Source organism: Arachis hypogaea, chromosome 1 (assembly GCF_003086295.3).
Source record: "Arachis hypogaea cultivar Tifrunner chromosome 1, arahy.Tifrunner.gnm2.J5K5, whole genome shotgun sequence".
Classification (NCBI taxonomy): Eukaryota; Viridiplantae; Streptophyta; class Magnoliopsida; order Fabales; family Fabaceae; genus Arachis; species Arachis hypogaea.
This window is the reverse complement of record NC_092036.1, coordinates 97,049,226-97,116,645: the sequence shown is the minus strand read 5'-3', so window position 1 is coordinate 97,116,645 and position 67,420 is coordinate 97,049,226. Positions and strand designations below refer to the sequence as shown.

The window sequence follows — 67,420 nt, the reverse complement described above, 5'->3', positions numbered from 1 at the left end:
ATATATTTTGCCGTGGTTGAGTGGCACCAGGTTGATCGGGTGTTACCACAGTTTGGAGGAGTACAGGCTCGCCCCCGTCCCGCCTTGAACATCGACATCTTGATGTCGAAGGACGGTAGAGGAGGTGATCGTTGGTTTCCGTCTCAGTTACAGCACTGACATCATCACTGGGAGACACGTGCACAGTACGTCCTTCGTTTTGACGTTGTGCTGGACCCGGGTCCGTCACATGCGTTCTTGGACTGGTGGCGTCAGCACGGAAATAAGTTTTTGTCACCGGAGATGTTATTGGGGGATCCTAGAGACATTCCTATTCCAGTTGAGGCTACACAGAGGGGTGTTGGAATAGTTCTCGACATGGACATAGTTGACGACATTCCCGATAGGCGATGGATTGACAGGAGAGCTCGGGTAGGGACACGGCGTAGCGACCGGGAGTGGAGGTGGCTTGACCATGCTATAGAGGAGGGTGAGCAGGCCGGGAGGGCTCGTGGAGGAGCATGGCGTCGTGGCGGGCGACGGAGAGGGGCTGCAACGCTCTATATTGGGGGTGATCATCGTGACGATGCCGTTGCTGGGGGTGCTGCTCACGGTGGTGTTATACCCGATGCTGGCGGAGCTGCTGGAGAGTTACATGACTCGGTTATAGGACATCATTCGGGTCATGTTGACGCTGGACTGGGGGAGGGGCCTCTCGGAGATTACTTTGTTGGTGTTCCCGACGACAATCATACACTACATGAGAGTACACCATGGGTCAGTCCGGGCACCATGTATTCAGACTTTCTTGCCGGTGATGGTCTTGATGCCGAGTACGGAGGGGACCACTTTCTTGACGAGATCACTGCCATCATGCAGGAGGATGAGGCTGCCCATCGAGTTGGTCAGACTTCGGGGTCACAGGCACATTTAGATGTAGATCTGAATGAGCCTCCATCCGTGCCTCAGACTGAGCATTTTGCCCTGGGCGGTACACCACCATCAGCAGCTTGTGCTGGATCACAGTCAGTTGTCGAGCCTTCTTCATCCCGGCCGTTACATATCCAGCCACCCCAGGATAATGAGGTGGATGACATAGAGGATGAGGAGCCGCTGATCCGGAAAGGTCACAGGACTCGGGTTCCTCGACGTTGCTTCACCGGATCGCACCTTTTTAGATGATTTGTGTTGTCTGCTGTTTGTTATATACTTATGTTTATGTATTTCCGTTATCACTGTTCTATGTACTAGTCATTTACTTTAGCAGATGATGTCTGTATGTTTATTAGTGGTTACATTGTATCAGGCACTATGAGAACTATGTTACTTTGCTTATTTATATTAGTTCCGTTACTTACCTTGCATAATCCGTTAAATTAGAGAATCATTTTCAATGTTTATGCTACGTACTTTTTGAGAGCAACTCACGTTCATCACATATATACACAGGCCTCGAACACACTAATTCAAAACAACCAAAGTTGAACTATATACACATAATTCGAATCAATATGATTCGAATTCCCCTAGGTCACGTTTGCCTACTAGTTCGAATCGACTTGATTCGATTTATGCTTCCTTAATTCAAATCTACTTGATTCAAATTACATGTAGTTTTTCTCAAACGTAATTCGAATCATGTTATTTCGAATTACTTGTTTTTGGAGTTCGAATCATGTTGATTCGAATTATATATATTTGCACTTTGGTGGATTGGTGAAAAAAATCTTGTTTTGACTGATTTAAGAAATAAAAATCTTTCTTTGGTTTATTTAGATTTTTTATCCTAAATTTTTACTATTTCAATATATAGAAGTCTGCTAAGAAATCAAATTAAAGGAGAGGGATAACACGGGTGGGTCATGACCTTTTGCTTTTGTGTAATTCAAAGTGCTTTGGTAAAAGCAATTTGAGATTTGAAGAAAGAGGAGGAGGTGGAGGCGAAGAGGGGAATCAAATTCCAATTGGTACACAGTAATACATAGCTGCAACACCATGGAATGGAAGAATAAACGCACTCCAACAAAGATATTGTGTCTGAACTAGTGGGGATTCCCACGTTACCATTTTTACTTCTTACTACTACTTAACACTTCTCCATATTCCCACTATCCACATGCAACATTGCTTATCAAAATTCGTTCCATATTTTTAAATACATACAACAGCTTTTGTAATATACTAAATAAATATTACATATCTTCATTGACCTATATTTAAAAACATTTTTGTGTAGTCAGTGACATACTAATTTATATTTTATTTTTAAAAGAAGGATATACGATATGATGAAATACTAGTAGATATTCGCTGCAGCAATAAAATGTAAATATTCATATTCCTCCTCCACCAACAAATGCTTGGAGCTTAAGTCACAATTAACCATGGATCCCCATTCATAGCATCAGGAATTTTTTATCCCATGATGAGAAATTCGTCCTCAATTTGGAGTAACTGGTGCAAGAGATTAACGTTGCAAATTAAAGTTGCTCTAAATGGAAATTTGGAACATAACGGAAAGCTCGCATTGTTTATGTTGGAATGGAATTGCATTGTCTTATTGGGGTGGCACTTGCTTTTCAGTAGAATAGAATAATGCCTCATGACCCATAATTCAATTTAAATTCCAATTTTTGGGGCTCCTGGTCAAAATCTCTAACCAATTCTTGCTTTTATATCGTTCTTTTGCCCGACAGGGCACTATAATTTAATTCATTTTTAGTTCTTTTTTTATATAAAGACTCTAATTTAATTAATTAATGTGCTACTTAACCTTTAACATTTTTGAATTAACTTTACCAATAATCTCGTGTTCATATGCTGAGATTTAATGTTAAAGCTTAAAAGCTAGATCTCTCGGATCAGTGTTGTCCCTCCAAACGATATGCTGTCCAAGTCTCGTTGGAAAATGTGGTAATTAATTAGCGGACCCAATATGCAGTAATGCATGTATCTATATTTAGGAAACTGACACACTTTAATTAATAAGAGTTTAGAGTCACATCTTTTTTAAACATACTCTTAACTCAACAGTTAATCACTGTAGAATAGAGATGGAAACGAATTGTTTTTGTTTCACTACTTTCTTCGCATTTTTTTACCTAGGATTTATCTAACTTATGTCTTAAGAATACATATTAATATAATAAATTAATTTTTTTTTAAAATACACAAAAATTTAAGTTTTTGATATATTTACTTTTATTTATTAAAAAAATATTTAAAATATTTTATTAATAATAAGTATTATTATGTACCCTAAAGATATATATTAGTATTTTCAATGCTTGTATTCTTTGAGATCAATAATTATAATCTTGGGAGGAAACATAATTTTAAGGTTACTTTGATTCCGAATGGGTAGATCTATGAATTAAATGCATCTATTTAAATTTATAATGTATGAAAAAAAATTGTCTTATTTATTATTTATTAATTATTATAATAATTATTAAATAATAAATAAAATAAAATTATTGTGCATGCAGTAACCTATTGGCCAACAGCAAACCCTTAAATGGAGCTCAGTATCGCAGCGGATTAGTCATTAACCTGCCGAGCTGGAGGATATCGTAAAAAAAAAATAAAAAATTTTTAATTTTTTTAATATTACTGCATCTAAATATCAATCTTTTTTGACTATGCCTCAATTCTAATTAATGAAAATATATTGATAAAATAAAAGGCATCAAAATATCCAACAACACACTCTAACACGAAAATTTTATTTAAATATTTAATTAATTTTATTAGTTTGTAATTGTAATAACAAAATTAGTCACTAAATTAATTATTATATATCTATATATAAATATTATAATATTTTATATACCTTTAATATATTTTATATATCTATACATATATTCTATATTAATATTTAATTTAGTGATTGATTTTTTATATACATATAATTTGATTGATTATAATATAATTACAGAAACAAAATATATAAAATATTACATAATATGTTAAAATATAAAATGTAAAATATGAAATTATATATATATATATATATATATATATATATATGTGTGTGTGAAATTATATATAGTATTTTTAAATGTCTTTTTCATCTTTTTTTAATTTATAAAAAAATCAAATATATTTAATGTCTCGAGGATGTTCAAAAATTTCAATTCTTGGGTTAAAATTAGAAAAAAAAAACTAAAAGAATATTGTACTTTGTTAATTATTACTTTCAAAATTTGGTGAAGTGTTCTTATTTTCTGTACATAAACAATATGCAATTTAGATAAGAACTCAAATCAAATATAAATATAAAATGGCGATGAAAAAATAAAAAAGTCTAAGCGTTTAAATAAAAAAAGAAACTACATTAAACTTTCGATTTTGTTATAATAAAATAAATGTTGACAAGAATATAAAAATTGCTGCTGAAGATGATTTTACATTTAATTTGACCTTTACTATTCAGATTATTCTAATTCAGATAAAATTGTAAAATAAAGATACAACGCCGAGAAAAAGAATAAGATTATTAATTAACGAGATAATATTGTTTAGTAGAAGAATTAAAGGAAGTTGGTCTGTCTTAAAGTAATAAATTATTTTAAAAATAAAGTAATAAATAAAATTTTCAAAATTTATATTTTAGTAAATTTATTATCTGATCTATTATATATTATTAATGTTACAATTAAAATGTGCATGTTATTTTTTATTATAATTAATTTTTTTTAAATTAAGGAGTTTTCTTCTCCTCTCTTTATTTTTTATTTAGTTCCTTCATTCTTTCATCACTTTATATCTCCAATATATTATTATTAATGACTAATTACAAATTTAACAATTAAATATGTAACATAATATTTTCTAATTATATTTAAATTAAATTAAAATTAAAATATAGCTGTATTATATATTATATATTACTAACTAATTTAATAACTAAAATATGTCACATGATACTCCCTAATTAAAATTAAGAAAAAACATTATTTTTTAAAATTAATAAACTTTTTTCCTACATTCTCTCATCTACGTCTCTCTTTTTTCTATTTCTCCCTATCATTCTCACTCTATATATAATTTATAATTTATATTAGTAATTTGACAAATCAAAATGTGTCAATACTAAATATTTTTCATAACAATTAAAATAAAATTATTTCTTCCAAAATTAACAAACTTCTCTTTCATTCTTTTTCTTTATCTTTCTCTCTCTTTTCTCTTATTTTCTATTTTCTCTACCTTTCTGTTTTATAAAAAATAAAATTAACAATATAGTGTAATTCAAATAAAAGGTGTTATTATTATATACATATTTTTATTTAATTTTAAATTTTACTACTTATCTTTCTAATCTATATTTTCACTTCTCTTTCTTTTTCAAATATTTATTACATATAATTTAGGAAAAATTCTAATATTGTGATAAATTAAAATGTTAGATTCAAAATTCAATAATTAAAAAAATAATTTTGAGTTAATTTTATAAATATCAATATAATTTTTTTATATTAATATCTAATTATATTTTTATATACATAAAGAGAATAAGAAAATTATTTTTAAATAGTAAGTATAAAAATTTTATTTTTATTTGTACAACAAATTTAATACCTAATCAAATGTAAAAATATACACGTTAAATTCTTTTAAATTTTAGATAACAAATGTTAAAATTAATTAATAATAAAAAATTAAACTCTTTAATATAAAAATAATAACAGAAAATCTTTTATTTGATTTTTTTATTTACGGAAATTATGACCTTCTTAGTCGACAGAACTTTTGTCCCCTACGACCTTTTTATGAAGGGAGCCACTTAGATAAAGATGTTAAAAATATATTTTTTTAAAGATGTTTTTTAAAAAATTAAAATTTAACACATATAATCAATTAAATTGTATTATTTTTATTAAAATTAGACCAAACAAATCAGTTTAGCAAAAAATTAAATAAATTAAAATTTGAACCAGTATAAATTAATATTTTTTTATAAAAAATTACTATAATATCCCTATTATAAAACACAACTAAAATATTCCTATTATATATATATATATTTAAAAAAACTTTAAATTCTAACCTTACAACGACAAAGAAGAAAAGAGCTAGAATTTAGGACTCTCAAAATTAATATATATATATATATATATAATAAGAATATTTTAGTCATTTTATATAATAGGGGTATTGTAGTCATTTTTTAATAAAAAATAATATTAATTTAGACTGATTCAAAATTTGATTTACTATTTTTTGGTCAAATTAATTTGTATGACCTAATTTTGACAAAAATAACACAATTTAAATGATTATATGTGTTAAATTTTAATTATTAAAAAATATCTTTAAAAAAATATTTTATACATCTTTATGGAGCATTCCCTTTTATAAAAGTAGTTTAATTTTAAAAATCTTTTATACTATAATATATAATATCAGAACAAAACTAATATAATTTTAAAAGATTTATATTTTTATAATATGATTATGGATAAAAATATTAATTAATGTCTAAAAAAATATTAATAAAATCTTTTAAAATAATAAATATAAATAAATTAATTTAAATTTAAATTTTTTTATTTTAATTATAAAAATTAATTTAAAAATAATATGTCTATATCTACTATTTTAAAAATTTTTATTAAAATTTTTTTCTTTCTGAATTAATCTCTTGAAAGTGTAATTGGTCGAGTGTATTTGTGGCTAAAAAAATTTAAATTTAAATTAATTTAAAAATAATATGTCTATATCTACTATTTTAAAAATTTTTATTAAAATTTTTTTCTTTCTGAATTAATCTCTTGAAAGTGTAATTGGTCGAGTGTATTTGTGGCTTTTACTTATTTTAATAATGATTGTGATAAACCATAGAAGAAAAAGATGAAGGGGTGGTGGTAATGATGAGTGTGTTGAAGAAATGCAGGGACCCATCCATTGTCACTATCTCTGTTAATGTGACCCAACAATTGGCTGCGCACAACACCATGTCTTTGTCAAATCAAACTGCTCCCTCCAATCCCTCTATCACCATCACTCCCTCTCTATTCTCTATTATTAATTCAATACTACTAACTCTACTACTACTATCATAATAATCATATAATAATAATAATTATGAAAAACCAGAGCAGAATTGGAGCACAAGCTATTAGCAAAAGCGATGGACGTTTTGATTCTGGCTAGCTGAAGGCTCATTAATCTCATTATTATTATTAGTATTAGTATTAGTATTAGTACTTCTAATCTTTTCTTCTCTAAGCATCTAAAATTCTGCGCTCAAGTCACACACATTTCAATTTCCCTTTTTCTTTCTTTTGTTGTAAAGCGAAGCTGTGTTGTGCTCCATTACAAATTGAAATTCATTGATTGATATTAGGTTAGATATTATTACTCCTTTTACTTTTGGTAATGCTTGTGCTTGTGAGCTATGTTGAAATCCGTTGTTGCTCTATAGTCATGGCGGTGGTTCTCCTTCTCGTCCTTTTCCTCTCGCGTGCCGCACTCTCTTCATCTGCGGAGCCTCGCAACCACGAAGGTACGTACCTCTTGTCTTCTCTTGTGGCTTCTTTCTTTGGAGCGGAATTCATTGACTGAAATGTGCAGTGGAGGCTCTAATGAGCATCAAGTGGAGTCTCACTGATCCTCACGGTGTGTTGAGTAACTGGGATGAGTACTCAGTCGACGCTTGCAGCTGGGCCATGATTACTTGCTCCTCTGATTCCCTTGTTATTGGCCTGTTAGTCTTCTTCTTCTTCTTCTTCTTCTTCTTATTCGTCGTCGTCTCAGGGATTTTGCACTTCATTGCTTTTGTTTGTTTGTGTACAGGGGAGCGCCGAGCCAATCTCTCTCTGGAACTTTGTCTGCAGCAATTGGAAACCTAACAAATCTTCGCCAAGTGTGAGGACTCAGAACAAATCTTCTTTCCAATTTTGCATTCATATTTGTCTCTTTCAATGCTTCTTTTTTCTTCTACAAACACTACCTGTTTATCTTGTTTTGGTTATTACAATTACTGGTTTCTAAGTAGTGCTTGTCCTTATGTGTATTCACCTCAACATCATCTTTTTTCTTTTTTTGTTCCAGTAATCCTTTAGTTTTCGTTTTCATGTCTTTAGTATTGGAGTTTGTATCACCTTCTGAGAAACCTAAGCATAATTCTCCACGTTGGAACCTTCGTTTATGGGTGAATGCAGGTTACTGCAGAACAACAATATCTCAGGTCGAATTCCGCCCGAGCTTGGAACCCTTCCAAAGCTTCAGACATTGGATCTTTCCAATAATCGATTCTCTGGGGTGATTCCTTCCTCTCTCGGCCAATTGGATAGTCTCCAATACCTGTGAGTAGTTTCTTATTTTGTTTTTCCTTTTTATCACCATTTTTAAGGAGTAAATTGATTTATTAATTTTCAGATGATACTACTTGTGTTATTTGAAATCTTGTATTATCATTATTATTTATGTAAAATGTGGAATGCAATGAGAGCAGGAGGCTCAACAACAATAGCTTGTCAGGACCCTTTCCTGTTTCACTGGCCAAAATCCCACAGCTTGCTTTCTTGTGAGTATGGATATAATACCAATTACCCCTTTCCTCACGCATACCAGTGCCTTGAAAATCGAAACCACATGCAACTTCTTGTTAACACTATTTCTATTTATCTCTGATGTGATGATGATGACTCTATGCATTATTCAGAGACTTGTCTTATAACAATCTAAGTGGACCATTGCCCAAGTTTCCTGCAAGGGCATTCAAGTATGGTGTCTCTTCCCCTGTGTGTGTGCGTGTGTTTGATAGTGCTGTATTATTTTATTGTATACATTATTTTTGAACTGTTTCCTTTTGTCTTTTGTTCACTGTTACTATGTAGTATTGTGGGAAACCCATTAATTTGTGGAAGCATCACTACTGAAGGTTGCTCTGGATCAGCAACTCTTATGCCCGTTTCCTTCTCTCAAACATCATCACAAGGTACCTATCTTTAACGTTTAGCTGTCTTGTGCTCTTGTTTTATTTATACAACATTTTAAACCTATTTGACATCTCCATGTTTAGGAAAACACAAGTCCAGAAAAATAGCAGTTGCACTTGGAGTTAGTCTTAGTTGTGCTTCTCTCATGGTTTTGCTCTTTGGGATCTTTTGGTATAGACATAAACGACAGCACCAGGCCATCCTATTTATTGGTGGTAGGTAGCACAACATAACAGTTCTTAGATTATGTATGGAGGAATAGTTCGTTATGATTTTTGCTCTGCTGCAGAATATAAGGAAGAGGGAATTGTCAGCTTGGGAAATCTCAAGACTTTCACGTTCAGAGAGCTCCAACAAGCAACAGATAGTTTCAGCTCCAAGAACATACTTGGGGCTGGAGGTTTTGGCAATGTTTATAGGGGAAAACTTGGTGACGGCTCTATGGTGGCAGTGAAAAGACTGAAGGATGTTACTGGAAGTTCTGGTGAATCACAGTTTCGAACAGAATTGGAGATGATCAGTTTGGCAGTTCATCGCAATTTACTTCGCTTAATTGGATATTGTGCTACTCCTAATGAAAAGCTTCTGGTTTATCCTTATATGTCTAATGGCAGTGTGGCATCCAGGCTTAGAGGTAGGTTTATCTCACTACACCCACAAAGCATGTGATCACACAATGTTTGTTACTATATATTTTAGTAGAACTTAGTTATGTGGTCTTCGTTTTGCATTTAAATCCTGTTATGGTCTTTGATCTGCATCTATCATGTTTTCGGATTTTAATTTTAGGACTTAATTATTTTTTCAAATTTGACTCTTTTTCTCCTGTAATCTGAAAAATAGTTTTGGATGTCAGGCACCTACACATAATTTATCTCTAGTTATCAATGTCTTGTGTATTCAATAATATTTAAAATACTTGGAAGACCATCATCATGATTTCAAATATAAGCTTAAAATGTTTTGAATCAATCTATTGGGAACTTTTTAATTTCAAGTCAAATTGGTTGTTTCTTTACAGATTTACAAAAATGTATTGATTGTTTCTTTCCAGGTTTACAAAATGTATATTCTAGGCATTAAAATCCTTCTTCTTTACTTAAATTCCTTATAATTGAAGGCTTAGTTTAGCTAGTAAATCTTGGACTTAAATTCCTTCTTGTTTAATATCACGAACGTGATGATAGGCAAACCATCTTTAGATTGGAACACAAGAAAGAGGATAGCAATTGGAGCTGCGAGAGGACTTCTGTATCTGCACGAGCAATGCGATCCAAAGATAATACACAGAGATGTTAAAGCTGCTAATGTTCTTCTTGATGACTACTGTGAGGCTGTTGTTGGTGATTTTGGCCTTGCAAAGCTCCTTGACCATTCTGAATCCCACGTCACAACCGCGGTCCGTGGCACTGTTGGGCACATTGCTCCAGAGTACCTTTCCACTGGCCAATCTTCTGAGAAAACTGATGTATTTGGTTTTGGCATTCTCTTGCTAGAGCTCATAACTGGAATGACAGCACTTGAGTTTGGGAAAACTGTGAATCAAAAAGGCGCTATGCTAGAGTGGGTAAGTCTATTCTCTGGTCCCAAAACAAACTGTTAATTTCCATTCTTAATAATCAAAACGATATGTCAGTATTAATTGTGGTATTAATTTTAATCATCGTAGTTATATTTATGCATCATAGCATTCTGTTAAGAGAATGCTAAACTTTATGGGGACACTTCTGCCTGTGCAATTGTTCATTTACGTATTTCATTTCTATCAACAATATTTGAAGAACCATGGAAAACTTGAATTCTTAGGTATGTTAATGTATTATACCCAAAAGATATGTAGTATGTAGTTATGTACTATGATATTAATAGGATGTCCTCAATATGGCTATAGTGATTGAAGCATGAGAAATGTTTAGACTTTAACAGAGTTGAAATCAAAATTGGTATGTTGTAACAGGTTAGGAAAATACAGCAAGAAAAGAAGGTTTCGGTGTTGGTGGACAAGGAGCTAGGGAGCAACTATGACATGATAGAGGTGGGGGAGATGCTTCAAGTGGCTTTACTATGCACTCAATATTTGCCAGCACATCGCCCCAAGATGTCCGAGGTGGTCCGAATGCTTGAAGGCGATGGACTTGCTGAGAAGTGGGCAGCATCACATAGTAATAATCATGATCGGAATGTTAGTCATGGCATGACCCCAAGCAATAACAGTGGCCACACATCATCCCGCGCCCCTGCCCCTGCATCGAAGCATGATGACAGTGTTCATGATCGTACAAGCATGTTTGGCACCACAATGGATGACGATGATGATGAACGCTCCTTGGATTCCTATGCCATGGAACTCTCTGGTCCTAGGTAAATTACCATGGCTTTCAATAGGAAAATTAGAAAAGAAAAGGGAAATGAGATCTATTGGTCATATATAATCATAATTCTTTATTTTTTTTCTTATAAAATTGTTATTATTATTAAACTTGGGTTATTCTAGGATTTAATCAGTGTATATGGTTCTGTAAAACACATTATCATGTTGGGTTTGTGTTTTAATTGTAAATATGAGTTTGAGTGGAGTTGTGGTAGTAGTACAAAGTGGCGTGCTTTTGGATGCAAAAAAGAACGGTAGAAATCAAGGTGTAACTAGGTTCAGTGCGTATAGTCGTATAGGGTAGGGTGGATGGAGTACAATGATCATCAAAGATTCCTTGCTCTCAAGTATGTGAATCAAGAAGAGAGGAGAGGGTGTCATGCAACAGAATATTGATACTGATGGTTTTGACTGAAGAAGGGAAGAGAGAGAGAGGGGATGTGGGATGGGATGGGGGCACATGAATTTTCTGTGTGTGTTCAAAACTTTGAAAGTGTGAGTGAAGGTCACAGAGTCTCTGCTTTTCAGCTGTTACATGTCTTTTTCCTTCAGATGCTTTTGCAGGGCCACGCGTTACTTTATTCATTTATTTTCCCCCTCTCAATACGGTCACCTCTTTTTATTGGGTGTTTTTACCGCTTTTATCACTTTCCGTCTTCATGCTTTATCTGCTTCAGTCTTATATGGCGTGGCGTGTTATTTGTCCAAATAATTAAAATGATGTTAATGCATAAATTGCTAGAACGTTCAAAGTGATGTATCATATCACAAATGAGCTTACTTTGTATGTGATGCATGTATTATGTATGAAGTGAATCTCACATATGACATATATCAGAAATAAAAGAGAGGAAAATGTAGCTCGTTTTCAAGTTAGTGTATATAATAAAATAAAAGAATGCAAGGGATATAGGTAAGAATATTAGATACTTTTATCAAGTAGTGTAGTTTTGGTCAGAAGGAGGAATAATAAAATTGATAAACTTTAAATTTATGGGAGGTTGGTAAGGAATCAGGCTAGAATTAAGATTGTGATTAGAGGATTCTATAAGAATTTGTATCGGTAGGAGTATATTTTCATGGTTGGTAAAGAAAATTGATGGAGAAGAAGTTGCAACATCGGAAGTAATGTCCTCTACTGAGGGAACTAAAGACATAAAGTGTTGGGATAAGATTGGTTAGGAATTCTATAATAGGATTCTTCTAAAATGCCAAATTACCAACGGATGCAAATGCAATATGGGTGGCGTTGGTGCTAAAATTTGTAAGTGCAAAGAAGATCAAAAACCTTCGGCTAATTAATATGGTTGGATGTGTGTATAAGGTGCTAGATTTGGTGAAAGAGACAGAGTGCATTTGTAAAGGGACGGAAAAATACACGATGGAGCACTCATAGCATGTGAAACGACTGACGCACAAGAAGGCGGTAATTATCAAACTAGATTTTCAAAATAGTTTTGTAGATATCGTGTTACAAAAGATAGACTTTGGTCATAGATGGAGGGTATGAGTGCAGGAATGTGTAAGTACAGCATCTATGTCGGTTTTAATTAATGAGTCACCGTCCAAGCCGTTCAAGATGGAGAGAGGTATAAGACAAGGAGATTCTCTATCTCCATTTTTGTTTGTTCTTGTTGATGTGTTGCATTGGATGGTGGGAGAGGTAGTTAGGAACGAACGCATATCTCTACTACTGGTTGGGAGAGATAATATAGAACTGTCTCATCTACAGTTTGCAAATACACTATTTTGTTCTGCCCTCCAAAGATGGAGACAATTTTGAATTATAAGAGACTTTTGCGATGTTTTGAGCTTATGTCTAGCCTGACAATTAATTTTGACAAGTCAAATTTGATATCGGTTAATTGCGAGCCGGAGTTGGGGGCAAATATGTGTGGGTTGCTAGGGTGCATAGAAGTCGTTCTACCCGTGAGATACTTTGGGATTTTTTTAGGAGCAAACCATCGACCGATGAAGATCTGAAAACCAATTATAGATAAGGTGGAAGAGAAGCTTAGTCTCTAGAAAGCAAAGGTACTCAACAAAGTTGGAAAGTTAGTCCTTATCAAGTCTGTGCTCAATAGCTTGCCGGTTTACTATCTTAATTTATATAAGATGTCAAAGGCGGTTGCAGAGAAGTTGATAGCATAGCAAAGGAGATTTGTATGGAGTAGAGAGGACGGAAATAATGGTATGCCTTTTGTTAAATGGAAAGTGATATAGGCGCAAAAAAAGTTAGGTGGTTTGGGAGTGCGAGATGCGGTGACTAGGAATATAACGATTCTATTTCAGTGGTGGTGGTGTTTTTTAAAGGAGGATTGTTCATTATAGAAAAAGATTATATGCTCTTGTAATAGTTTGGATCTTAATATAATGTTATCAAATCAAACTCTACCATCAAAAGGGGTCCGTGCAAACATATTTATCAGTTAAATTTCGAAGAACAACGGTGAAAGACAAGATGATTAGTGGGCTCTCTATGGAAATAAGGGATGGAAGAAGAACTCGATTTTGGGAAGACAATTGGTTATAAGGTGGGCCTTGAAAGGAAGTTTTTCGAAACTTTTTTCTATTTCAAACTAATAAGGATCTGTCATAAGAGACTGTGGGTTTTGGGATGGATTATAATGGATATGAATTTCAATCAAAGAAAATAGTTGTTTCAATAGGAGTTTGCACTTGTCAACCAACTTCATGAAAGGTTAAGGTTAGATAAACTATCAACTGGTAGAGATGATGTAGTTGTGTGAAAATTTGATAAAAAAAATGTATTTTTTCTACTAATTTCTTCGTATAGGTGTTGAAATTAGAGACTATTTTAGAGGAAGTCACAAGTTATAGCTTCACTAGTGCAATTTAGATAAGGTTGGTCCCGACAAAAATCGAGCTTTTTATATGATTTGTCTTAGTGAAAAGGGTAAATACTAAAGAGCGTTTAAATTTTTCTAGGAGTCATTTATTAAAATGATAATACCTGTATTCTATGTAAAAAAATAAATAAAACGTATTCATTATTTATTTTTTTACTGTAAGTTTAGTTGATAAGTGTGGTGCGTGTGATTGACATATTATGATAAAGTATGGGTTATTCGGAGTATAATCAAATAATTATTTGAAAGTTGGACAATGGACAAGAGTGCATGACAAAAAATATGAAAAGAAAAAGTAGCTGATTAGTTTTTTTTTACTGTAATTTGGACTATTTAGCTAGAACCAAACGTGAGAATATTTAAAAAAAAACATTGAAGACATAAAAAAGAAGTCATTTCTAAATTATAAGGAATAGTATAGTGATGATCTATATAATTGTTAATGCGAATGTCAAAAATAAAAATTGATTGATTGTATATATTTTCCTTAGCTTTGTTGTGTGTGTCGTCGTGTTCGTTGAGCTGCTCCACTTTTCTCTGTTTAGCTTTCTTTGTTAAAAAAAAAAAAACATTCTAATGATCTCAGTGGGAAAAAGAAAAAATGAGATACTGAGAAAGGCAATGCCAGATGGGTGGCAACTGGCAAGCATGAAGTAGTATTTAGCATTTTTTTGGGACGTGAATCAGTATTTAGCACTAATCACTATCCTCTTTACCTGATAGGTGGGCTTGGGCCCAAGCCAATTATAAATGCATAAAGTTGTAAATAGGGTATTCGAAGGCGATTAGTATTTTTTTAGTGGGGTGAACTTCTACCCAATAGTGTAGTATGTTTTTTGTTATTGGGCTACAATGGGCTAGTTATTGGGCTCCTGTTTTAACAATGGAACTTCGTATTGGGGTTGTAATTTCATGGAAACCTAATCGAAAATTTGCGTCAGTGGAAATTTGATTGAAAAGATAAAAAAGAGAACTATCCAACTCAAGCATTTTAAGCAGAAAATCCAAAATATAACTAATCTATTTTCTTTACAAAAAAATTAAACCAAAAAAAAAATCTTAAAACCAGAGAGACTTTTAGTATTTTTAACATAATAGTTAAAATTTTGATTTAATTTTTAAAATTTTTTGATATTACGATTTTAAATGAGTCAATTGATTTTATAAAATTTTTACTAGATTTGACAATTCTATAATTTAAATCTTGTTAAAATTTTATATTTTACGTACTTAATTTATTTTTTCAATTTCACATAAAATATCGATTTTTTCTATTTTGAATTTTAACGTTATATCCAAATTTTCAATTTCTAATACAATTAAATAATATAAATTAATCCTATAATATTATTTTAGTATTTTTTAAAATAGCCTTCCAAAATTGTTTTGTTCTTTTAAAACTTAATTATAAAAGGGTATTAGAGTGTTTTTGAAGGTTGAAATTTATAATTTTTACTATAACTAAACATTTATTATAAAGGATATTTTAGTCTTTTAATTTTTATTCAAAAAAAAATATTTTAGTGTCTTTAAAACATAAAATAAGGGTATTCTAGTCTTTTTAATATTAGATTAAAATTTATAATTCTAATACAATTGAAAATTTAGGTGCAATCAACTTCATGTGAAATTGATAGTTAAGAGTCATTAAATAATTTGAATGATTTGACTAAATTTTTATCTAACAGTTCTTAATGATCAACTTGATCTAAAATTGACTGCACTTGAATTTTTACCATCAAATAATCTTAAGAGTAAAGTGACTATTATGTTTTCAAATATTTCGATTTCGGACTAATTAATCTTTGAAGAAAAAAAAGTACCAATTAAGTCCTCCACAATAACAAATGGTGGACATCTATATCTTTCTATCAATAGATAGTGTGAAACGAAACAGAGTTGTCCATATATTTCATTATGTAAACTAGTGCGCGTGTCCCGTGCCACATGAGCATTGTAAATTGATAGAAGAACATAGCGTATCTATCGTTTGTTATCTTAAAAGATCAAATTGATATTTTTTTTTATTTCAGGGATATAATTATTACTTTACTCTAATCTTAATTAATCCTATAAAAATAATTTAGTCATTTTAAAACTAATGATTAAAAGATATTTTAAAACTTTTAATATAAATAACAAGAGTATTTTTGTATTTTTAAAAATAATGGTAAATTAGTCTTCTACTCTCTTCAAATAAACTATGTGAAAAATTTTAGCTTTTTCATAATCAAATTCAAATTTTAATTTCTAATCCAATTAAACATCCTTAAACCTAAAAGATATTTTAGTCCTTTTAAAATTAATACCAAAAGATTAGTTTTAAAATTAAAGAGGTGATTTCATTCATTTAAAATAAAATAAACTAAGAATATTTTAGTTTTTTTGAAAGGTGGTGTGGTGGAAGTGGACGCCATTGAAAGATATGAGAATCGTAAGGAGCTTAGAATTGCAGAGTCCAAAAAATCGTAATCAGAATCGTAATCGTAATCGTATTCCCAATCATTGAGGAAGGGAGCTTCCAAATCCGAATTCGAATGGCGAACCAGTCATCTTCATCTTCGTGCCCTATCCTCTGCGCTTCTTTCAACCAGGACCACACGTACGTACTCTTTCTTTCTTCCAATTCAATCCCTTTCGTTCTCAACTCAACTCTCCCTCTCGCTAATTTCAACATTCTTTGCTGCAGTTGCTTCGCAATTGGCACCAGAGATGGATTCAGAATATTTGATACCAATTCAGGAAGGCTCTGCTACCAAAGATGTAGAGCTCCAAACTCCATGAATATTTCAATTTTTACATGCCCTGCTATCTTCTTAAATATTTATGGTTATTTTTCGATCTCGTAGTTGTTGGAGGTTTTGTTATTGTTGAGATGTTGTTCAGCTCAAGTCTTCTTGCTATTGTTGGAGCTGGTGATAAGGTAGTTGCTTTTCTTCGTTGTTTTGTGTGAGGGTTTTAATTTAGCTTTCTCTGTGATCTGATTGTCTTCATTGGTCCGAGTGATGCAGCCATCTCTGTCCCCACGCCGTCTCTGTTTATTTAATACAACCACTTCTGCTGCTCTTAGGGAATTGAACTTTCTAACTTCAATACTTGCTGTTCGCATGAATAGACAAAGGTAAAAGTCTCTACTTTCCTACCTTTTTCCTATTTTATTCTGTATTGTTTTGTTTTGCTTTATTTTGTTTTGTTTTGTGTATGAATTCATGATTTACTCTTGCTAAAATGTTATGGGAGAATTCTTGGGCATCAAGTGCTCATCAAAGATCGTTGCGATGGTTTTCAATGAAGTTGAGTACTACTGAAGTTGTTGCTTGAACTCTGATCTCTTTTTATGAATATTTGATTACAGCATTGTGTCGTTTTCTCGATATTCACCATCACACTGCTTTTGTTTCTTGTGTATACTTAATAGTTGCACTCCTACTCTTTGGGTTGTGTATATGTATGAACTACAAATCCGATAATCAATAAAATGATTCCACTTTTTTCAATTATTTTAATTTACTATACTAGATAATTGGAATGGTAAGAGTACTATTCATTCTAGCCCACAATTATTTCCTGATTGATTATACTTTCAGACTGGAATCTAGATAACCAATGACCCAATCAGCATAATTCATTCGTCGCTAAGAATAATCCCATCTCTCTGTTTCTTTCCAACGCAGACTCGTTGTCATTTTACAAGACAAAGCTTATATATATGAATTAAATAGCCTCAAAATCTTGGAGACTATTGACACAGTGCCAAACATTAAAGGTGAGGCTGGAATTAATACTTGATGAGATTCCATTCAATCAGGAGAGTTTGTGCTAAGCACTACTTTTGCAGTGGTTGCATGTTTGATTTTCATAAATTGTGTTCTTGCATATATATCATTGTCAGCACTGAAAATGACAACGTAGGACCTGCGCATTTTAATATCCTGTATTATCCATAAACTTTTCTGGAAAAACTTTCTTCACAGGGATATGCGCATTTTCCACTTCTTTGGATGCTTGCTATTTGGCTCTTCCTGCTAGCACCACCAAAGGATCTGCATTGTTGTATAATGTCATGGATCGTCACTTACACTGTGAGGTTATGGCATAAACTTGGCTTTCTTAATTGTGCTGTATAATAATAAAACAAAATGGCTTTGTTACTATAATATTTGTCAGTGGGTTTGATTTTTAAGTTCATCCCAGTAAATGATCTTCATTTTCTTAACACATGGCCATGCTGTTTTCCTTTCAAGGGCATAACTGCCTCTTTTTTTTTGTATTTTTTTCATAGTAGTTAGTACTAGATATAAATTGATATGCATGTTTATATATTTTACTTATTGTGATGTGCATTATTGTTGAACCTAAAATACAGATTGAGGCTCATCGTTCACCACTGGTTGCAATGATTCTTTCATCAAATGGAATGTATATAGCCACAGCTTCCGAGCAAGGAACCATAATCAGAGTTCATTTGGTTTCAGATGCAACAAAGGTGAACAATAAAATTTTATGCTATTTGAAACCACTTCCAATATGAATTTGGTTACTTAATGTGTAGAATCTAATATCTCTTAGCAGTCATATAGCTTTCGAAGGGGGTCTTATCCATCGACTATTTATTCTTTGTCATTTGGGCCGTCAAAGCAGCTTCCGGATATTCTTGCAGCCTCGAGTTCTTCTGGTTCTGTTCATGTTTTTACTCTTGCACATGCTTCACAACCAAGGTGAGAATTATAGTTTAAAATATACAATTATTCTTCACTTGTTGTTAGTTGTTACTTTCTGTTGTAATACATATTATTAATGTTAACAAGCCAACATATCACCAAGGCTTGGGTTGCTTCAAAACACTAAAGATTAGGCTAAGCTTTTTTTAAATTGAACGCTTGGTCATACTAATGTGGACACGCCAAAAGAATAAGAGAAGCCAAACACTGAAAGCTTCAGCATAATGTCTTTGAACTCTTGATATTCCCAAACAATCATCTGAGATTATCTTGGCGATGATCAGATGTGTCCAACCTTCTCTGTATTACACTTAAGTTTCCGTATATTTTTGCAGACTCAAGAGATCGAGTAGTATTCTTGGATCAATTATTCCTGATGCTGTAAGCGATGTGCTCGATCCTGCTTTTCATCATGTACTTCATAATGTTGTTCCTGCAGGGATCAAAAGGTGAAGTATTTTGAGGCTAAGCAACTAGGTTCATTACTCAATAAAACTTTAAATTGGCCTATATTAACATTGGCAATATTTCATATTATCCTTAATTTCCCGAAGAGCTTCAAATTTTCAAACATTCTAACGTTTCAGCTCTGTGAAATCTGCTGTTTCTCATACAGTTATGCTGTAATTCGCAAGGTTGATAATGTCACTGACTCCTCAACATCTGAACTTTTAGCTTGTAGGTGAGTGCCTTGTTAGTTGTTCAGGTCGACCTGGCAATATCTTTTTTATTTGATGTCCCTGTCTCCCCTGGTATTTATTGTTTGCTTTTGACATGTGCTCTAAGACTGAGTTTTGACCTTCATCTTAAACAGAGATCCTGCAAATGTCTTGTAGTTTTTAATCTGATTGCTTATAATTCTTAGCTTGATAAACCTCTCAAATCTATAAGCTGCTGTTCCGTTGCACGAGGTTTATTGTAATGCTTTTTGTACAACTTTTGATAGGACTTAATAGTCTTTCTTGGTCATGGAGGACTAATACTATAATGGTCTGAGGTTCTGTAGGTAGTTCTTAACAAATTCCTTATATATAATAAGACAAACTATGGTCAGTTAGATGAAAATCAAGGCTTAGAACTATTTAAGTAGCTATATAGTATAGTCACTTCAAACTAATTGTTCATTGAACTGAATGTGGAATCCAATTGTTAACAATTTCTGCCTTTCCCAAGTTTCAATTAATTCATGGTACCTATATGCTTGCTGAACTATTGACATCTCCAATTTTCCAGGGCCATTATGTCTGTAATAACATATAACGGTCAGTTCAAGGAATACAACTTAAGCGTTGATGCCCACAATGATCTAACTTGGTCTCTGGGACGTGAATTCAATCTTTTGACAGTGACTCTGGACAAGGCTGTCATTTCATGAGTGGCAAATAGTGGATGCATGTTAGCATCATACAGTTAGAAGAATAACTTGAACTACCCTTGCCGCTCTTTTTCTATCCAAGGAAACAGTCTACATTTGCTGACATGACTGTGTTATAACATATATGGAGGAATTAACGTTGTAAATTTGTTCTATTTTTCCTCCCAAAAAATGTATATTCTCATTTTTCTGAGATACAACTCGGTCGCAGCTGATGATATGTTGTATTTATGCAGTATAGAACTATTTATAATAAAGAATTTTACTGGTCTCAATTAGCGAAATATGGCGTCAGTGCCTCCATTCAATCTAAGTATAGTTATTTGGTTACATCCCATGGTTAATGTTGTTAACCTTTGGTCTAAAGCTCTAATGTAAAGATTTGAATCTTTTTGTTAAATCATGTGAAAGGAATTCAAGTGATGATTAAACAAAAAGGTGTACAATGTATTGATGTTTACCCAACAATCGCATTTAGAAGAAAAAAAAAAGGAGCGCTTACAAATTAGAGATTGTTTTATTTTACACGAAAGTAAAAGTGTAAAACTCGACTAAAATACAACTAGTTCTCATAATAACTGGAAATTACAGAGCGACCGCATCAGTTTTGAATATTTCTGTTGGTTACCTAACTAGGTGTACACTCGAACAATACAAAAACCTATCTAGTTCTTGTCTTGACGAACTTAGGCCTGGATGCTTTCTTCTCCATCTTTTCCCTCTTCTTGCGGGTCTTTTCATCTTCATATGGTTCCTGATTCACAAAATGCAATACAATATAGAAATGAGACTGGTCCTTTTCGTGGTCTAAAAGTGAAAAATGAACCAAAATAGAAGAATGGCTCCACTTCCACCTACTCAAAACTAGGCGGGGAATCCTGGTTTTTGCAACGATAGTTGCATTATTCTAGACTAGAAGAATACTCGGAAGGAACAAAGAAGTTTGGATCCAAAACAAATTAAGAACGTGAAAATACCTCTGAACGTCCTGGCAAAAACCCTTTAATGAAGCCAAAAGATTGGTATGCTCCAAAAGCTGGTATCTGCATAGTGTCAAGAGATGAGCAACTGTCACTGACTCCAATCTTAAGTATGCTGTATCCTCTTATCAATGCCTGAATATGGATCTTACCACAAGATATGTGTACCAAAATTTTCCAGAGATGATAGACATAACTTGCACAAAGCATGTTATGTAGATAACATCATGTAAATAGCTGCAAAAGATGAGCTACAGTTAAGAATATATACCATACATAAACTTAGAGATAGCATAAAATGTTCAGAAAAGGCAACCACCATTATGAAAATGTGGTCCATTGAATGGAAATCCAAAGAAGGGGAGGGTGTGACAAGTGATAACTTTCACATAACGATGAGAACAACAAATTGACAAGGTTTTTACCAGTGCCAATCCCAAACAAATTAATATTTAAGAGCATGATACCAAAGACAAAGACATACCCACAAACTCCACCAGTAGTCATATCAAAACCACCATCTAAAAGTTCACCATCGTCATCATAACTTGGCGTCGCCATCTTAGCAAGTTGTTTATATGGTATAAAATATGCCAGAGATGTCACAATTAGTCCAATCCAGTGCTTCCAGGTGAATGTGGAATGGAAGAACAACATCCTCACTAATACATAGATTACCTGTTAATTAATTGATTAATTACCCCATCAATAATCAACATACTAAGGAAAAATAACTCATTTGAGTTCATATCACTAATCTAAACCCCTTACTCTAAATTTCATCAATTAGCCATTAGATTCTATACAATTAAAATCTATACAAACAAAAAAGCCAAGTTCTGCAGAGGCATGCAAAGAAAGAAACAAAATCGACCGAGAAAGGAACCCTAGCATAGAAAATCCAAAATCAGAATTGAAGAGAGTGTTAAAGAACAAGATAGCGTACGTTGCAGGCTATGATAACTTGGCGAAGCCTAGCCATGTGACGAGCGTTCTCTTCCTTGCGTTTCTTAGCGCCTTGATTCGCCATTTCTCTCTTCTCTCCGATCTCTTTCGAATCAGTTTCCGCTACCAAGGTGACGTGTGTGTGGTGCAGTTCTGCATCTGCTTAAGCTCCTTTTTTTTTTTTGGTCAAAGCTTCAACTGTTTGGTTGGTAGAGCGACGGAGCTTCAGTATTGGGCCTAGTTTAGGCCCATTTCTGTTAAACTGGGCTCGAAAATTGAAAGTTAGTAGCCCAATAGGCTTACAGTACTTAAAAAGTTAAGACCCCTCGGCTTCTGATTTTGCTATTTCGTGCGTGAGAATGAGTTCAAGTGAAGCACGTTTTTTGTTCCTGACCAAAAACCAGATTTTTTGGGCGCTACCAGTAAGGGACAAGGGTGGTGGTGGGGATTAGATTGGATTAGATTAAATTTGGATCCACGTAACATTACATTAACGAAAGCGATTGAAAGGTTCCAAGCATAATAGTGCAAACAGAAAAATCTAAATCCTTGCACCATGGAGGATTCGTGCATTTGTTTAGTTTTGATTACGTGTACAAGTTGTAGGAATATTATCTTGGATTCTTGGATTCCAAACCCTATGACCTACTACAAGGTACAAACGATTGGAGTTTGCAACTTTTATTAATCAGTGAAGATTACTGTTCACCACATGAAATGCAGGTTTGTGGGGGAATAAAATCACGAGCTTAAAACTTGGATATTCGTAAACAAATTGAATAATTCTAGTACTGCTCTTGTACTCTTCATAGGAAAAGCAAAATTCATTCTGCTACACACTTTTCACTTTAAATAAATAAATGAAACTTGAAAGATATAAAAACGTGTATTCAATGTTTGCTTTGATTAATTGAATTCCCGATTTGTAATCCTCTCCAACTTCGAACAACTTTACTCGAGCAATGTTTTTCAATATATATATAAAGTCAAGGTAAAAAAAAAAAATATTAATTTCTTTAATTTGTTGATGCCAAAAACCAGTTCATTGGCGAGTTAAACCCCAAAATGGTCTCTGAGATTGGCGTTTTGCACTGAAATCGTCCCTGAGATTCCAATTGCACCAATTACGTCCCTGAGATTGAAAAAAATGCACCATAGTAGTCCCTAACCCATTTTCCATTAACGACGTGATGACATGGCATGATGACGTGGACGGTAAGTGACACGTATCACTTCATGATTTGGCCACGTGTAATGGTAGGATGATGTGGTGACCAGTGACACGTGGCATGCTGACGTGGATAGTTGTGCCACGTGTCACAATGTTATTTGGCCACGTGTTCAGTAATGCCACGTGTCGCAACAGTATTCGTCCACGTGTCATCCATTATGCCATCGTTGTATATGCACCAAATTAGTCCCTCACTTTGCATTAAGTGACTCATTTTAGTCCCTGAAATTGAATGACGTGCACCAAACTAGTCCCTTCACCAATTTTTTCTCATTTTTTTTTTAAATTTAAAATTTTAATATCTTGGATACACTAATTTCAATTCTACTTTTTCATATATGTTTAAATACAAGTGCTTTTATAAAAAAATTTAAAATTTTAGTTTTAATTATATAATTTTTTTAATAATTTAATATTGGTAAATTTTGTAATATATAAGTATGTTATTATAAAAAAAATAATTATATGATTGATTAGACACATTTTTTCATAAAAAAACATGTGTTTTTAACAAGAAATTAATAATTAAAATAAATATTTTTTCTTATGAAATACACATTTTCGTTATGTATAAATGAGCTAGATTGAAGGCACTTCAACCACCCTCACTACCACTTTTTATCTCTGCAGTCTAGACGAAAGAGGTCAGAGATGATAATGAGGGAAGCTTGAAATGCCTTCACGTCAACTCCAAGACGGCGGCTATTAGAGGTATCCGCAAGAAAAAAAATATTTTATAAAAGTACTGAAAGAGGTTGGAGATGGTAGTGAAGATGCTTGAAAAGCCTTCACGTTAACTCCAAGTCGGCAATTAGGGTATTCGCAAGAGAAAAAATATTTTATAAAAACACTTTTATTTGAAGAACGTGTGAAAAAATAGAATTGAAATTAATGCATTAAAAAATACTGAGAATTTTGAATTTATAGAAAAAAAATGAGAAAAAATTGGTGAAGGGACTAGTTTGGTGCACGACATTCAATTTCAGAGACTAAAATAAGTCACTTAATGCAAAGTGAAGGACTAATTTGGTGCATATACAACGATGGCATAATGGATGACACGTGGACGAATACTGTTGCGACACGTGGCACTAGTGGACACGTGGCCAAATAACATTGTGACACGTGGCATGCTGACGTGGATAATTGTGCCACGTGTCACTTACAGTCCACGTCATCATCCATGTCATCACGTCGTTAATGGAAAATGGGTCAGGGACTACTATGGTGCATTTTTTTTCAATCTCAGGGACGTAATTGGTGCAATTGGAATCTCAGGGACGATTTCAGTGCAAAACGCCAATCTCAAGGACCGTTTTGGGGTTTAACTCGTTCATTGGCCCACGTGGAAGAGATACCTCCATGAATTTATAACTATTTCTTTTTTAAATAAAAGTCATGGGCTCTATTATTGTAGGAATAAAGTATATTTTAGAAAGAGATGGCAAACAAGTTGTATTATTTAGAAATACCATTAAGCAAACAAAATTAAAACATGGATGTTAAATGAAAAAGTAACGGAATATAAGCATTTAAAAGCTCAGACAATGAATTCCATCAACAATCTTCAATGTATGGTAAAACACTATGGTTAGTAAAAATACACACATTGATATACCCAGACCCAACACAAAAGAGGAATGGGATCATGGATTAGTGGGGCCAGCGCAGAATAAAAACAATTACATGATAAAGAATAAGACATGAAAAGAAAAATTATACAAAATTATTTGACGGGAGACATAAAAAAATAAATTAAAAAAACGAGGGAAATATATTCCTTGGAGTGGATAGATAGATAGAACAAAAAAAAAAGGAACGATAAAGACCGGAGCTTAAAGAAAAGAGGGTCCATGCTCCATAACCTGAGTTGGTTGAGAATTGAAGCATGTTTTGCTGCAACCCTCTGAGGTAGCAAGTAGCAAATACCCAAATCAGCAACACCGTCTCTTCTCTGAATTTTTGAGTCAAACACTAAAATAATAATAACGAAGAAAAACAGAGCAGGTTGATAAGGCTCAGATCACAGCCATCGAGGGAAGGAGCCTCTCGTATCAGTCTCAGTATCAATATCAATATTCATATCCCCTTTCTCTTTCTCTCTTTTCGCGTGTTTCGCACTCTACTTCTTCTTCTTCTTCCTTCAGGCACGCTCGCTTCTTCTTATTCCTATTTTTTTTACCCTTCATTTCGCGTCATGTTGGAAATGCCGTTTATTCATTGTTAAAATCCGAATTACTTTTATGATTCATGCATGCGTTTACAATTATTTGATCCAAATCAGTTTTGTACTCTGCTGAATATTCTTCCAATTCGACTTTTATTTTATTCATATGTAATCTTTTAGTGACAGTCAAATTATAAATCAAGCTTCTTTTTCTTTTATTTTTCCCCTCTCTCAAAGAAGATGAAAACTTTCGCTTCTATGCGTATGAGAAATCGTTATGATTCGAGATAAAATGATCACTAATTTGTAATTAGTTAAAATATGTAATTTTCAGGAATTCTTTGCTTCTTTCTGAGGGTTGCTGTTCTCAATTGGAGTTGAGAGTGGTTGAAGAAGATGACAAGCTTGGCTCGTTCTCTTCGCCGGTTGCGACCGGCGGTAATTTGGATCGCTGATTTAGTTGCAGAAACACCACATCAATTGCAGAAGACCTCTCATATTCATAGTTCATGTCACAGAGTTCTTAATCCTGCTCAAACCAACTTGTTCAAGAACCATTCATTCACCGCATCCACAAGAGCTATCTCAGTTCACGCTGCAAAACTCACCAATGGAGGTTCGCCTTTCCTTTTTGATCTTGATTTTTTTCCGTGTGCTGTATTGGTTAGAGCTTGAAAATCCTCTGTGCCCTTATTGATTTGTATTGGAAGTTGTTGTTTTCAGCTGCAGAAACAAATAGAGCAGGGCCTCTTGTGGAGTATGAACGAAGAATCTGTAGCGGCGAGCTAGTAGATGGTGATAGATGCCAGGTATAAATATAGCTCATCATCTTAATTCCTAAATTTCCTTAGGAAAATTTGTTTAATGGTTAAATGCTATTAGATAGAATTTTATTAGTGGTTTTCTCACATAATCTTGTTATCCTTTTTTAAAACATGTTTAATGAGTTTAGATCTTTGGGCAGGTAGTAACCTTGACGGAACTTCAGAGACTTTATGACGAGCTTGTTCAGTCTGCGGATGAATGCCAATTGGATCGCAATGTGGAAAAACCTGTAAGGTATACTTTTCTATTTTACTAGTATTTATTTGTTTGTTTACCATGTCTGTTCAAATTTGCAGTTTTTACCCCCTACCTTCGCATCATGTTCTGAGTTCTAAAGAATGATTATGTCTGCAGGAGTGGCTGGTTGTGGTCTCGTTTGCTGTCACATCCTTCTCATTCACCAGTAAAGGGTCTGTATCTGTATGGAGGAGTGGGTACTGGTAAAACTATGCTGATGGACCTTTTCTTTGATCAATTGTGAGTTTGACATTAATTCCTTCTCCATTGGCTCCTTTTTTTTTTATTCTTTAAAAAAAGCTACATTGAAATCTCATATTCTTCAAGTCTAACTATAGGAAGATTAAAACATTTTAAGAAGATTTTATTGATGTGTGCTTTTATGAGGATCAACCTTGTCATCTGATCTCTTGACTGTTTTTTTAAGAATTCTTCAGGCCCTCTAATTGGAGGAAAAAGAGGATCCATTTTCATGACTTCATGTTAAAAGTACATGGCCTATTACAAGTAAGTTTACTGTGCCTGCTAATTGTGGAAGCTATAACTGAATTGTATTTCTTGTGTGGTTCTTGTCGATGAGAAATCTTTACTTTCTGTAAGGGAAGTGCCAATATTATGTATGATTTTTGGGTAAGAATCTTAAAGAGGCACAGAAGAGATCGATTCTTTGAGCATTCATTGATTCTGTTGTCTGTTACTGGAATGATGTTATCTTTATATGCATGAAGGTAGCTTTTCTTAAATTTCTTATTGTTTATCCTTGTAGAAGCATAAGGGTTTATCAGATCCGCTTGAGGTTGTTGCAGGGGAAATTTCTGAGGAAGCCATTTTGTTATGTCTTGATGAATTTATGGTAAATTTGTCAATCTAATATTTATTTCCATTGGCAACTGATCTGCATATTGTGCTTCAATGACTTGAGATTGTTTGTTTTTCTGAAAAGGTAACAGATGTTGCTGATGCATTGATACTAAATCGCTTGTTTAAACATTTGTTTAGCAAAGGCATTGTAAGTAATATTACCATGTAACTGCCTCTCTATAATATCATTTATGCAGTTGTTGCCTATATATTTTCTCAAAATTTCAAATTTCTGACATGCTTGGATACAATTATAGATTCTAGTTGCCACTTCGAATCGTGCACCAGATAATCTATATGAGGGAGGATTGCAGAGGGATCTCTTTTTGCCATTCATTGCGACATTGAAGGTGTGCTTCTAAATGTTTCCTCAGTTGAGAGTAATGTCATATTGGCTTCTCTTAAGCTTTCACCATGTTGCATATTAGCCTGAAATATTAGACTCAATGAAATCAATGTTTTAGAATTTAAACCATGTCAATGCTAGCATGAACCAAATTCAATTGTGGTTTCAGCAACAGTTAAATTGAGGAATGACTGTCTGTTTTTCCAGAAGTAAAGAATTAAGTGCACATCTGAGCATCAGTAATTTTTTTCTAATATACATATACTGATGCAGGAAAGATGTGTAATACATGAGATCGGTTCATCAATTGACTACCGCAAAATGACTTCAGTATGAGTCCCAAACTCTTTTATGTAGATTTATCTGGTATTGATCTCAAGTCATTAGATTTATTTTAATTTGATTTTTTGTCTATTTGACTGCAGGGTGAAGAAGGATTCTACTTCATTGGCACAGATTCATCTGCCTTTCTTAAGCAAAAGTTTCAGCAGTTAGTCGGAGAAGGAACAGCTACTCCCAAAGAAGTGGAAGTAGTGATGGGAAGGAAACTGAAAGTATGTGCTAAATTCTATACTGCAGAGATACACACATATACACAGAACATGCTTACTACTATTATCAATCTTACTCTGTTTTAACTTTTTCATCAGGTTCCATTGGGAGCTAATGGATGTGCCTATTTTACTTTTGAGGAACTTTGTGACAGGCCTCTTGCTGCTGCAGACTATTTGGGATTATTCAGTAAGCAATATCTGCTCAAGTGGAGTTTCTCATGCATATATCTTTCATGTCCCACCAAAAGACCTTGGATTTGGTTCTGTTGTTTATTAGGAATTCCAAATATGGTTGAAAAAAATTATTTCAGTTTTGAATTTGGTAGAAATCGAATAAAAATCTTTTCTTTTTTTGGGAAATACATTCATTTTCTTCCATTGTGAGAGTTTTTCTTACCACTTTGAATACTTCTTATCCTTCATACTTTTGCAGAATTGCCACCATATATTAAACCCATCAATCAATCTTATACAGAATGTCTTGTTTTGTTTACACAGAGAACTTTCACACATTAGCACTGGAAGGCATCCCAATTTTCGGGCTTCAAAATAAATCAGCTGCACATAGATTTGTCACATTAATTGATGTAAGTGTTGTTTCATGTTAAAACTTTGCCTTTTGTGAGCGATTGTTAAATTTTATCAACGTTTTGCATTTAATTGTATGTTCTGCTCAATACAAGAGTCATAACAGCTAGCTATATAGCAGCCACTTGCCCTGTTTGCTCTGATGTACAGATTCCTGGTTCGTTCTTAAAATGTTGAAGAATTTTTAAGAATTTGAATCTTATGCCACCTTGTTGAGTCATGGGGTGGTAGCTAATCATATGCATTTGTATTAACTTCTATAATTCATTCTCTTGCATGGCAGAGTAGAACAAGAATTATGCTTTGTTTTGTTGGGATTTACAGGTTACATATGAGAACAAAGCGAGGCTATTGTGTACAGCTGAAGGAAGCCCTCAAGAGCTTTTTGAAAAAATAGTAACAATATCAGAGGCTAAACAAATGGCACCCAGGACCGCTTCAAGATCACAGAAAAGTGATGTCTCCGACCTTTGTGTAGACAATGAACTCGGATTTGCCAAAGACCGTACTATTAGTAGGTATGATACAACTCTGTAAGAAACTCAAGCAAGCAATATGATCTACTATTCCTGTCTCAAGTAGTGCTAGTTGAAAGCTCTCATCTAAAACACTTTTGACATCAGGAACAGCCAAGAAAATAAAGAGGGAAGGAAATGGAACATCAAAAATAAAACTCCCACCAAGAACTACCACTGTATTTGTTTCAATGCCTGATAATGACATAAATTTGATGCAGATTGACAGAGATTAACAGCAAGGAATACTTGGAACAGCATGCTGCCATGTTGGCTGAAAAGAAAGTCGACCAAGGAAGAATGGATCAGGATGCCGTTGAAGCTTGATGAAAGAGGATTCAAAACCTCCGAAAGTTCAGTTCCTTTAAAATTGTTGTATCATATGTTGAGTGCAAACGGGATAAAATGATGAGTATTGGTTCCGACACAACAAAAAATTTTTTAAAAAAGGAAGCACCCATCAGCAGGCCGTTTAGTTTAGTACCTGCACAGCCAGGGATGTTTTAGTTAGCATAAGAGTTACAAGCATTGCTAAAAAAATAATGTGCAATTGAATGGTTCATTATAAAATTTCAAATAATTCCTTATACAATTCAACAGTTCTCTACCAGTTAATTCAGCCATCGATTTTTATTATGTCGTACTGTTTATTATTCTCGACACTCATTGCGGAGCCGAAGGCTGTAGCCTCGTTAGAAGACCGATGATCATTTTTGCCTTAACTATTTTGAGTCCCGAAGCATTTTTCCTAGTTCCTGTAATAAAGAATGCATTTGTTGCACGAATTGTTTTCGCATGTTTCCTAGTTCCTGTAATGAGGATACAACTTCGTAACCTTTTTTCTTAGATGTTAAGTTTTTATTTATGAAAATTTACAAGAGATTTGCCAGATTAAGAGTTGAACATATCCGCATTTTTTACGACTAATATATGTTGCAATTTGCAGCAACATTTCAGATTCAGTGAGTATATAAATAAACATTAGCCGACCCAAAGCCCTAACCATGTCAGAATATGCAAGGATTTAGTTACTAGACGACAAAAGACCCCTCATAAGTTAACCCATGCTATAATCCACCAGTGAAATCGTCATGTTTGACCTCGTACTAGGACTTGGTAGCACTTCTGGTTAATGATTATTGATTGCAAGTTCCTGTGGATCGACAGCAGTTGCCATCTACGAGTTGCGATCATAGAAAAAATGAATGACATGTTAATGATGGAACATCCAATCCATCTAAACAATGAAGTGCTGATATGAATTTTCATCAATCATAAACAACTAATGCAGGAACCTTATCATTAGTTTTTTTTTTTTTCATGCTAAGATGAAACCCTGACAGCCTTTAGAAATAAAACGCTTTTCTATAAACGGAGCAATTTTACTGATTTATTTTCCATTAAAAACAGCATACCCGAGTTTGTTAGAAACGCCCAGATATTGGGGAAATCAAGAACAAAAGAATTAAACTGAATGGAAGTGACTGCTGCAACAAGTATCTCCTGTTTGCACCTCCATAATGGAACACTTAGTTCAATTGCCGCCGCCATTACACCGGCAATAGTAGAACCACGGAATGCCACTCAGTTTGAATGATTCTGAGGACTAGCTCATCAGGTATTAAACAAACTTGATGGAATCTGAGTAGAAGAAAGGACAAGCAACGAGTTATTGTAAGAAAATGTATGAGGAAGCAAGAATATTCTTCATGTAAAAAAGAGCATGATGATGTTAATTGTCCAGTGAAATAATGAAGTTTAGGGAGAAAAATTGGATTACCTTCACGTGATGAGGCATAATCTTGACATCATATGGAACATGAAGCCAAGCTTCAGTTGAATGGAGAAGAAAATTCTCCGGCTTACTGGTATAAACATCTGCATACTGATGAATGTTATAAGCAAAAGCAGATTCCTGACCTGTACTAGTCAGGAATGTTGCTCCAAAAGACTTGTTAAACATCGTCTTCATCATATTGCGTGCTTTTTGCCTTTCCCCATTAAGTTCTTCCAGAAGTAAATTGCAAGACGAGGTTCTCATACTATTAGCCGCAGTTGCATGCAACTTACCTAGTAATTCTTGTATTATATGAAACTTGGCCTGCATAGAAGCATAAAATGTTGGGAGATTCAAGATTTAGATGAAGAAAAGCAATTAAACTCACATTGTCAACTTATATAGCACTCATGTTTCGAATTATGGACCTTTCTGTCATAACCATAAGAGACAAGACTATTCATTTCTACCTTTTCTTGGTCATATGTCCTAAAAAGAATGAAACACAAGAAATAAAGTCAATACTCAATAGTAACCAAGTCTGAAAAATACCTGTTCCCAACGGTAATTATCTCCATTCTGTATGCGTATTTCATTCTGCATTATTAATGAAACACCCCATATAAATGTCCATTCTTCTTATGTTTACTATGCCATGCATCAATACCTCAAGAAGAAATATATAAACTCAAAAAATATTCTTCAGGAATAGAGTCACTATACAAAAAATGGTAATTGTCAAACTTAATTGTACTAAACTTTTTGGTAACTGTAACTTGCAGGGGTTCTGAAAATAATGACAGGATATTAAAATATCTACATGAAAAATGAATTACATAGCAGATATACCTCCAGTTCATGGATGATAGCAGCTGTGCGCCAACCTGCCTTTGAGGGACCTCTCAGGTCGCTAAATAGATGATCTCCAAAATATATCACCTATGGTAAAATATGAATTTTGGCTTTCTAGAAGCTAAATGTAAAAAAATCTTCATATTTATTCTATAAAATCTGATTGTGAACAAAAAGTCTAGTAAATAAAAATTACTACACAGCACGGCATATCAAACATCAAATGAATTATACCTCTGGGCCCTTCCACTTTGTTATTTGGAGAAAGGATTTGAGGCATCCATGATAATATATTTTGTTTGGAAGAAATTTCTCGACTTTGGTAAAAGTTAATTTGTCCTTCTCCATGTCATAACAACTGCACGGAATTGCCAACAATCAGGAGCTGTAGAAAGAATTCAAGAATATATGACTTCAAGTGTCAAAGAGATGTGAAAAGAAACTGAAGAAAAAAGGAAAGTAAAACTTTTCAAAAGAAAATGATCTTCATGATGGGATGAGAAAAATACTTGAAGAACCAAATACATTTCTCCTCAATAAGAAGCTTTAAGTTATAAAATAAAAACCAAGAACAGTACAGCAAAGGACAAAAATTATACTCAAATGGATACAGACCGGAATGGATGATCAGATGTATAAAACTGTGGTTTATTAGCCTTAGCAATCACAACATCAAACAGTTCCATCCAGGAGTCTCTACAATCCATAGAATCCTAATCAACGTTCAAAAAAAAAAAAAGAAAATTATGGACAAATACAAGAAGTGAATACACACAACTAAGGAACTGCAAATAAAAAATTTATTAAACAAAACAAAGAGAGACCGATAACCATCTGAGCAACATGTGCCCTACAGATCACTCCAAGTCTCCAACATAGTAAAGTCCCTCCCACTTATAAATTTATTTTCAAGCATTTCAATGAATATCTTCTCATTGAAAAGAATAATTGGATCTAAGTCATATAGATAAACCAGGCCGTAGTCAATGGCTACGTTTGGGACAAGTAGAGAACTTCTGTACATGGTCATCAAAACCAACAATAAACATAGACGCTTACTCAATCTTTTCCCCTGATGAAGAGTTGAAAGAAATAACAGCAAATATAAGAAAAATATAAGAATACAAGATCCATCTAAAGCATATGTGCATTATTATAGGCTCAGTAAATAAAGAAGAGCATAGCTTCCCTGTTCTCTAGAATTTACTGATGTAACATATTTATCTTCACAACCAACTATAATGAAATAGCTCTTGCATCAGAAATAAGGTGTAAAATGAAACTATGTGTGGTTGCATCTTCACTTTAGACTCTTTCATTATCTGATGTAGACTATGACTTCCTAAGAAAATACCTGTAACATAAAACGCATTCCTCCATCCACAAAGTAATAAGGAGAATTAGTCAACAAGAAAAGCTTCTTGCCCTTCTCCCTTAGCATCTTAAGAAAACTCAACATCGTCCCCTGAGTTACTCACACACAAATGAATAACAGTTACAAAATCTAAACAACATGGGGAAAAATAAATAAATAAGAAGAAAAAATACTAGACCACAAAATCGTATTGTAGACCACTTAGGGTGGTTATTGGAAACATTCTTGGACGTTAGTTAACGTAAATGTGAAAAACGGCTTGAACATACATTTTTAACTAAGTATCTATGTGGATCAGAGAGAATTCCTCTGTGAACCCGGCCACTCCGGTGGACATGATCAATTGCCCGAATCACGTCTTCATATATGTAGGAAGCATCAAATTCTAGCTTGGCATCAACAAAGTATTGCACTATATCTGCAAGGAGGCATGCCTACAAAGCGACATTATAAACAATCAGATCTCAACCTAAGGTTTGATGGTGGGAAGTGTCTGCATTAGACAGCAGACTGCTGCAGGAAAAGCAGAGAGAATCAGTAATGGAGTTCTTTCAACTGAATTTAGAGATTTGGGTGGATCAACTACTATAGTCCTATTGAGTTGGCCCTTACAACTGCAATTCACGATAAGAAAAGTTCCATTAAAAATTGAGCATATTCCTCCTCTAAGTAAATATTTGCCTATATACTGTTGAAATATGCATATTCAGAGAAATGATAATCATCTATGACACAAGAGAATTACAAGAACCATTCAGCCATTCACTAGGTCAAAGGTCCAATACCTGACTATACTAAAGCTCCTCTAGTCATATACTTCATAATAATTACTGGAGGACAGAATGAGAGGGAACTAACCTCACTGAAGCAGAAGAAATCCATCAAACCAACAAGTGATCGAGCTTGATCGCGACCAATATGTCGTGTTCCATATACATCACGAATTTCCCTTCGGCTTAGCTGTAAATTATTGGAAGGAAAGAAATCTATGTAAAGAAAATATTTTGCTGGTAATATTTTACTTTGGCTATAATGGACAAGATATGTCAAAGAAAACTAGCAACAGCAATTCATGAGAAGGTTTTAAGTAATTAAATAGCAAAAGCAGCTAATACGATGCATACATGTGCCTAACAAAACATAAGAATGAGCAGCAAATACCCTGCGTCGACCAAAATAACATCCATCTGGCTCAATTGACCCGAAGAAATCCAGCTTCATTAGGCACCCTTTAGACTTATCATAGTATAAGCCTCGAATGGGGAAACTTGGATCATACTTGAATTCCATGCAAATCTCAGGATACCTAAGCTGAAAGAAGTAACCACATGATTAAAAACCAACAGAAAAACAAATAGCACAAGTGAATTGGGTTGGAGCTAACCTCATTCACCATGTACTCCTTGGCCAAGTCATATATCAAAGTCTGCAAGGCAGATGAGTAATGTGCCAATGTGTAATCGTAGTCAAAACCATAAACTTGCAATTTGTCCAATCTCAAGCTCTTATTCACGTATATGCCTAATCCAATTCAAACAAAATAACAGTTCAACTCAATATGAGCCATTACACAGAGTATAAAGATATAAGATAATACAAAGACAGAAACAAAAGATCAATATTCGCAACCAAACCACACGTGGAAGCAAGCAATGAACTGACCTTTGGGATTCATTTTGGGCATTTCTTTGAGGGCATCGGGAATCCTTTGAAAGCTCTGTTTGGCAGATTCGAATTCGCGGCGGAGCGCTGCAATCTCCACATCGGGAAGCAACTCATCGTGTTTCGAGTCCGAATGACACTGTTTGGGCGAATCAACAACGCCATAGCTTCGAGAGCTTCCGCAAATCCCTATAGCATATACGTAAGGCTCGATCTCAGCTCGGTGTTTTGATGAAACGCGAGTTTTGGCAGAGAAGAAACATAGAACAATATGGAAATGAAGTGAAATGGAAAAACAAGAATGAGAGTAAAGAAGAGGACCTTGGTGGTGTAGAGAAGATGAAAGCAGCGTAGTCTAGGATGAAAGAAGGAAATAGAAAAAAAAGAGTAGTGTTAAGAGTGTTAGTATGAGAAATAAATAGTAATAATGGTATAGAGAGAGAGAGAGAGAGAGATTAGTACGTGGTGGTGTATAGAGGAAGGGAATAGAAGGAGATTTCGGAGACGAAAGCGAAGAGAGGCCATTGGGGGAGGTGAGTGAGTAGAAAACCGCCAATGTCCGTAGAAGAGAGAGAAGTGCCCTTCTTTTTACGCGCCTTCCCAAGTTTCAACGGCGGCAATGTGAATCCTATCAAGTATAAACTATAAACGCACTCGGTACCCTGTGTGATAATCACTTTCTTTTTTTTTTCCCTATTCACTTTAACCATATAGATTAGTTAACTATAAAAAATTGTTCCCTGTATTGAATTAAACTATACGAATAATATGAAAGAAAAAAGGGAAAAACGTGCAGTGAAACTAAATATTTTTATGTTTCCTTTTTTTATATGAGAGAAAGGATATTCGAAGTTTTACATATAGAAAAATTATACTTTTGAATTATAATTTATTAGTATTTTTATATTTTTTTAAAACGAATAACACCAAAATATATATTTTAATGTTTTAAAACATAATATTTTTAAGAATATTTTAACTCTATTCTTATAAAAAAAAACCTAATTTCTATATACAATATCTTGTATTAGATATTAATTTATTAAATTCCCTAAAGAGTTTAGGAAATATTTGCTCTTTACTTGCCTTGAAAAACTAAATTGAAATATTCATTTTTAATATAATATACATAAAAGGTAATCTTTAGAGTAAAAAAAATTAATACAAAGGTAGCTTTTTCTCAATTATTTTAGTCAAGATTTTATCCACTTTAATTGGTTAAATAGAGAAAGAAAAGAGTATTTGCATACGAAAAACGGAAAAGTTGAAGAGCATTTAATTAATAACAATACTACATTGGTCTTTGCAAAACGAAAACCCTATTGTATGAAATTCTGTAAATTGGGCAGAGACTTTTTTTTTTTTCGCTTGTTGTGGTGGTCGGTCGCCGTCGCCGTTTGCCGTGTGAATGAACGAGACCTGAGAAGATTCGCCGTTTGCCGTTACTGTTCCGCCAATTGTTTTATTTGGCTTCATACAGACTTGTCTCTTCCGCCCCCTAAGTTCCTCCTATCATCGGTTCGGTTTTTGTCTTTGATTTTCGCATTCAATTTTGGTTGCTAATTATTATTTATTATTATTATTATGTGAAATTAAGCTCCACTTTATTTAATTCTGATATGTTTCTTCTATTAATCGAGGTCATACTCCTACCTCACCATGAACCTTTCAGTATGATGCAAACTATTTGAAACATGTGATTTTTAACTTCTAAATGCTTAGCCTCAATAACATACTCTATCACTTGCACTTTGCCACTTGTTGAGCGATATCCATTATACCTTTTGATGTAATGCTTGCTCTAACATTTTCGGAAGTTCTCATTTGTGGAATTCATTTCTGACTTTGACAGTTTTGTTGTTAATAAGGATCATGACTTTTCGCATCTGTGTTAATTGGAGCCGTGCATTTGATTGTAGGTATCTTGGAGGTTTTTGTATTGATGTTTACTTGCTCAACAAGAAGTTTGTGATGTGTCTGATGAATGGCTGCTAGGGGCAAAAATCCGCCTGCGTGTTAGAGGGGCGTGCGATTTAGGTTTTGGGGATGATGGGGCACGGTACATTTCCTGGTTTGAGTTCTGCTGCCGGTCGTTCTTTGGAGTCCCTGCCTTCTCCTCAATTGTTGGAGAATAAAATTGCAGCTCAGGAAGTAGAAATAGAGCGACTCATTGGGGATAACCGGAAATTGGCAAATACTCATGTGGCCTTAAGGGAGGCACTTGTGGCTGCTACTCAGGATGTGCAAAAGGTGAAGTCACACATTCGAAGCATCCAGACGGAAAGTGACATACAGATCAGAGTTTTACTGGATAAGATTGCTAAAATGGAGGTAGATATTAGAGCAGGTGACAGCATAAAGAAGGAACTGCAGCAGGCCCATATTAATGCACAGAGCTTGGCAACTTCCAGGCAGGAATTGAGTGCCCGAATTCAACGAGCCACTGAGGAACTGAAGAAGGCTTGTAGCGATGTTCAGAGTACTCCAGATTTGCAGGCTGAACTGGACAGTTTAGTGCAAGAGCACCAAAGATTACGGTGAGTCTTGAAGTTTGTTGACTCTGTTGCATGCCTGTTTTCATATGCATGTAGATCGGAATTGATGCTCGATTACTCAATTCATTGTAACAATGTGATTGAAAAGGCTTTCCTAAAACTTAGTTTTTGACAGAATACTTGGATGTCATTTGGTCGATGTAATTGACCACACTTAGTGGGTGGGGGCATTTTTTTTGTCTCTTCCCACTCAAATAAATGAAGAGTTGAAAAGTTAAGCAATAATATCAATGTTAGAAGTGTGTATTGAGAGTGATATACTGGTTGATTCTCTTATTGATAAGATATACTACATGTGTTATTGCCATTGGATTCAAGAATCATATAAAACGTTAAATGTTTGAAAAGTGGTTTTATAATATCTATCAAATAATACATGCTTAATATTTTAAATAATTCTTTCCCGCCATGTTGCATACTTTCTCGTTGTTCTTCGTTATTTATCTTTTCTCTTATTGTTGATTCTGTAAATGTGTTAATAGTGCCACATTCGAGTATGAAAAGAACAAAAACATAGAGCTAGTGGAGGAAATGAAAGCCAAGGAGAACAACCTAATATCAATGGCCAAAGAAGTTGAAATGTTACGAGCTGAGATTTTGAACGTTGAGAAAAGAGTAAAAGGTAACTCTTTGGCTTTTGTATGTCAGTGCTTTACTTTTATGTGGCCTTTCTATACAAATATTTTATCTGATGCACTCTTACCATGTAAACAGCTCCAAACCAGTTTGGAGCCGCTACGCCTGTAGACAGTACTGGTCCCTTTCTTGATGCTTATGGGAGAGGTCATGGTCAAATGGCGTTTGCTCAAGTAGGAGAAAATGTTGTACCATATGGAGATAGCAATGGCATAGCAGCGGGCAGTAGTGCTGGTTGTGGCGGGGGTGGTGCTGTATGGACAGGATCGTATGATCCCTCAGTTGCTCGGAGATGAAGTTTAGTTAATTGTTTGTAACGTTCTTTTATGCAAAATTCATTATGGATCACGCCATCTCCTCCGTAAATTCGAGCAGGGACTTAAATTGTATAGATTTTGAAGAAGGTAAAAATATTTTTCTCAAACATTGTAGAATGTGTTTGCAAGAGTGGCCTATGTAATGAATCATCTTGCTTGTATGTTACTGCTGTTATTGTTTTTGGTTGTTTTGTATGTTCATAAACAACCACACTGGGTTTAAAATGGGAAATGGATTCTCTCCAGTGTTTTTAACACTTGACAAGATACACTGTAATTTTCTACTTTTGATTCTATAAGTGGGACTAGAAATAAATAAGAGAGAAAAAGTAATGAATTGTTAGATTGAACACTGGATACTATCTAATTTTTTTCACCGGAGATGATCCACTCCCGTTTAAAATATCATTGCTCTTAAGTTCAATCCTTGGAGATAATCATTCACCTATCAAAAATTGAATTGGGATAAGTAACATAAAAATATTTTTGAATGATCTTATGAAAATTTGTTGAATGATACATGGATTTATGGTAGTTTATTATTAACCATGTGCATGTCTTCTGGCTTTTATCGATTTCTAAAGTATTATTTTCAATAAGCAGTTATTAACTAAATTTAATATAGTGTACTCCTTTAAGGAATGTTAAACCTTAAAGCATGATTTTTTTTTTCCATCGGTTAAAATTTACATACAATTGCTTTCGTTGTTAAATCATTTCACTTCTTTTAGATCTGAATCACTGCTAAGTTCAATCCTCCAATATTATCACTAACCTATAAAAAAAAGGATAAATAAAGAAAAATACATGGTAAACAATCTTGACAAAATCAGGATCATTATTCCTTTTAAGTTGTACATGGGAATTATTTTAATCCTAAAATTTAAGAATTAATCTTTTCTTTTTCAAATTACAAACCAAAATCACCTTCATCCTTGATTTCTTTTTCATTATTGTTTCATCAAGCTTTCATTAATAAGACATTCTAAATTATAGAGAAAATATTTTTCAAATTGAAAAGCTTGCTAAAGTAAGAAATTGAAAGTCTATTTACCATTGGATTTATATAGGTATGTTGCATGTGATTTATAAAGTGGCATGGACAAAGAGTGTTCAAATTAATTTCTAAACCCCGAACCCAATATTCATCAATTTAAAAATTTTAGAAATATAAATATTTAATTTGTTAAAAAAGAAACTGAACTACATATAGTGGTACTCATTTATTTTATTTTATTTTATTTTTTTGGTTGGTACTCTAGAATCTAGATCATGAGTTTCTTTTAGAGCAAGAGATAGCGGAAATTATTGTCGCTGTGCAAAAACATATAATTGGGCTTCATGTTGGCCCATAAAGTCTATACTTTTTTTTATTCACTTTAACTATATAGATTAGTTACCTAGAAAAAATTTGTTCCCTAATTAAACTATGCTAATCATGACCAAAAAAAAAAAAAAACTATGCTAATAATATGAAGGGAAAAAAAGGGTAAGAATTCGCAGATCAACCAAAATCATACTATTAATTCAGCTGGATGTGTAATGATAATTTCTCTGTTTCAATAAAGTTGATAACTCTAAACATTGGGGGCTTCACAAGTTCACATACAGCGTTTGGTAGGTTATGAGTACTGTGCGCCATGGGCAGGATAATGGCTTAGCTTGCCCGCTATCCGGGACATGGATGGGAAATAGCATACGCTGGTCTCATTGCACAGCTACCATTGCTTCCTTTTCTTTTTCTTGGTAAAAGCGATGCTGCTATTACTACACACTCAATCAGATTGATCCGAGCATTTAGTTATTCTTCCTTCTTCTTGACACGATCTCGGACGCCCAAGCTTTGCCTGTTTCAGTTTGGAACTTCCCTGTAAAATATTCACCACAATCAGGGAACACTAATAAGTATCAATAGGAAACAGCGGATGAGGAGGAAAGTCATACCAGCAGTTGACTGGAAAAATTCATCCAAATCCTTCCCCTGCTCTGTAAAAAGCCATGAGAGAACAAAGTTCAAAACTGAAAGATTTTTAACCATATGGCTTATTACATGCTAGTTAGTCCAAAAACATCACAATACCCACTCATTTCAATGTATTAGTATGATACTTTTAAATATGCATGCCTCCTAAAATGGAGAGTAAAACAATCAGAGACATTCTATTGACCAAATTTTATAATATTTAGTGGGATGTGTCCTGCATGGATCTGTTGCTCTGAGACTTGTACATTACTATTCATAGAAATGTTCTAATATGTGAGCTGAAACAGGAAAATAATTAAATTCAAATCTACCATAATCCTTATTATGGTACTGAGTTAATCACTAATGGCACCCTATGGTAACAAGTTCTTCAATAGTAAGTACTCCTAGCTAACTATAATGTTAAAGCTCATTTGTCAAGTCGAAGATTACAAAGCTTACAACCTCATCCAGTCCAACAAAATTGTCTTAATTATGAAAACCATTCAATTGTGGAGGATCATGGTGTGAAACATTTAACATGCCCAAAATTCAACATCATGCAGAATTAAAGTTTTAACATCAGGATAAAATTCAAAGGATTCAACAAGGCCTAAAACTATTGAGAAAAATAGAATTAATGAATTATCTCACCATTTTCATATTCCAAAGCTTGAAGTATCATCTCCACCTGCATTGAACAAGAACCATAGAAGGAAAAGGTTAAAGAATAATCACCATTGCTGCCTGACAGAATATTGATGATAATTTGCTACTTCTTATCTTGTTTAAATCTGCAATGACACAAATACAACTCATACAACCCACTCATAAAAGTTGCAATGGAATAGAAAACATCTTTAAAAGCCCAAAGGATAGTTCATACTTGGTGAGGTTAGTAATCAAAATCAGCCAACGGGTACCGATTGTAGTGAATCAAAGACCATAATAACAACCACAAGCAAGCATTGACCCAATAGGTGGGTGTGACTCCCTGAAAGAAGAATAGCAGAAAGAGCCACAAACCTTGTCAAGGTCCTTAACAAATTTTGCTTCTGGAGAAGAATTTGCTTCATACTCCATCCACAAATCAGCTACTTCCTTTGCTTCAGTGTGACAATTGAATTAAAAATCAAGGGATGTAAGTTTTCTTTAACTGCTCATTATCAAGCTCAATAACAGAATGAAAATGTGTACCTCTAGATCCTCCTCCAAGAACATTACACATACAGTCCAGTGCATCTTGTTCCCGCCGACTCTTTTCTTCCTTTGAAATTCCATCCTCAGGGCATATATCCCCAACAATAGCTATTAAACAAAGTACCAAAGTAAGAAATTCTTACTAAAAAGAACTTACTAAAGGTCTCAGAATAAAGCATAAGAAGAAGAACCACTTAGATAGTTATATACTTATTTTCATCTTTAACTTGCCCTTGTTGACCCCTGTTCTCAGCAATGTTTCAATTGATTTTACCTTAAATATATTACTTTTCAGCTAAACTCGGCATTTCTTAGCCACAAGATGAAGCATGTGAAAGCCAAAAAGATTCCTTATTATTTTTAGACAAAAACAACCAGCACAAGGCAAACTGCAAATCAGCATACCTTCTGCAATGTCATGAACAATGGCCATTTTCACGCACCTGAAAATTAACAGAAAAACAAGTTGCTGAAAACCTACCCTCTTGTTATGTAATTAAATCATCAGCTGCACAATAACGACCATAAAGCCAGAAACATATATAATATGTAACCAAGGGAATGAAAGGTGTATTAACTTGTTTCTGTCTACACCGGGGGCATCTGATGCAATGAGAGCCATCAAACCCATTCGATGCATATGATCAGCAATAGATTCTGGATTCTCAACATTTCTTCGAACCCATCCCGTCCTTTTTGTTGTCTATTTCAGATCAGACACAGAATACAAACAAATGAATGAACTCCAAATCAAAAGCAATTGAGCAAAATATCACAACTGTAATTGAAATCTCCATTTGACTCGCATATTATATGACATTCGGAATTTGAACCTAAGGCTATCTTCCAGATATACAAACACAATGGAACAGCATAATCTATTACACCTAATGTGATTTATTTAAGCTAATTAGAGATATTAGTTCGTTAGATTGATGTACTCCTGTCCTCCTGTACATACATAGTATCTCTAGTTAGCTTAAATAAAATTAAGATAATCTGGTCTTAAGATTCAGCTTTTGCCCGAATTCCGAATAAATCATGCCTCGTTTCAAATAAACTGGGAACCACATCTTACAAACTAGGGCAGCGGAAATAAGTACCTTGAGGCGGTGACATATGGAGAGGAAATCGATTGCAGAAGAAGCGGAAGGAGGTCCGTCGCGAACCGCCGAAGAAGGAGGTAGAGGAGGAATAGTGGCGGCGGCATTTGACGGAGGGGAGGATGGAGGTGCAGCGGCCATGCGATAAACCCTAGCGAAAGTGAGTGCGAAAGCCGTAAGGGGTTTGAATTTCAGCTTCGTAGTAGGAAGAGAAATCATGCAAAATGCAGAGGGAAATTCGTTTGGATTCAGTTAGGCTCTCTTGGAACTGTCTGAACTCAAAATGATTAGGTATTTGGCCACAACTTTTAATAAACCGGAGATAGCACGTTAAAAAGTATGCAAAAATAATAAAATTGTAAAAAATTAAAATAAAATAAAATAAAATTTTATTGATTGTTGTTATATTAAAATTGTAAATTATAAATATAAAATTAAATATATATAAAACATTAATTTATAAAAGATAAAAATAAGATAAAAATCAATAAATAAAAAAATCTAATTTATAATAAAAAAAATCAATAAATTAAAAAAATCTAATTTCAATTATTATTGAATTTATAATTTAATATACATAAATTTTAATATTTTAATTTATATATATATATATATAAATTGAATACTAAATCAATTATTTGTATAAAATTTGTATAAAATTTAAATTATAAAATATATATCGAAGATAAGTTAAATAACCCATATATATTATATTCAGGACAATTTACATATTTAAATAAAATCAGAGAAATCTTTACCCAAATACACAAATCAAAAAGTTGTTACGATCTTGTTCAAAATGCATTATTATGTAAATCGTGGTAGCCAACCACGGTTTTTGATTTGTACATAAACCATGGCTGGCAGGAAGGTTTTATGAAAGGAAAAGTTTGGCTGTAAACCGTGGCCACCAACCACAGATTATGAAGGAAAAGTGTTAGGCATAAACCGTGGTAGCCTACCACGGTTTATGAGAAATTTTTTCGTAAAATCAATTTTAGTAAAATCTGTCAAACATAAATCATGTTGGCACAAACTCACTTCTACCCAAAATCAATTCTACAAAATCACTTCCATTCAAATTCCAGTTTTCCCAACGTGAATCCAAACACACACTTAAAAGTTACTGTTGATCGAAAAATATTTTTGATGAAAGTAAATTGATTCGGAGTAAGTCAGAAACAATTTTTAATACATTAAAAATTGCATTAAAAATATTTCCAAAATGCATTAAAATTTGTTTTTGACTTACTCGAATCAATTTACTTTCATCAAAAATATTTTTTGATCAACAGTAATTTTTAAGTGTGTGTTTGGATTCACATTGGGAAAACTGGAGTTTGGATGGAAGTGATTTTGTAGAATTGATTTTGGGTAGAAGTGAGTTTGTGCCAACATGATTTATGTTTGGCAAATTTTACTAAAATTGATTTTGATAAAATAAATATTGTTTGGATAATATTAGTTAAAATCACTCCTAGATAAATAATTAATTAATTACTAAAAAATATAATATTAAATTATAATATTATTTTTTTAAATATATTTAATTTTTTTATATTTTTTAGTATCTTTTATATAGTATTTTTTTTATAGTACTCTATTTTAGTATATTATAATTTTTTATTATTATAATAAAAATTAATATTTATTGATAAAATTAAAAATAACATATAAAAATGGACAACTTTTTAAATTTTTTTATAGTAAAAAGTAATATTTATTTATTAAATTAAAAATAATATATAAAATAACATATTTTAATACTCTTTTTAAGTACTCTTAATAATTTTATTTTTATTATTATTTTAGGTTTTAATTTTTTACAAGTTAGATTTTTGTTATTATTTATAATTAATTTTTTATTTAATTTATCATTTTTAATAGGAGCAATAATACATATTATAAAAAATTAAAATAGTAAACAGTGCATAAAAATTAGAATAATTATTTTAATATTCTTAGCATTTATTTAGAAAAAATTATGGAAAAACCAATAATAACAAGCAACAACCTAAACGTGGGTTGAGTAAATGCAGAAGCTATAATTTTTTGCTTCTAATGAACGAACTTTTGGGATGCAGAATCAAGTTGGCGTTCAAAAAAAATGTATCTATATTAATATAATTAAAAATGTATCTATATTATATCTTAAAAATATATGTAAAAATGTATCTCTCATGCAGGTTGAATCTCACCCACATATATATAGATATTCCCTCCTCATAAACCGTTAGAGGCTACAAGGGTTTATGCCAATTACCATTTCTTCATAAACTGCTGCTGGCATCAAGGTTTTATGAAGATTTTCTTGCATTCATAAACCGTGGTAGCCTACCACGGTTTATGGTCATTTTGTTTCAACATGTAATCCGTCCCTACCAGTTACGGTTTATGTACAAATCAAAAATCGTGGTTGGTTCCCACGGTTTACATAATAATGTATTTTGCACAAACACGTAACAACTTTTTAATTTGTGTATTTGGATAAAGATTTCTCTAGTTTTATTTAAATATGTAAATTGTCCTTATATTCATATACAAATATAATATGATTAATTTAATAACTGATTTTTTGTGTATTGATAATATTTTTGTTAAATTTAATCCTAATTAAATATTTATTTTCTTATTCTAAAAAAAATCCAAATAATAGCATAATTTCAATTTATTAACTCATTAATCCAAGGCCTAAATGAAGGAATTCCAAGCAGCCATCTTACACAAAGTTCAACAAGGTTTAACATTGGCTCTATACCCTGACCTTTTCAATCCTATATAACAGGTAAATACATAAAAAGTGATTAATCTTCTTAATTTTTGCAAGTCAGTTTAAAAATTCTCAAAAACCATTAAAAAAAAGGAGATACTCCACTGTCTTTCTAAAAACTCAAACCAAGATCTTTTTAGTTGAGAATTTTAGTTTACCTCCCCCCTCATGAAATGCGTCCTTATAGAGTACTGTACTCAGAGACGCCCTTCACAACTATCACTACCACAAAATTAAAACATATTAATCCTCTAAATATCTCTAATAAAACCCCTTTCTTTAATTTCAACTCCTCAAAACACAAAAACACAACCTGACATGTTAATTCGGCCGATACCATAAATCATGTCGGTGGATGGAATATTAATCAAGATTGATAAAATTTTAATTTTTTAAAAATTATAATAATAATATATAATAAGTCAATAAAAATAACTTTTAATAAATAAAAAATACATATGTATTAATATATAAAATTTTATTAAATATTCTAAAATATACAAATATCTTTAAAAATTTAAAAATAAAATATATTTTTTTGTATTTAATATTTTATAATTTTTTTCAAAAATATTCTTGATATTTAATTTTAGAGAAAATCTAAGAAGTCAGCACTTTTATTAAAATTTAGTCAGTACTTAACCACCAAGAAAAGAGTAAGTAATCCTATACCATTAGATGTAATTTTACACCATTAAAAATATAATGATGACTAATTGATAGCTACAAATTATAAAATTTGCTAGTCCTAACATTTCTCTTAATTTTATTCAATTATATCTTTAATGTTTTTAATTTATTCGATTTTGTTTCTAATATTATCCATCTATGTCAAAATTATTCCTGTATGTTTTTAATTTTATCCTTAATATTTTAGATAATATTTAATTAATAATACTAATAATCGTATATACAAAGTGTATTCCCATCAAATCATATATATAGTGTACAAATATTCATCTAAACAGCTGAATTAAAATCTCTCTTATAGCTCTCTCTATTGATTGCTTGAGCCATGCCGATTTTAGCCAATGCATAATAACATCCGCAACACTAAGCTACCATGATTAATGCGCTAATAAATCACTAACCCCTCCACCCTTTGGGGACCCTATTTAAAAAAGCACATTCATAACCTGTACACACGCTATTGGATTCCATAGTTCCAATTATTATACTAAATAAATCATTATAGAAGGAAAAAAGAAGGGTCACATTCACTTCACATCACAGAACACCAAGAATGCCAAAGGACCCACCAAAAAAGCCCAAACATATGTATGAAATTTCAACATAGATCTAAATACGCCATTATCCCTACCTATTTTATAGTATCTCCAATAGTACTGTCGGCAAGTTGAACAGGTATACATGAGTTTGTGTATTTTTAGCTGAACCCACAGTGCAGTGCATTAGTCTACTGGGTAGCACTTTACAGCTGGAGAGTGAAGAAATCTACTAGCCAAATCCCCAAAATCCAACGGCTACTACTATCGTTCTCTAGTTTCCACTACTTATGCGGATCCCATCTAAACACCACTACTTGTCACCATCATCCTAGCTGTCTCCACCCTTTTATCATTTTCCCTCACCGCAAATCTAACCACCATCTTTATCATGCTGCCCCTTTTGTCAAAAGAAAATAAAATATACGTAAACTTATACAATACAGAAAAAAAAATTGCATGTGCTCAATGGAGTAAGATCAGATCATCCACAATGCCGCGTGATTGACGAACAAACGAAAATTACGGTGCAACTATTTGTATCGTATTCAACTATAATATTAAGCTACTAATCAACTACGGAAGGAGAACGATAAATTTCAAAAAATAAATAAATCGGGTAAGATAAAAACAAACTTAAACTTTCTTTCTTTACAAAAGGAGAAAAGAAAATGTAAAAGAAAAAAAAAGGAAAAACAACAATTAATACAAAAAAATAAAGGGAAAAGAAATCAGCTAAGGAACAGCTGTTTTAGCTGGCCTCTCAAGCAAAGAATGTGTTCTGCTCTTCTTTCTTTTTTTTTTTCCTTTTTCAAGAAATTCTTTCTCTTTCTAGTTTCCTTTCCCTTCATTCGTTCTTGACCAGGTCCTTTCGTTTCTTTTCTTCCCATGTGTGTAATTTTTCCAAAAAAAAAAAAAAAATCTAGCAGACTAAAAAGGAAGAAAAATAGCCGTTCCCAAATAAAAAAGGAAACAAAAAATTTAATAATTTACAGGCTTGCCGTGATTGTAGCCGTAGTAAGAGAGGTACCACTTAACGAACTTCTTCAACCCGGTTTGCAAATCGGTGGTGGGTTTGTACCCGAATTCCCTCCGGGCCGAACTGATATTGGCGTGAGTGAACGGAACGTCGCCGTTTCCAGGCATATCCACAATATTCCTCTTGGCCTTAACCTTCAAGTGACGCTCCAATATACTCACCAAAGTTGGAACGGTCACGGGCGAAGTGTTACCCAAATTAAAGATCCGATAAGGAGCGGGCCCTCGCTTCTTCCCACCCGACCCGGTACTCTTGCCTGCGGTATCCAGTGACCCGAGACATCCCTTCACTATATCATCAATGTAGGTAAAATCACGGGCCAAATCGACCCGATTTTTGCCCCGATAAACCGTAATTGACTTTCCCTGGAGAATATTCCTGGTGAAAGAGAAGTAAGCCATGTCGGGCCTCCCCCAGGGCCCATAGACAGTGAAAAACCTCAAGCCCGTGATGGAAAGCCCGTATATGTGATTGTAACTGTGCGTGATCTCCTCGCCGGCTTTCTTTGTCGCGGCGTAGAGGCTGGCGGGCTGGTCGGTCCGATCAGCTTCGGAGAATGGGACCTTGTCGTTGAGCCCGTAGACGGAGCTTGACGAGGCCCAAACGATGGCGGGCTGAGGGTCAGCGTTCTTGCAAGCCTCGAGGAGCGTGACGAGGCCGGCGATGTTGCTGTGGACGTAGGAATGAGGGTTCACCATGGCGTACCTGACGCCGGCTTGGGCGGCGAGGTGCATGACGTGGCTGAAAGCGACGACATCGAAGAGCTTGGCGAGGAGCTTGGCGTCGTTGACGTCACCTTCGACGATGAAGACGCCATGTGTTTCGAGGAGGGACTTGCGTGCGCGTTTCAAGGAAGGGTCGTAATAGTCGTTGAAGTTGTCGAGGCCAACGACGCCGTCGCCGCGGCGCTTGAGGGCTATGGAGACGTGAGAGCCTACGAAGCCGGCGGCGCCGGTGACGAGGACGGAGAAGCCGCCGTGGCGTTGGATCTGGGCGGAGGAGCGGAGCTGCTTCTCCCAGTTGATGCCGCCCCAGGAGGCGGAGAGGTAGCGGCTGCCGGAGTCGACGAAGCCCTGGAAGCTGAGGTAGGATGCGGTGAGGGCGATGAGGAACAAAGCCCAGAGAAACATGGTGCTTGTGGAGGCAAAGCAACGGTAGACCTGGCGGTTCATGTTGTGCGCTCTATCCCCCTTGAACTTCCCTGGGGTCGACGGGAACAGCTCCTCCTCCAATGACGGCATTCTCTCTTTCTTTCTTTCTTTCTTTTGTTTCTTGTTGAGAAAAAATGAGGGGAATGAAAATGCTTTTCGCTTGTTTGGTGTTTTGAGAAAGTGGTTGGTTGGTGAATGGTGATGGATGAGGGACGGAAAGGGGACAAGTGATAGATAGAAAGAGAGGAAGACAAAAATGGGTGGGATGCAAATTTTTCTTTTCTTTTCTTTTCTTTGCACCTGCTATTAAGATTTAGGACCAATCGGGAAGGAGGTGGTTATATATAGTGGCCACCCACATACAAGCGACAAGTATACGCGTGAACGCGTTAAACAATGGAAAGGGTGGGTGGACGAGCCACACACAACACAACCATTCACTGAACCATTATGGACTTGCACACATTATTATTATTATTATTATTATAAATTAAGGATATGTTTTGGATGAATTTTTAAAAAAAGATTTTTTTGAATTATCTTTTTTTTAAGATATTATAAAAAAGTAAAAATAATTTTATGTTTAAATAATATAAAAAGATTTTTTATTTATCAAGTATGTTTGAATATAATAATATAAAAATATGTTTTTATTTATTTATTATATGAAAAATATTTTTTTTAAAAAATATCTTTTAAAAATAGATAAAAATTACGGTTTTTTAAAAAAGATATTTTTATTTTTTTATTACTTTTATTTTTATTATTAAAAATTTGTAAAACATACTAAAAAATAAAAAAAAATTCATTAAAAAAATTATTAAAATAATGACGTCCAAATAAATACTAAATAATGCAAATTTGAGTTTTTTTTTTTAATTTCTGGTGTGACTGCTGAGTTCACCGGAAATACACCGGATATGTTGTATAAATGACATTTCCCGGTAACTTTTTCTTTTTCAAATAATTATATTTTTATATTAAACAAACTCATCTCTGCATGACTGCATTAATACCAGGATTTTTAAGTAGTACACATGACACATCTATGTAATACTACTAGTAACGACTAAACCACTGCCTTTTGCCCCTCTTTTAGGGTGGGAAGGAGATGAGAAAAACCGTGTATTAACTGGAACAAGTAATTTTAGTATTGTGAATAACTAATAGTGGCAACTATATTTCCTTGACCTAAATACTAGGAAACCCTCGTTTAGCTACTTGCTATATAAGAAGAAATGCTATATTCACTCTTCAAATTCAGTCTAAACGCGGTTAAGGAAACAAGATAGTTAATTTTAGTTTATTATCGTTTCTTTTTTGCATAAAGTCTAAGTTCAGTTGAAAGTTTGTTTGTTTTAAGTTTAATTTTTCATTTTATTATGGAGAGGATTTAGAGTTTAGAAATAAAAAGAAAATAAACGTAAAAAGAAAAGAAGAAGACAATTTTATGTAAATTTTATTCTCTCTCTCTCTCTCTCTCTCTCTCTATATATATATATATATATATATATATATATATATGCTGACCTTAAATTGAATAGGAAGTCTGTCTAACTAGTGATTTAATATGATTATTACTATAATGATTATTATACACAATAATCCATGGCTTGACTCATGCCAAAGCATGTGCAGGAGAGAAGTGATGACCTTACTAGGAATCTGCAGAGCAATAGACAAATTGAATAAATAAATACATAAATAAACTTATAGGAATTATTTTTTCTTTTAATTTTTTTAGAATTTAGTCCATGTGAAGAAGCTCAAGCTAAGGTTAATAAACAGTTCTATAAAAAAAAAAATTCATATTAAGTAGTGTTTGTTTTCAAAATCTAAAGTTAATAAACAGTGAACAAGTATATTAGGTAATTTACTTTTTTTTGTTTAATTTTTTATTAGAAAGTCAAATCAAAATTATCTAAACTTTCTCATTTAAGTTTTTGATCAATTACCTTTGACAATCCAAATTTACTTTTTTTTGTTTAATTTTTTATTAGAAAGTCAAATCAAAATTATCTAAACTTTCTCATTTAAGTTTTTGATCAATTACCTTTGACAATCCACAATATTAAAAAAATTTGTAAATTTTATTCTCCGGTAATTGATTTTATCTGTGAAACAAAAAATCAATCTCAACAAGTTGAAGAAAAACTAAGATCTTGTGGTTTCAAGAAATAGTTTATTGTGAATCCAGATAGATTGTCAGGGAGTTTGACAATGACATAGAAAAATGGTTGCACTGTTCAGATTTTACAGCATGATAGATTCTTCATTACGACATTAGTTCTGACAGTTGATTCTAATGATCTCTATGGTGTTGTAGATGTTTATCTCAGTTTAAATGATTAACATAGAATGGCTCAGTTTGCTGAATTAACTTCAGTCACCCAACAGTTCAATGCTAAGGTTGTGTTAATGGGTGATTTTAATGTCATTTCTAATCAATTGGAGAAAGCAGGTGGGGGTGCTAAATCTTCTTCTTCTATTGAAACCTTTAACAGTTTTATTGATGATAATTTCCTGATTGATATTGGTATGGTCGGAAGATCATTCACTTGGTCGAATAGACAGAGTGGTGATGAGTTGATACAGGAAAGACTGGACCGATTCCTAGTAGGAGTTGATTGGCAGCAACTCTATCGCAATGCAACGATTCTTAGACTGTCAGAATTAGGGTGGGATCACTCCCTTCTTCTCTTAGACTCTAATTCGAGAACTGAGAGATCTAAATGACGATTCAAATTCCAAGAAAGATGGTGTTCCAATGATGAAATAAGGCAGATTGTTAGATATGTTTGGCACGAACAAATTGATAGTTCAGCCATGTATATCCTAACTCAAAAAATAAAGCGTTGTCGGCATAAGATTGTCAGATGACAGCAAGAACACAGATCTAATTCGAAAGTGAAGATTGATTTACTATAGTCTAAATTAGAGGAACTTCGTTTAGCAGGAATTCACGAAGGCGACATCATTTCAGAAATAGAGGACAAACTTGAAAAAGCATTGCAAAATGAGGAATCTTATTGGAAAGATAAGTCTAGAGTTAAATGGCTCAAATCTGACTATCAGAATACAACTTTCTTCTATCAAAAATTTAGAAATTGAATCCGAAGGAATAAAATTTGGCAACTAACTGGCAATGATGGTGAAGTGGCTACTTCAAATGCTGGTATTGCTTCTGTGGTTGAATCTTATTTTAAGAACATCTTTTCCTCCACTTGTCATGAGAATCCCGAACCTCTGTTTACTGATTTTGAACCTAAGGTTACATCTCATATGAATCGTAGGCTTCAAAAACCAGTGATTATGGAGGAAGTGAAACGTGCAACATTTAACATTCATCATCAAAGTGCTCCAGGAGATTATGGTATGACAGCAAAATTTTTTCAAAGCTTTTGGAACATACTCAGTGGTGATGTGTTTCGAGCAATTAAGAGCTTCTTTTCAGAGGGCAGAATTTTGAAGAGTTTTAACTACACTCATATCTGTCTTATTCCTAAGATTTTTGATGCTAAAGATATGACTCAAGTAAGACCAATAAACCTATCCTCAATCTTTTACAAGATTATCTCTAAAGTATTTGTACATAGACTTCAAGATATGATGAATAGATTAATTAGCCATACGCAGAGTGCTTTTATTAAAGGCAAATTAATCTCTAATAATATCCTAAATGCTCACAAGTGTATGCATTACTTGAAGAACAAAAAAGGGGACTCGAAAATAAAATGGCGCTAAAATTTGATATGAGTAAGGCATATGACAGGGTGGAATGGCACTTTCTTTGGTTTATATTGGAGAAGTTTGGTTTTGACTCCCGGTGGATAATGTGGATTTGAGAATTAGTGACAACTGTTTCTTATTCTATTACTGTGGAAGGACAACCTTATGGTTTCATCAAACCAAATAGAGGTATTCGACAAGGAGATCCTCTATCTCCCTATTTTTTTCTTTTTTGTGCAGAAAGTCTCTCCATCTTGCTACACAAGGTAGAATAAAACAGACTAATTCAGGGTCTTCAGATACATAGGTGATGTCCCAATGTCAACCACCTCCTCTTTGCTGATGATTCCATCTTATTCTGTAAGGCTAATCCTGAAGCATGTTTAAACATCCTGTATTTATTGAATTCTTATGAAAGCATCAGTGGTCAAAGGGTAAATCTTAATAAATCTGCTGTATTCTTTACCCACAACACTTCCTCCACTACTCGTACACTACTGGCTAACTCTATGAATATTAATCATATTGGGGCTCAGGACAAATACCTTGGTTTGCCTTCTGTAGTCTTTAAATAGAAAAAGGCTTCTTTTAGTATGATTAAAGAGAATGTTCGGAAAAGAATCCAAGGGTGGAAGCGCAATCTTCTATCATCAGGTGGTAGACATGTATTGCTTAAGGCAGTGGGAGAAGCTATTCCTATTTATACACTGTCTTGCTTCAAGTTGCCTGATGGTTTAATTTCGGAAATTCACTCTCTACTTTCTCAGTTCTGGTGGGGACAAAAAAGTTCTGAAAGGCGGATGGCTTGGATTAGTTGGGACACTATGACTCGCCCACAAAGAGAAGGAGGCCTTGGATTTAAAGATCTCAGAATCCAAAATCTAGTGCTTTTAGGCAAACAGTTTTGGCAACTCGTAACGCAACCTACTTCCCTATTATCCAAAATCCTAAGAGGTAAATACTTTAGCAATGGTAATGCTATAACGGCAGAAGTTGGAGTCTTACATTCTTGGAGATGAAGGAGCATACTGGAAGGCGAAGGATTGTTGAAAAATGTCTTAATTGGACTGCGGGTACTGGAGAGAATATCCAAACCTTTGAGAATCCTTGGCTGCCTCCTCTGTATCCTTTAATGATTTCTGACATGCCAAATAGACAGGCTATTTCTGAGTTGGTTCCAAGAGTTAAAGAGTTAAAGATCTAATTACTGAAGATAGGAATTGGAATCAGAATCTCATTCAATAATTATTTCCCCAAGACATTGCAAATAGGATTTTGTCAGTTAAAATTCAGCAGAGTAGGGACAAATTGCAATAGGATTTGAACAAATCCAAGCAATATGATACAATTTCAGGTTACAGAATTGACTATTTATTTTACCATACGCCTCTGGAGCTTTGCCCTAATTATATGCAGTAGAAAAAGCCGTGAATTGATCTATGGAAGTTGAACTTGCCTCACAAAATCAAACTATTTATCTGGAAAGTTCTCCATGGCCAGCTTCCGGTGCTTGCTCAGATTCATCGCTGCATCCCATCTATATCACCAATATGCCCATGCTGTCATGAAGCAACAGAAACAGTTACTGAAACAGTCACTCATTGTTTGATCGATTGCTCTATAATTAAAGATGTATGGTCTCAGAGTTATCTTCATGATTGTCTTCCCCCTCAGAGTCCTAACGACTTTTGGACATGGTGGACTACATCAACAAAGATACTTAACTCGTTGAAGGATGCTGACCGTAATCCTCAATCGCTTGCCATCATTTGCTGGAACTGCTAGAAAGCTCGCAACCAGTTGATTTTTGAAAGTTCTACTTCAATGCCGTCTGCCATTCTAGCAAGTTCTGTCAAGTTGCTCCGTGAAATCCAAAGAACTCCCAGTTTAGGTCGTCTTCTCCATGAGGCAAACTCTTAGTTTCATTCAATTTGATTTATCATTTTTTCTTCTTTAAAATTTTTCTTCATTTTTCGATCACACACCGTTGGATGAATACCTTCAGTGTAGTATTTTTGGAAAATCCCCACCTTTTATTATGCTATCTTGCTTTTGGACATCTTTACATTTCATTTTTCAATAATTAATGAAATATAACCTACTATCTTTTAAAAAAAAAGTTTTTGACCCAATTAAGGTCTTTGATGGGCCAAACCAAAAGAAAAATTAAAGATCAAATTAGAACTGTGTTTTTAAGGATGAATACATAGTTTTATAAGGATTATAGATTTAGGACCAAGCATTCTGTGAGCTTACCTCATTCACAAGCAAGAGCTCTGCCGTATCTTCCTTTAATTTAGAATGGTGAGTTGTATATATATATGATCACATTACATACTCTAAAATATTTAATATCATATTAGCAAAACAATCTTTTGCATCAATTCCAAATTACACAAATATATAAACTTGGTTTACTCTATAATTGGATACATATATCTAAAATTAAAAATTAATTTACATACACTAAGTTGATGCTTGACTATCTCCTCCATCCGCCATATGCCAAAAAAGGCGGTGATGTTGATGGTTCTATGTTAGCTGGCGGATCATGAGAACATGTTCCATCTCTCTCTCTTGAATTTACAGTCAAAAAATGAAATCCAAGTTGAAACAAAAATTAAGATTTCTCTAATTAATTATGTCCGTGGGGCAACTTAAAACTCATAATAAGAAGATCGATTCAATGGGAGGGTTTGTTGGGTAACATTATAATATTCGACAAAAACAAATTGTGTTTATTCCCTTGGATATATTATTAGCAGTGACTAGTATTTATATTGTTGCTTGTGAATTAGACAAAGCTTCCTTAATTATTCAGCAAATCACTATATTTTTATCCTCATGATGGATGACAGCATATGATGGATGATAAGCTGTTTTTTCTTTATGATGTTTTCTTTCCCCTCGTTTATTTAATTACATTTCGCTTCGAATCAAATCCAGAAGATTCTGAGTTTAAAGTTTAAACACAAGTGCTGATTGCTGAAAATGTATCATTAGAAACTAGCTATAATAATAGCGAGTCATATTAGTTTTGGAGTTTAATTTTGATGCACTGAGAATGTAAAATATTATATATAATTCTATAATTATATTTATTTTTTTAAATAATTATTTAAAAAGTAATTCTTTTAAATGTAATTTACAGTACATTAAAATTAAATTATTAGTTTTACTGTTTTTTTTATATATATATATAAAAAAAAAGTAGTGTAAAAATGTTTTGAAAGAAACACGACTTAGGCTGGAGCGGGCCGGCCCACATTGAGTTTCAATGGGAATTGTCCCAGCGGCATGTAGTACTGTTACTATTGCAATTGTTAAGCATTTTTGGCCCATTATAAAAACTCCTACCTTTGTGAAATAAAATAAAATATTTCAAGCAAGCAAGATAATGAAAGATACCAGTTGAAACGCAGTATTTGTGAATGTTTCACTAAGCAACCAAAAATATTTACTTTGATATTTAATTCACGAAGTTCTTTGCTAAGAAGCTAGTCTACTAAGTTGGTATTTTTTTATCCAATACTATCTAGAATAACCATCCTGAGTATTAGGGATAATAAACATCTTCCCAAGAACTTAAACTGATTTTCTGGTTTACCAAGGATCGAATTCTTGATCTTTCGGATCTAGAGCTTTAATACCATGTCATAATACCACTCATCCCAAAAGTTTCAGCTGGTGAAAAAAGTAACATTAATGATTATATCTCTAATACTCCATAAACTTTCATTGTACACATTGTACAAATATTTCATTGGTTCATACTTTTCCAATTTATAATTATTTTCGTTAAGTGGTCTTTGAAAGTAGTAAGAACTCTTTTACAGTTTTAAGCTAAAATTGAGAGAGAATTGAGTTGAATTTGAACTTTGTGGTTCTATGATATTAAATTTCATTGATCAAGATTCAAGTTGAAAACAAATAAATTTTATTTTTAGAACTCATTCAATATTAAAAAGTGAGCTCAAACTTTTAAGTGTTACCTAAAGCTGCATATTTCTGAAAGCGAAAGTAGTAGTTATAAAAAATACAATTATGTTAGGGTACACAAAATCAACCAGCCAGTAAAATACACATTGAAATAAATATTAAAAATAAATTAAACTACATATATATTTATACAAAAATATATAATAATTAATTTAAGTGTATAAATAGTATTTTTATAAAAAATATTAAGGTCATGGTAGAAAATAATAAACTTGAAGCTTACAAGGTAGTATTAGTATAGGAGACCACTTCGATAAAAACACTAAAAATGTTTTTTATTTTTTTTAAAGACGTTTACATGTGTCATGATATTATTGGACATTTTTATTAAATTGATTAATAATTTATTTTTTAATAAACTATAATAAATCAGTTTATTATAACAACAATAATAAATCTAATTGTCGCACTATAATTATTATATCCGATTTGATCCGATCAATTACACAATTTAAATTGAATCATGTTTAAATTTTTTGATAAAAAAAATCAAATATATCCCGGATTTTTGTTTAAAAAAAATCCATGATCTTGTGGATTATTTAAATTGGTTAGTTTAATGAATTTGATAATAATTAAATTTATTGTTATTGTTATAAAAATTAGTTTTATTTTAGTTTGTTAAAAAATTTAAAAATAATCGATTTATTAATATATCCAATAATAATAAGACATATAAGTGTCTTTAAAAAAAAAAAACGTTTCACATATCTTTACAGGAGAGGATTAGCATAACTAACCAAGCAATCAAGAAGCCTCATCCTAGCATGCATTATCGAATATTTCAATGATCTTACATACATTTAATAACGAAACATACTTAATTAAGGAGTTAGGAAGATCCATGACTCCCACAACACTTGAAGATACACACGCAAACATTACAACGAAACAAAAACACGATATGATGGCTGGGTACATGCATAAGTTTATTACATGAAACACCTAATTATTATTAATTATTTGTTTGCAAATCACAACATGTATATAGTTAAATCGTTCATGATTAATTATATTTACTTTCCGTTACCACCACCATATGATCCTGAGCCAGCATGGGACCCTGCATATGAACCTGCTTCCGAACCTGCTCCGGAGGAACCTGACCCGGTCCTAGATCCAGCTCGGGATCCTGCATAGGAGCCAGCTTCAGAGCCAGCTCCGGAGCCAGATCCCGAGCCCGATCCTGAAGAAGAAGCAGAACCTGAGCTCCAGCTAGATCCCGAGCCAGAACCAGATCCTGCACCGGCACCCGAACCTGCACCACCTCCACCACCAAGGCCAATTCCTATGCCTGCACCAATCCCAACTCCTATGCCACCAAGGTCCAACCCTAGGTCCTTTCTTTCCACTCTGCTTTCGGAGGCTATAATATTAACGGCAAGAAGCAAAGCAACAAGACCTAAAGCCTTCGTATTAGCCATGTTATACAACACTCTATGGTACTTAATTATTATGCCTAATAAGCTATATTACTTGTTATAACTATATGGCTTAAAATGTTTTAATGTAGAGTTATATTAAGATGGTTGCTATTTATATAAGATTATAGGCATACATTGTTACATGTGCGTAGCTGGTGAGGACCGAAAGCAAGAGGCGTATGCGTCGTATTGTGACACATTATATGAAGTGGGGTGGGTGCGACTTGTGACACATGCTACTTTCTGCCTTGCAAAGTTGAAAAAATAGTTGTATTATTATTTGTACATACATATTTTACTCTATATACATAACTGTTTCTTTATTATTATGAAAATACAATTATTGTGTAAAGTAGTATAAAACAGACTAAATTTCCGTAGTGGTTTTTTGCACTATTTTTTTTTGCATTAAGTCATCAACTAACAAAATAGCGTGCTAGTTTTGACTTGTCATACTAGGTTAAATAATGTTTATTTGTTTTGGTACTTAAATAAGGTAAAAATGAGGTTATTTTAGAGAATAAGTAAAAAAAAATAATTTGTTATTTACATATTATATAATTTTTTTTCCGTCTTCTTATTTAATTTTATTTAAGTGCCAAAACAAAATAAAGTCATTTAGTCCTTTATTAAAGGTGGTAAGTTAAACTAGTTTAGCACTTCATTTGCTGACTTAATACTAAAAATTCCAGAAACTAATATAATATTTAAAGCTGAATTTTAGCTAGAGACCAATATAATAAAAATAATAAATCTAAGAGACTATTTTAAGAATTTAGTCATATAAATTATAAAACATGTATAAGATGAATTTCATATTTGATATCATTACAAACAAATATATAATTTAGTATATTAAATAAAATAGATATACATAGTTTTTTTTTTAATAATTATTGTTTTTTCGTTTTTGTTTTTCTATATGTTGAAAAAATGGAGAGTGAGCTATCCATATTTTGATGAGAGCGGTATGTGTAAATAATTCCTCAATACCAAATATGAATCGAAGCCAACTTCAGCGAACACAAAGTTATGGACCAAAATGCATGCCTTTTTCAAAGTGGCAATATATAGCACAGAAGTTGGATATAAATTAATTGATAATATTTTATTGTAAAGATTGCCACTATAATGCCTTATCCTTCTTAAACAATCACAAGCACATTGTATATAGTGGGATATGATGATTGGCACTTAATACAATTCCAGGTAGGAAAAATGAAAAACTGAATAATGAACGATAAGTTTTTTTTTTTTAATATAAATATTCAATGATACATGTTATGTGAAGAACATTCTAGAGATTTACCTACTATCTCAGATGATTTGCTTTGTGGCAGATTGGTTTCACCATTCTCTTAGTCTAATTAATAACTCAAATAATGGAAATCATTGTTGAGTTTACCAATTAAATAAGTATTCAACTTTTTTTTAATATATATATATATATATATATATATATATATATATATATATATATATATTGATTTTTTACTTTGAGGATTTGGAATTTAAGATTAGAATTTTAATGTTTAAAATTTAAAAATTTAAGATAAAAATTAATTAATATGAACTAAAAAAACTGACTTCTTAATTAAACTCTAATAATAGGGTAAATTTCCATATAAGAATATATAATGTATAGTTTACTATAATAAAAAGAGATGACTCACATACAAACGATAAAAACGTTTTTTTTTGTGAGGATTATGTCTAATATAAAGTAATACGTATCCTATTTATTTGAGTTAAATATATTAATTGAACCGAAATAATTCATATATAACACATATAATAAACCGATTTTTGAACAAATAAAAGAATAGTTATTTGAATTAAAGTGTATTATCATATTTTAATTATTTGAATAAAATAATTTAAGGTGTATTATGGTATTACCCTATTAGGCATATCGTATTCAGAAAAATAAGTTGGGTAATCCATATGCGAGGCGTCCCCATAATAGAACTAAGGCATGCAGCATGGACCTTGGCTTTATTCTGATCTTGAGTTAGAAGGAGAAAACGAAAGATTGTAGTCTTTCTTGTTTCTAGGCACGCAATGAAATAGATAAATTTGATTGTGATAGCAAAGTCAAGAATATAGGCACGCTAGCTTTTGGTTAGGGCCTTTGTATTATTACTATATTCACGCCCATGCAGCAGCAGAACAAAAAGCGAAAGGGACTACCACTTTACTATCACGGTTAGTTACCCGAAGACCAATGTAAAGTAGTAATACTTGGAATGAACCCTTTATACTATTATTGCTTAATGCTTAGATTATTAATTTATTATCGATCAATAATAGTTTTGGAAAACACGTTACTTATTTAATAACCAACATATAATGACAACAACTTTATTACACTGCATCATAATCTTTGCTTGACTCAAGAAACTAATTAATACTAACGAAATGAAACACAAACGATTTCTCTTCACGACAGAGAGTCCACCATATTACACTACGTGTTTATTCATAGCTACAGATCTAGGGTTCATACCAATATTTATTTATTACACAATAATCACTCTTATAATTAATCACCACCACCCTCGCCATAACCCCCTCCATAACCTCCACCATAGCCTGAGCCAGACCCACCGCCTCTACCACCACCGCCACCTCCGCCTCCGCCTCCTCCACCACCGCCTCCGCCACGGCCGCCTCCTCTTCTTCCTGATCCAGCCCTGGATCCTGCATATGAGCCAGCGTAAGAACCTGCTTCAGAGCCCGCTCCTCCACCACCACCACCTGAGCTAGAAGAAGAAGATGATGAGCTTGAAGAAGAGCTAGAACCAGAGGCAGAGCCTGATCCAGCTCCAGCTCCAGCTCCAGAGCCACTACCACCTCCAAGGCCAAGGCCTAATCCAGCTCCAACTCCAAGTCCTATCCCACCAAGGTCTAGACCCAAGTCCTTCCTTGCCACTCTACTTTCTGACACCATTGCTGACATCAGAAGTAGCAGCCCAAGTAGAATACATGACCCGGATGATGAGCAACCCATCCTCGATCAAAGCCAATAATTGTTTAGCTAGCCAGAACAACAACGAAGAACAAAGTATGGAGGGTAGGGTATGTAGTGTAGTTGATGTATATATATATATGTGGCTACAATACTCTTGCAACTCTGACCTGATGAAGCATATACGTCAAAGGTTTTTAGAGTATTTATAGCTGCTAAAGTGCTCTCTGGAGTGTTTTTATTTGGCTGTAATTTTTAAAATGTCTCAATGAAAACATAAAAGTAAACCAGAATACATTTTATTGGCATATGTTAGTGTATTTCAATAATTTAATATTTATATATGTATTGGTGAATTTATCAAATGGGATCTAAATAAAGTAGTGTGGAGTGATGCAGGGGTAGGATCGGAAAGTGGGGGAATGGTTTTAGGCGTGGCGTAGTGTGGATTTTGATAGAGAGAAACTTGTGGTTGACATAGCCGAACCGCTCTGGAGCATCACTGGATTGAGGACAAGTGCATCCAACACCGCCCCATATGATGGCCACTCACTATAGTGGGATGTTTATTGTTGACTATTTTTGTTCTTAATTACATTGTGCTATTTTAAAGTTTTTTTTTATTCACTGACTCTTGTGCTGACAACTCACTCATGCCTCATGCATAGAGGCTTTTGTTGATACTCGTCACAAAGTAAATTAAAGTGTGCTGCCCAAATTCCCACTTTATAGCTTCGCTTCTGTATATGGTGATCATATTGCATTGTGGATTTTTCTAATGTGTTACTGTGTGTTAATGGGAGATAGATATTACTAGCAGACACTGCTGAGTAAGTGAGTATGAAAGACAGAATGGAACATTTGAAAACACACAGGTAATATATATGAACTGAAAATGTATTTTTTGAGGTTAATTAGTCAAATTTCTCCTTTAGCTAGATTTATAAAGAAACTGGCTTCCATTTAGTTTGGTTTATATATAGCATTTTAACTTATATACTTACATGCATATCTTTATACTGGCCATTTTGAACTCCAGGCCATCTTAATACAACAGAAATATATTATATGTATTATTTTTGTGTGCATCTTCTACTTTTTGTGAAATGTATACAATAAAAATATACAGTAGAAAAATAATATAATCATTATTTATCTACTTCTATCATTATCCAACTTATCTTTATTTATATATGGGCTCAAGTATGTTTTGTGTAAAAAAAATTAGCCACCACCTATTTAATTAGTCAGTTATGTATATAAAATATATATTTAAAATATATTAAATTATATATATTAGATTTAAAATAAACTAGATTTTCATTACAGTTATTTCTATAAGAAGATGTAAACAAATATTTGTTGAGATTCTGAATACAAAATTTATGATGCGCATATAATTAATGAATTTTAAAATTACTTTTATTTATGTTTTCCGTCCAAAATTAAAAGTTCTTTTCATCTATAAAACAGATATTTTAGCATCAACAATTTTTAGTAATTTTGGCGAGTATTTAGTAAGTAAAAATATCAAATTATTTTTATTATATAAATTTTATTAGTTTATGTGTGTAAATTTAAATAAGTATAAGTATAAATTCTATTAAATTATGTGTACAAATTTTAATAAATATAGATATAAAAAATATAATTTTTGTGTAAATATAAATACAATTATTACTACTCAAATATCGATTCAAAATAATAATATTTGTTAGCTATGTAGTATTGCTATTTAAAAAAGATATTAGTAGGTTCATAAGGCGGCAGACAACATTAATTAATTTCTTATTTTGAATTTTAATATTAGAATTAATAGGATATAATAAATTCACTCAATTTAATTTTTCAATCAATAAATTTAACTTTAAAATTTATTTGGTTTTAAAAACATGACAAGATAAGATATTAAGAACAAGACAAAAAAATAAATACACAAAATTTAGTTAGTGTTTTATATTATTTGATGATAATTTGAATATAATAAAAAACAAATAATAAAAGGTCTAATTTATCTTTTTTTTACACAAAAGTTGGAATAAAAAATATAAAATGATAAAAAATATAACATATTTGTTACGGTACGATGATAATAAGCCACGTAAAATTTATTATAGCCACATGGAATTTATTTTTCACATCAGTATTTAATTTTTTTTAAATATATATTATATCACCACTTTTATTAATACACCCCTTTAATTGAATAAAAATAAAAAAATAATTTTTATTTAATTTTATAAAAAGTCTTAAATATCCTTCCTTTATTTGATTAGACAAAAAGTCCTTTTAAATTAATCAAATTTTAGAATTCAATTAATCCTAATTTGATAGTTTCAAATAATTTAAACAATAAAACAAAAACATACTAAAAAAATAAAAAATCAAAATTGTTCTTCATCTGGGTTCAAAAACCTTCTCGTTCATGCCTCTGAAGGTTTGAGTATTTTCCATCTTCTTCTCTCCTCTTCCTATCCTCTCTCTCTGTCTCTCTCTGCTCAATTTCTTTCATCTGTCTCACTGTGTGTCGCACGCAAGATCTCTCCCTCTCTCCTCTCTTGTCTCGCAATCGAGGTCATTGCCGCGTCATAGAGCATCGCTATCTTGCGCGTTCCAGAGAGCGTCGCCTTCCTCCTGGTTCAGAGAGCGTTGCCTTCCTCCTGGTTCCGTCTTCCTCGCCATCTTCTTTTCCGTCTTCCTCATTCTTCATCACTGTTGTCAGCCTCTCCCTTCCGGTAATTCCCTTCCTATGATTTATGTGATTTGAATTATTATAGCATTGGTGTGATTTTTGTAATTAGAGTAATTTGGTTTGATTTACGTGATTTGATATTAGTTGTTAATTTTGACAAATTGTTGAATTCTTATTTTATCTGCATATGTTTCTGAAACTGTGAATGCAATTTTTTTAATAAAAAACTTAATTTAAATCACAATAGTTTTATTTTTCAGATGCTGCATAGTGTCTTAATGCACATCTAATTTCATTAGAAACAAATTGTTGATTAACTTTTGATGACAGAAAAATAATTGGATTGGTAGACCCTCTAATTAGATATATCTTTTAGACTTCTAGTTGAATACTATCAAGTCACATGGTGCACTCTTATGGACAAAAAAAATGAACAAATGAAACTTGCTTTCTAAACTGACATGAAATGCATAACCTACCTCTCTAACGAGATCGCTTAGTGCAGAAACCCCAAGACAACCTACAGCAGTATATAACATATATTGTTTTTTCTCTTTCAAACGGCGACACACATCTATCACAAATCTGAAAAGCACACAATAATTCATTACAAATTCAATCATGTGGACAAGATGGCAGCCAAAATTTGTTAATAGAGATACAAATAAATCAAGCTTATCTACATATTAATTTGATTAAGTTTCAGGGACTGTATTGAGGTTGGGATTAAATACATCATAAAACAATTCGAATTCTACTGGGTCATAAAGTTAAAATGAGTCCATGAAGATAATATTAAATTTCACATTGGAGAAAATGATAAACCTGTTTATATCAATTACCTTGTTGGACCCTGAAGCTTTCTTCTTTCTCTTATTCCTTTTCTTTTGAGCTCTAAGCATGTGGTCCTTATTATGAGAGTCTTCATTTGCTTCATTGGTAGCTCCAGCTTCACTTTGTCCCAAAGAATTTCGGAAATCAGGTTCCACCAACTCTCCTTCTTCAACATCAACCATTTCAACATTATCACCATCATCATAATCATTGTTAATGATATCTAGAATGTTCTCTCCACCTTCCATATCAAACAGATAACCTACACACAGGGTAACCAAACTGTTATTCATTTGAATATATCAACAAATAAATGGAGCACAGAACATTCAGGTCAGTGATAACAACATATAGGAACAATAACATTATTATGATAAGTGAAATAAACAACAAACTAAAATGCGAAATCTATGAAATTACAGAGATGAAATAACTGAGTAAAGTAAAAAATGGAATGATGAGCTCTGTTTACCTTTGCTTTGCAAAGCGTCACTGTTGAGAAACGAAACAGAATAGAAGAGTATTGTCGTGCAAGAGTGGGCTAAATATATAATTGTGCTTAAATCATTTAACTTCGGTTGGTCTTCTCAGTTCTTATATTAACTCCTGCTTATTAATTAGTTGTATATATATATGTAACTTGTAATCCCAACTTTACTCAACTACTTTGAAGATCCTATGAAATCATTGTCATGGATCCTTCATCACATTTTATATAATCTTTATAAATAATGAACAAAAATTTCACTTATTATTATCTCATATAGATTTATCTAATATCTAATATTATTGTTATCCTTACCTTATCAAATAGAACACTTTTTTCCTGGGTAAGTTACCAAAGAAGCATATGACTAAAATTGTGATAGAATAGAGTAGTTGAAATAAAATAGGTCTATTGAGTAAATTTTATCACTAGAAAAAGTACAAAAAGAATAAAATGAAAATTATAGTGGATCATACTCAAATTTCCTTTTTTATGCTCTTAGATAATAAGTCATTTCATATTTATTTGAATTCGTTGTATTCTTGTTTTTAAAAGAAAGGCCATAAAAAGTTAATAAGTCAGAGAACTTTTTTTCGTAACTCTTGGTTGTCATATAAATAGCATTCTTATGCATTAATAGCTTTTAGGTTTCATAGAATTTGATTGACCAATAATTTTAATCATAAAAAATTCAGTTCATTTTACCTATTTCATTTTCCTAGCATTTATTTAGTACCTAACATGTTAAAAATTTAAGTTCAGTCATGGAGAATGATGGCAAAGAGTCATATAAGGATGGTGATCAATCGAAGGATTTAAGTGTTGAGTATGAGTGCAGTTCCGATGAAAGTAATGATATGATGGATGTAACTGTAGATGAAGCAGAGACAGATATAATTAATATTGATGGTTTTAAAAAGTTGATAACTGATTTGACCATCGAAGACATACGGGGACTGGTGTTTGATACAAAATCTCAAGTTTGTGAATTTTATGCCAAATATGCCCAGTGCTATGGATTTGTGTCACGAAAAGACTTGAAGACGGTGGATGCTAATGGCAACATTAATACAAGACAATTGGTTTGCAATAAATTAGGAGAAAGACATTGGAAGCACCTTAAAAAGGATAATCGGCAAAGGGAGCGTAGGGCAATTACTCGTGTCAACTGCAGGGCGAGGATTCGTTTCATTAGTCACTATAGAACGAGTAAGTGAAAAGTCAGTGTCTTTGAGAGTGAACACAATCATCCACTGTGTCCTCCTAAGTACAGACATCTTATTGCCGCGAATCGTGGGCTTAATGAGGCCGATAAAACACAAGCAGACAGCTTGCGAGCATGTGGTGTTAAAACTTGCCACATAATGGATTACATTGTTTCCCAAAAAGGTGGATACAATAAAGTGGGTTTTACCAGCAAAGACTTGCATAACCACATTAGTAAGACTAGGTGTGGCAAAGTAAAAGACGGTGATGCATTTGCTACGTTGGCCTATCTGTTGTCTAAGGCAGACAGTGACCCATTATTTCTAGGAAAGTTCACCTTAAAGGATGGTAGGTTGGATAATTTGGTGTGGACTGATGGAGAAAGCATTGTTGATTACGAATGTTTTGGCGATGTACTCGCTTTTGACACCACTTACAAGAAAAATGTCTACAACAAGTCCTTAGTAATATTTTCAGGGACCAACCACCATGGCCAAACTACTATTTTTGGATGCGCTCTGCTCTCAGATGAAAGGTCCGAAACTTTCAAGTGGGCACTGAAGAAATTTTCGGAAATCATGTTAGGAAAACTATCCGGAGGCGTTGTGACAGACGGAGACCGTGCTATGAGAGAGGCTATCTTAGAAGTATTTCCTGGCATACCACACTGCCTTTGTGCATGACATCTCCATCGTAATGTGGTACAGAATATAAAAAACAAGCATTTTTGGGACGAATTTAATGTATTATTGTATGGACAGTTTACCGTACAAATATTTAAAGAGAGATGGAGCGAGATCATATCCAAATATGAACTTGCCGAGAATGAATGGGTCCAAGGCATTTATAATGACAAAATGAAGTGGGATACCGCATATTTGAGGGAGCACTTCTTTGGTCACATAAGAACTACATCACAGTGTGAGGAAATTCATTCATTAT

At 33.2% G+C, this 67,420-nt stretch overlaps 10 protein-coding genes across 18 annotated transcripts; 4 read left to right on the top strand and 6 right to left on the bottom strand.

Moving 5' to 3' along the window:
- Positions 1-6,785: 6,785 nt before the first annotated feature.
- Positions 6,786-11,902, top strand: LOC112699438 (probable LRR receptor-like serine/threonine-protein kinase At2g23950). 2 transcript variants are annotated; one of them, XM_025751710.3, is made up of 12 exons: positions 6,827-7,330; positions 7,409-7,489; positions 7,558-7,690; positions 7,780-7,851; positions 8,148-8,291; positions 8,441-8,512; positions 8,651-8,710; positions 8,826-8,926; positions 9,011-9,142; positions 9,217-9,561; positions 10,115-10,494; positions 10,885-11,902. In XM_025751710.3, exons 2-12 carry the CDS (start codon positions 7,411-7,413, stop codon positions 11,290-11,292), a joined length of 1,926 nt encoding a protein of 641 aa, XP_025607495.1. In that variant the 5' UTR covers positions 6,827-7,330; positions 7,409-7,410; the 3' UTR covers positions 11,293-11,902. The 2 variants fall into 2 exon arrangements, with proteins under 2 accessions (XP_025607494.1, XP_025607495.1); XM_025751709.3 differs by having other exon boundaries at positions 6,786-7,489.
- A 4,501-nt stretch (positions 11,903-16,403) lies between these two features.
- On the top strand, positions 16,404-20,548 carry LOC112699391 (autophagy-related protein 18b). Its single transcript, XM_025751704.3, has 11 exons — positions 16,404-16,770; positions 16,858-16,931; positions 17,018-17,091; positions 17,180-17,289; positions 17,843-17,934; positions 18,143-18,255; positions 18,535-18,654; positions 18,741-18,886; positions 19,225-19,338; positions 19,506-19,571; positions 20,123-20,548. The coding sequence occupies exons 1-11, from the start codon at positions 16,706-16,708 to the stop codon at positions 20,262-20,264; spliced, it is 1,116 nt and encodes a 371-aa protein (XP_025607489.1). The 5' UTR covers positions 16,404-16,705; the 3' UTR covers positions 20,265-20,548.
- A 166-nt stretch (positions 20,549-20,714) lies between these two features.
- Positions 20,715-22,567, bottom strand: LOC112699422 (uncharacterized). The gene is made up of 5 exons (XM_025751707.3): positions 22,191-22,567; positions 21,729-21,922; positions 21,397-21,481; positions 21,242-21,307; positions 20,715-21,018 (listed from the first exon to the last, which is right to left on the bottom strand). Exons 1-5 carry the CDS (start codon positions 22,272-22,274, stop codon positions 20,926-20,928), a joined length of 522 nt encoding a protein of 173 aa, XP_025607492.1. The 5' UTR covers positions 22,275-22,567; the 3' UTR covers positions 20,715-20,925.
- A 2,636-nt stretch (positions 22,568-25,203) lies between these two features.
- LOC112699364 (uncharacterized) lies at positions 25,204-30,105 on the top strand. 3 transcript variants are annotated; one of them, XM_025751702.3, is made up of 15 exons: positions 25,204-25,567; positions 25,922-26,203; positions 26,311-26,396; positions 26,552-26,646; positions 26,767-26,889; positions 27,087-27,156; positions 27,416-27,502; positions 27,593-27,658; positions 27,768-27,860; positions 28,130-28,186; positions 28,282-28,410; positions 28,507-28,597; positions 28,909-28,997; positions 29,323-29,516; positions 29,735-30,105. In XM_025751702.3, the coding sequence occupies exons 2-15, from the start codon at positions 25,984-25,986 to the stop codon at positions 29,838-29,840; spliced, it is 1,506 nt and encodes a 501-aa protein (XP_025607487.1). In that variant the 5' UTR covers positions 25,204-25,567; positions 25,922-25,983; the 3' UTR covers positions 29,841-30,105. The 3 variants fall into 3 exon arrangements, with proteins under 3 accessions (XP_025607487.1, XP_072056241.1, XP_025607488.1); XM_072200140.1 differs by having other exon boundaries at positions 29,622-30,105; XM_025751703.3 differs by lacking the exon at positions 28,130-28,186.
- Positions 29,243-35,818, bottom strand: LOC112699338 (uncharacterized). 2 transcript variants are annotated; one of them, XM_025751700.3, is made up of 16 exons: positions 35,642-35,818; positions 35,501-35,534; positions 35,180-35,368; positions 34,902-35,038; positions 34,679-34,828; positions 34,376-34,477; positions 33,787-33,951; positions 33,497-33,607; positions 32,758-32,855; positions 32,377-32,500; positions 32,140-32,229; positions 31,843-31,887; positions 31,294-31,614; positions 30,929-31,154; positions 30,122-30,690; positions 29,243-29,997 (listed from the first exon to the last, which is right to left on the bottom strand). In XM_025751700.3, exons 1-14 carry the CDS (start codon positions 35,702-35,704, stop codon positions 31,128-31,130), a joined length of 1,656 nt encoding a protein of 551 aa, XP_025607485.1. In that variant the 5' UTR covers positions 35,705-35,818; the 3' UTR covers positions 29,243-29,997; positions 30,122-30,690; positions 30,929-31,127. The 2 variants fall into 2 exon arrangements, with proteins under 2 accessions (XP_025607485.1, XP_072056236.1); XM_072200135.1 differs by lacking the exon at positions 30,122-30,690.
- A 552-nt stretch (positions 35,819-36,370) lies between these two features.
- On the top strand, positions 36,371-39,037 carry LOC112699286 (protein FLX-like 4). The gene is made up of 4 exons (XM_025751697.3): positions 36,371-36,697; positions 37,099-37,716; positions 38,217-38,356; positions 38,449-39,037. Exons 2-4 carry the CDS (start codon positions 37,226-37,228, stop codon positions 38,664-38,666), a joined length of 849 nt encoding a protein of 282 aa, XP_025607482.1. The 5' UTR covers positions 36,371-36,697; positions 37,099-37,225; the 3' UTR covers positions 38,667-39,037.
- A 1,146-nt stretch (positions 39,038-40,183) lies between these two features.
- LOC112699302 (uncharacterized) lies at positions 40,184-43,264 on the bottom strand. Of its 5 annotated transcripts, none has more exons than XR_011862677.1 (8): positions 42,954-43,264; positions 42,429-42,553; positions 42,256-42,293; positions 41,848-41,958; positions 41,537-41,756; positions 41,305-41,444; positions 40,632-40,673; positions 40,184-40,555 (listed from the first exon to the last, which is right to left on the bottom strand). XR_011862677.1 is itself a non-coding variant. In XM_025751698.2 (8 exons), exons 1-8 carry the CDS (start codon positions 43,170-43,172, stop codon positions 40,485-40,487), a joined length of 723 nt encoding a protein of 240 aa, XP_025607483.1. In that variant the 5' UTR covers positions 43,173-43,264; the 3' UTR covers positions 40,184-40,484. The 5 variants fall into 5 exon arrangements, 1 of the variants encoding a protein (XP_025607483.1); XR_011862679.1 differs by having other exon boundaries at positions 41,305-41,341; XR_003152407.2 differs by having other exon boundaries at positions 41,537-41,644.
- A 4,282-nt stretch (positions 43,265-47,546) lies between these two features.
- Positions 47,547-49,595, bottom strand: LOC112699270 (UDP-glucuronate 4-epimerase 1). The gene has a single exon (XM_025751696.3). It carries the CDS (start codon positions 49,227-49,229, stop codon positions 47,931-47,933), a length of 1,299 nt encoding a protein of 432 aa, XP_025607481.1. The 5' UTR covers positions 49,230-49,595; the 3' UTR covers positions 47,547-47,930.
- Positions 49,596-57,593: 7,998 nt separating this feature from the next.
- LOC112699253 (uncharacterized) lies at positions 57,594-58,461 on the bottom strand. Its single transcript, XM_025751695.2, has one exon. It carries the CDS (start codon positions 58,289-58,291, stop codon positions 57,884-57,886), a length of 408 nt encoding a protein of 135 aa, XP_025607480.1. The 5' UTR covers positions 58,292-58,461; the 3' UTR covers positions 57,594-57,883.
- Positions 58,462-60,601: 2,140 nt separating this feature from the next.
- On the bottom strand, positions 60,602-61,578 carry LOC112699237 (uncharacterized). The gene has a single exon (XM_025751694.3). It carries the CDS (start codon positions 61,299-61,301, stop codon positions 60,834-60,836), a length of 468 nt encoding a protein of 155 aa, XP_025607479.1. The 5' UTR covers positions 61,302-61,578; the 3' UTR covers positions 60,602-60,833.
- Between the last annotated feature and the right edge of the window lie 5,842 nt (positions 61,579-67,420).

Coding starts and splice junctions, on each gene's coding strand:
- LOC112699391 (XM_025751704.3), top strand. CDS start 16,706: ATGGCGAACCAGTCATCTTCATCTTCGTGCCCTATCCTCTGCGCTTCT. Junction 16,771..16,857: donor TCTTTCAACCAGGACCACAC/GTACGTACTCTT, acceptor TCTTTGCTGCAG/TTGCTTCGCAATTGGCACCA. Junction 17,935..18,142: donor CACAGTGCCAAACATTAAAG/GTGAGGCTGGAA, acceptor CTTTCTTCACAG/GGATATGCGCATTTTCCACT.
- LOC112699338 (XM_025751700.3), bottom strand. CDS start 35,704: ATGGCCTCTCTTCGCTTTCGTCTCCGAAATCTCCTTCTATTCCCTTCC. Junction 34,478..34,678: donor GTTATTTTGGTCGACGCAGG/GTATTTGCTGCT, acceptor AATAATTTACAG/CTAAGCCGAAGGGAAATTCG. Junction 32,856..33,496: donor GAATGCGTTTTATGTTACAG/GTATTTTCTTAG, acceptor AACGTTGATTAG/GATTCTATGGATTGTAGAGA.
- LOC112699237 (XM_025751694.3), bottom strand. CDS start 61,301: ATGGGTTGCTCATCATCCGGGTCATGTATTCTACTTGGGCTGCTACTT.
- LOC112699364 (XM_025751702.3), top strand. CDS start 25,984: ATGACAAGCTTGGCTCGTTCTCTTCGCCGGTTGCGACCGGCGGTAATT. Junction 27,157..27,415: donor AAGTACATGGCCTATTACAA/GTAAGTTTACTG, acceptor TTATCCTTGTAG/AAGCATAAGGGTTTATCAGA. Junction 28,187..28,281: donor ACTACCGCAAAATGACTTCA/GTATGAGTCCCA, acceptor ATTTGACTGCAG/GGTGAAGAAGGATTCTACTT.
- LOC112699270 (XM_025751696.3), bottom strand. CDS start 49,229: ATGCCGTCATTGGAGGAGGAGCTGTTCCCGTCGACCCCAGGGAAGTTC.
- LOC112699302 (XM_025751698.2), bottom strand. CDS start 43,172: ATGATTTCTCTTCCTACTACGAAGCTGAAATTCAAACCCCTTACGGCT. Junction 42,554..42,953: donor CCATATGTCACCGCCTCAAG/GTACTTATTTCC, acceptor GATCTGAAATAG/ACAACAAAAAGGACGGGATG. Junction 40,674..41,304: donor AGCTTTGGAATATGAAAATG/GTGAGATAATTC, acceptor GGCTTTTTACAG/AGCAGGGGAAGGATTTGGAT.
- LOC112699253 (XM_025751695.2), bottom strand. CDS start 58,291: ATGGCTAATACGAAGGCTTTAGGTCTTGTTGCTTTGCTTCTTGCCGTT.
- LOC112699286 (XM_025751697.3), top strand. CDS start 37,226: ATGATGGGGCACGGTACATTTCCTGGTTTGAGTTCTGCTGCCGGTCGT. Junction 37,717..38,216: donor CAAGAGCACCAAAGATTACG/GTGAGTCTTGAA, acceptor ATGTGTTAATAG/TGCCACATTCGAGTATGAAA. Junction 38,357..38,448: donor CGTTGAGAAAAGAGTAAAAG/GTAACTCTTTGG, acceptor CCATGTAAACAG/CTCCAAACCAGTTTGGAGCC.
- LOC112699422 (XM_025751707.3), bottom strand. CDS start 22,274: ATGGCGAATCAAGGCGCTAAGAAACGCAAGGAAGAGAACGCTCGTCAC. Junction 21,308..21,396: donor TTTGGTACACATATCTTGTG/GTAAGATCCATA, acceptor GACACTATGCAG/ATACCAGCTTTTGGAGCATA. Junction 21,019..21,241: donor TTTTGCCAGGACGTTCAGAG/GTATTTTCACGT, acceptor TTTGTGAATCAG/GAACCATATGAAGATGAAAA.
- LOC112699438 (XM_025751709.3), top strand. CDS start 7,363: ATGCTTGTGCTTGTGAGCTATGTTGAAATCCGTTGTTGCTCTATAGTC. Junction 7,852..8,147: donor CTAACAAATCTTCGCCAAGT/GTGAGGACTCAG, acceptor GGGTGAATGCAG/GTTACTGCAGAACAACAATA. Junction 10,495..10,884: donor AAGGCGCTATGCTAGAGTGG/GTAAGTCTATTC, acceptor ATGTTGTAACAG/GTTAGGAAAATACAGCAAGA.